Source organism: Physcomitrium patens, chromosome 1 (genome assembly GCF_059467195.1).
Source record: "Physcomitrium patens ecotype Gransden chromosome 1, ASM5946719v1, whole genome shotgun sequence".
NCBI classification, from domain to species: Eukaryota; Viridiplantae; Streptophyta; class Bryopsida; order Funariales; family Funariaceae; genus Physcomitrium; species Physcomitrium patens.
In genome coordinates this window covers 18,586,213-18,655,313 of record NC_143410.1, presented here as the reverse complement: position 1 = coordinate 18,655,313, position 69,101 = coordinate 18,586,213, and the positions used below count along the sequence as shown (strand labels likewise).

At 34.9% G+C, this 69,101-nt stretch overlaps 7 protein-coding genes, 2 long non-coding RNA genes and 2 pseudogenes across 27 annotated transcripts; 7 read left to right on the top strand and 4 right to left on the bottom strand.

The window, feature by feature from the left end:
• Positions 1-18,829: 18,829 nt before the first annotated feature.
• On the top strand, positions 18,830-23,788 carry LOC149989919 (putative ATP-dependent helicase At3g02060, chloroplastic pseudogene; annotated as a pseudogene). 5 transcript variants are annotated; one of them, XR_016504341.1, is made up of 3 exons: positions 18,830-19,265; positions 20,177-20,347; positions 20,467-23,788. The product of XR_016504341.1 is annotated as a putative ATP-dependent helicase At3g02060, chloroplastic pseudogene, transcript variant X1 (transcript). The 5 variants fall into 5 exon arrangements; XR_016504346.1 differs by having other exon boundaries at positions 18,854-19,265; positions 20,256-20,328; XR_016504345.1 differs by having other exon boundaries at positions 18,854-19,265; positions 20,256-20,347.
• Positions 23,789-25,518: 1,730 nt separating this feature from the next.
• LOC149989918 (cell number regulator 6-like) lies at positions 25,519-28,298 on the top strand. Its single transcript, XM_090252288.1, has 4 exons — positions 25,519-25,938; positions 26,915-27,029; positions 27,282-27,547; positions 27,752-28,298. The coding sequence occupies exons 1-4, from the start codon at positions 25,828-25,830 to the stop codon at positions 27,953-27,955; spliced, it is 696 nt and encodes a 231-aa protein (XP_090108414.1). The 5' UTR covers positions 25,519-25,827; the 3' UTR covers positions 27,956-28,298.
• A 434-nt stretch (positions 28,299-28,732) lies between these two features.
• LOC149989917 (small ribosomal subunit protein eS25-like) lies at positions 28,733-29,868 on the bottom strand. Its single transcript, XM_090252296.1, has 4 exons — positions 29,739-29,868; positions 29,560-29,634; positions 29,267-29,401; positions 28,733-28,966 (listed from the first exon to the last, which is right to left on the bottom strand). The coding sequence occupies exons 1-4, from the start codon at positions 29,739-29,741 to the stop codon at positions 28,853-28,855; spliced, it is 327 nt and encodes a 108-aa protein (XP_090108422.1). The 5' UTR covers positions 29,742-29,868; the 3' UTR covers positions 28,733-28,852.
• Positions 29,869-30,513: 645 nt separating this feature from the next.
• On the top strand, positions 30,514-31,634 carry LOC149989916 (small ribosomal subunit protein eS25-like). Its single transcript, XM_090252293.1, has 4 exons — positions 30,514-30,617; positions 30,722-30,796; positions 30,955-31,089; positions 31,390-31,634. The coding sequence occupies exons 1-4, from the start codon at positions 30,615-30,617 to the stop codon at positions 31,501-31,503; spliced, it is 327 nt and encodes a 108-aa protein (XP_090108419.1). The 5' UTR covers positions 30,514-30,614; the 3' UTR covers positions 31,504-31,634.
• Positions 31,635-32,830: 1,196 nt separating this feature from the next.
• LOC149989915 (protein CANDIDATE G PROTEIN-COUPLED RECEPTOR 7 pseudogene) lies at positions 32,831-36,289 on the bottom strand (annotated as a pseudogene). Of its 3 annotated transcripts, none has more exons than XR_016504362.1 (2): positions 35,965-36,098; positions 32,831-34,464 (listed from the first exon to the last, which is right to left on the bottom strand). The product of XR_016504362.1 is annotated as a protein CANDIDATE G PROTEIN-COUPLED RECEPTOR 7 pseudogene, transcript variant X2 (transcript). The 3 variants fall into 3 exon arrangements; XR_016504363.1 differs by lacking the exon at positions 32,831-34,464 and adding an exon at positions 35,227-35,625 and having other exon boundaries at positions 35,965-36,289; XR_016504360.1 differs by lacking the exon at positions 35,965-36,098 and having other exon boundaries at positions 32,831-34,744.
• Positions 36,290-38,209: 1,920 nt separating this feature from the next.
• Positions 38,210-40,212, top strand: LOC112281054 (uncharacterized). The gene is made up of 4 exons (XM_024517252.3): positions 38,210-38,786; positions 39,174-39,227; positions 39,370-39,429; positions 39,858-40,212. The coding sequence occupies exons 1-4, from the start codon at positions 38,490-38,492 to the stop codon at positions 40,041-40,043; spliced, it is 597 nt and encodes a 198-aa protein (XP_024373020.1). The 5' UTR covers positions 38,210-38,489; the 3' UTR covers positions 40,044-40,212.
• Positions 40,213-44,752: 4,540 nt separating this feature from the next.
• Positions 44,753-48,297, top strand: LOC112279311 (uncharacterized). Of its 2 annotated transcripts, none has more exons than XR_016504340.1 (5): positions 44,753-45,052; positions 45,770-45,902; positions 46,487-46,609; positions 47,248-47,335; positions 47,520-48,297. It is a non-coding gene; the product is annotated as an uncharacterized LOC112279311 (long non-coding RNA). The 2 variants fall into 2 exon arrangements; XR_002968991.3 differs by lacking the exon at positions 44,753-45,052 and adding an exon at positions 45,059-45,339.
• Positions 48,298-49,237: 940 nt separating this feature from the next.
• On the bottom strand, positions 49,238-50,415 carry LOC149989914 (uncharacterized). Of its 2 annotated transcripts, XR_016504336.1 has the most exons (3): positions 50,309-50,415; positions 49,837-49,904; positions 49,238-49,497 (listed from the first exon to the last, which is right to left on the bottom strand). It is a non-coding gene; the product is annotated as an uncharacterized LOC149989914 (long non-coding RNA). The 2 variants fall into 2 exon arrangements; XR_016504335.1 differs by lacking the exon at positions 50,309-50,415 and having other exon boundaries at positions 49,837-49,924.
• LOC112288287 (uncharacterized) lies at positions 49,678-53,782 on the top strand. The gene is made up of 5 exons (XM_024532720.3): positions 49,678-51,154; positions 51,664-51,964; positions 52,106-52,233; positions 52,355-52,559; positions 53,033-53,782. The coding sequence occupies exons 1-5, from the start codon at positions 50,888-50,890 to the stop codon at positions 53,317-53,319; spliced, it is 1,188 nt and encodes a 395-aa protein (XP_024388488.2). The 5' UTR covers positions 49,678-50,887; the 3' UTR covers positions 53,320-53,782.
• Positions 53,783-56,144: 2,362 nt separating this feature from the next.
• On the top strand, positions 56,145-62,845 carry LOC112287413 (carbon catabolite repressor protein 4 homolog 5). 9 transcript variants are annotated; one of them, XM_090252240.1, is made up of 18 exons: positions 56,195-56,329; positions 56,700-56,774; positions 57,032-57,278; positions 57,528-57,631; positions 57,882-58,048; positions 58,364-58,429; positions 58,614-58,666; positions 59,032-59,113; positions 59,296-59,369; positions 59,881-59,968; positions 60,179-60,271; positions 60,624-60,656; positions 60,939-61,045; positions 61,215-61,421; positions 61,582-61,705; positions 61,870-61,955; positions 62,078-62,162; positions 62,594-62,845. In XM_090252240.1, exons 3-18 carry the CDS (start codon positions 57,193-57,195, stop codon positions 62,714-62,716), a joined length of 1,578 nt encoding a protein of 525 aa, XP_090108366.1. In that variant the 5' UTR covers positions 56,195-56,329; positions 56,700-56,774; positions 57,032-57,192; the 3' UTR covers positions 62,717-62,845. The 9 variants fall into 9 exon arrangements, 5 of the variants coding, with proteins under 5 accessions (XP_024386152.1, XP_024386129.1, XP_024386144.1 ...); XR_002971266.3 differs by lacking the exon at positions 56,700-56,774 and having other exon boundaries at positions 56,145-56,329; positions 61,600-61,705; positions 61,847-61,955; XR_002971264.3 differs by lacking the exon at positions 56,700-56,774 and having other exon boundaries at positions 56,145-56,329; positions 61,847-61,955.
• An 849-nt stretch (positions 62,846-63,694) lies between these two features.
• LOC112287446 (uncharacterized) lies at positions 63,695-65,077 on the bottom strand. The gene is made up of 2 exons (XM_024530430.3): positions 64,478-65,077; positions 63,695-64,358 (listed from the first exon to the last, which is right to left on the bottom strand). Exons 1-2 carry the CDS (start codon positions 64,697-64,699, stop codon positions 64,104-64,106), a joined length of 477 nt encoding a protein of 158 aa, XP_024386198.1. The 5' UTR covers positions 64,700-65,077; the 3' UTR covers positions 63,695-64,103.
• Between the last annotated feature and the right edge of the window lie 4,024 nt (positions 65,078-69,101).

The window sequence follows — 69,101 nt, the reverse complement described above, 5'->3', positions numbered from 1 at the left end:
TCTACTTCAAAATCTTCATTATTGTCCACTTCTATAGGAGGATGTGGGACATGTCTTCTTCTTGATATGTTCATAATCTTATATGATTTAAAAAGAGATATGTGGAAGATATGATGGATCTTTATTGATTTTGGTAGATGTAATCAATAAGCAATTGGATTGATTTGTCTACAAATAAAAAAAGGTCCAAGCCTACAATAGTTCAACTTATCACAAGAACGAGTAGTCTTGATATTATGATGAAGTAACCATATCTTATCACCTACATTGAACTGTGATTATTTCTTTTAATAGACATCTATATTAATATTTTGTTATTCTTGATCTTTCTTTAATTTTACCTTTATTGTTGTATGTAGCTTAAACAAAGATTTTGCTAAATCTTTTGCTCTAGGATTATTAAATTTTAAAAAGTTAAAAGTATCAAGTCATGGATAGTAACCATAATTAGCAAAGAAAGGTATTTATTGCATAGAAGAGTGCATCATATTATTATAAGCAAATTCTACTAATAGTAAGAAGGTTCTTTAATCATCTTATTGATAATTGATGGTACACCTTAAGTATTGCTCCAAAACTTAGTTTACTTACTTTGTTTGTCTATCAGTTTGAAGATAAAAGATCAAAGATAGATTTATGTCTATCTTTGAAATCTTAAAAAATATTTTCTAAAATCTTAATACAAATTGAGTCTTTCTATCTGATATAATAACCTTAAGCAATCAATGATATCAATAAATATTGTCAAGAAAAAGCTTTGCTATATCTTCACTTGTAATAAAGTTTGTATAAAGTACAAAATATGCCAATTTTTATAAAAAAAATCTATTATTACAAATATAGAATCATATAAATATGAAACTGAAAGATCTATGATAAAATCCTTAAAAATAGAAGACCATGGTTATTCAAGAATAAGTAATGGCTAAAGAAGCCTATAAGGTTGATAACAGTGAGTTTTTTTACCTTAAGCAAATATCATATGATTGAACAAAATCTTTGACTGCCTTTCTCATTTATGGCCACCAAAAATCTCTACATATTAGCTCTAAAGTCTTGTTGTATCCAAAATATACAACTGCTTGAAAATTGTGGCATGCTTGTAGAATACATAAAATTGCTTTTGTTTTTGAAACATATATGCATCTTTTAAAATAATATAGGTTGTTTATTAATTTGTATTTAAAAGCATCATGAGACTTAGAAGAAAGATTCTTTATATCATAAATAAAAAGATTAAAAGACATATTTGATTGAATTTATTTGACAAAGGTTGAATCAATAACTAATATTGATTTCATTATTCAAAGATGAAAATACTCTGGCTTTAAGAGAATCATTCTTTTTTGAACAAAGAATGCATCTCATTTTTTTGGTACAAGATAAGAATGTCTAAAAAGAGCATCTGACAACCCGTGTTATTTTTTAGGTCAATATATAATCTTGAAATCAAATCTTAATAACAACATGCTCCAATGGACTTAGCAACAATTCCAAATACATGTTGATATGAAATATTTGAGATTCTTATGATTTATATATATGATGACTCAAATAAAAGTGCTTTTTAAATAATGATGTCATTTTTGAAAAGAATCCATTATTGTAAGAAGATCTTTGTCATGGATTTCATAGTTAATCTTGGCTGCTGAAAATTTCTTGGAATGAAAAGCTATTAGATGAAGTTTATCATTTGTTCCTATTTGTTATAATTCGGCACCCAAAGCAAAGTCTGATGCATGTGTTTTCACAAAAAATATCTTAAAGAGGTCAATATGATATAAGTTTGGTGTAAAAACGAAGGTTGTCTTTAAAACTTCACATGTTGCTTCCGTTTCTTGATTCTACTAAAATTTATCTTTACAAGTCAAATGTGTAAGTAAAGTTGTAACTTGATAAAAGTCTTTGATGAAGTTCTGATAGTACTTGGTAAATTCTAAAAAATATTAGACATCTTATATCATTTTTAGAATCTTTCAATTTATAATAGATTGAGCTTTCTTAGGATCTATCATAAGTCCATGGTTTGAAATGATGTAACCTAAGAAGTCAATTTGAGTAGTATGGAATATACACTTGAGTAGTATAGAATATATACTTGAGTATTATGAAATATACATCTTAACATAGAATCCCATATAATTTAATTTTTTTAAGACACGACTAACATGAAATTCATGTTCTTTTATGTTCTTAAAATAGATTAAGATGTCATCTAAATAATAAATAATAAAATTATCCAAAAGCTCTCAAAAAATATCATTCACAAGATGTTGAAAAGCTGCCAGTACATTTATAAGTCCAAAAGGCATGACATTATATTCAAAATATCCATACCTAATTTAAAATATAGTCTTCTATTCATCTCTTTCTTTGATGTCTATCAAATTATATGTTCTTCATAGATCTATTTTTGTATAGATCTTAGCTTGATTCAACTAATTAAGAAGTCCAAATATTAAAAGTAGTAGATACTTATTTTTGATAGTGATCTTGTTGAGTCCTTGATAATCAATACACATCTGCAATGATCTATTTTTTTTCTTCACAAATAAAATTGAATCTCCTAGTAGAGATTTGGAATGACATATAGATTTTTTTGCTAGATTCTCTTCAATAAACTCCTTGAGTTCAACCAACTTATTTTTTGATAAATTATAGATTGATCAAAATAGCATTTATGCTCTTTTTTAAAGGTCAATTGAGCAATTATAAGAATGATGTTCTAAAAGAGTGTCTGCATTTTTTTTTAAATACATCTTAAAATTCTTAATATTAGCTTAGAATGCTACTTAAAGTCTTTGGACCATTAGAAATGAGTGTGGCATAAATGACACAAGGTGATCCTTCTTTTGTAGTAGGTAAGAAAGCTCTTACACCTACAAACATAGATTTAATTGTAATAAACTTGTAATTTTTTACTTGATCAACTACATTCTTAATTATACTTTTAGAAAAGTCAATAGTACCAAAAATCCAATCTATTTGAAGGTTGTATTTTTTTAACCACAATAAGCTTAAAATGATTAGATTAGAGATAGATCTAATCATATTAAATATGACAAAGCTATCATGACCATTGATTATTACTTCTATAGGAAGGATTATATGAATAACAGCTCCAAAAGATAATAGATGACTATTTATGACTTCTACATGAATAAATTTAGTTTTCTTTATTAAATATTTGTTAAGTCTTTTAGTAAATTCTTTATCAAAGAAACTCTCTGAGGCTCTTGAATCTAGCAAGGTAGAGGCTTTATAATATTTAGATCCTAAAATAATATTTAATATAAAACAAAGAGAGGGTTCTAAAGAGAGAATAGGACCTTTATTAGGTATTGTAGAAGGTTCTAGCCATACAGTTCTTAATGTAGTTAGAGAATCTCATTTTCGATATATTGGCTTCTTTGACATTTACACTCATTATTTTATAATTACATCACTTCTTTGGATAATGTTGAATCATGTGTTTATATTCTCTACAATATAAGCACAATCCTTCCTAATGGTGACAAGTCTTTTCTTGCTCAGTAAGAAGTTTGAAATGTACTATATAAATTTGCATATTCTCTCTTCTTAAATATATATATTGAAGAGGCATTGGTGTTGCCATTGAATTATAATAACCTTGAAGCTTTCTTGTCCGACTTTCAAATCAAAATTCAAAAAATTGATTATCACACTTTACAATAAATTCAATCACTTGTCTCAATATTTGAGGATCAAGTAAGTTGAATATCAATTTCTTTACTTCATATTGTAATCCATAGAAGAATTGGCTATTAAGTGCAGCATCATTCTACTTAATATTAGTTATAAGTTGTCAAAATTGTGAAGCATATAATATTATGAACTGATTGCTTTATCACAAAATATAGATCTTGTTGGTTGTAACATGAATTGTATCATATTTTCCATACATAGATCAAAATTCTATCAAAAAATCCTCTAAATTATCTAATATTGAATCTCATAGTTCAAGAAAAGATAAAAATCATAATAATATTAAATCTAAAAGAAGTGTATCAATGAATCTAACTTTTGATCCTAGAGTTGGATAGCTTTGGAGTTGAAGTTCAATCAAAAATTTTATTTAATTGATAAATCCTCAAAACTTCAATCTTGTGCCATCAAACTTCTTATGCAAGGTAATTCTTAGTTCTCTAATATTGTAAGGATGTTTTGCTATAACAGAAGGAACATGATTTGGTATAGATGTTGAAATAGATCCAATCATATTTATATCTTCACTTCTTGTTATTCTTATTACTATTTGTGGTAGTAAATTGAGTTGATGCATTGTAAGCATTAACTCCCTCAATTGCTCTTATATTTGTGTCATTGCACTCTTCATTTCAACAAGCTTTGCTATGATAATACTTTAAAAAATATATATCTAATTTTGCTCAAATCTTATAGAAGAGAAGACTGGACATCAAAGAAGATATTAAGAATAATATTAGTTTAAAAAAAGATAATCTATAACTTCTAATACGCTTATGTCTTATTAAGAAAAAGAAATAATCTACTCTTAATCAAAAAAAGATAAGACTTTGATATTGTAAGTGTATACTTGTCAATTTGTCAAGGACAAGAATTTGATGAAAGTAAATAAATAAGTATAATAAAATAAAAATAAAGAAGGTTGTATAGTAAAAAGAAACTAGAATGGCTATTACTAAAAGACAAAAAAACTAGAGACTCTTGAATCTAGACTAGAAGCAAGAAAGGACATAATAAAAGTGATGAAGGCTTCACTCTTGCTTCTACATATACTATCTACCTAGGATCTATGTGGTATATATCTATAGATTGGAGATTTCATAAGTTTGAATTTCTTATAGAATTTCTTTGAGTAAAACCTATTGAAAAGTCATCAATAATAAAACCCTTATTTTTGGAGCAAGGACTTTTGTGAAGATGATAAGAAAGAAATGTCATTTTTTATTTATGGAGCTTCAATTCATGAAGAAGTAAGCTTATTAGTAGCTATCTTAGAGTAGTATAAGAAGTTTGAAGATGTCTTTAAAAAGAAGAATGTTAATATATTATAAGAAAATTGATTGTATGATTATACCATTGATCTTCAACAATAGATTCAACTACCATTTGGCCCAATCTACAATCAATCACAAAACAATCTTTTAGCATTGAAGGATTACATCAACAAAAATCTTTCAAAAAACTTTATTTAGTATTTCAAATTTCTAGTAAATACATCAATATTTTTTGTAAACAAAAAATGTAGATGTTTACAAATGTATATTAATTATCATAGACTCAAAAAATTAATGATGAAGAATTATTATCCATTACTATTGATATTAGGACTTTTGAAGCAACTTGATGAAGTCAAGATCTATATCAAAATAGATCTTTATAAAGCATATAATTTAGTATAGATTAAAAAAAGAGATAAATAAAGATAACATTTTGAACAAAGTATGGAGATTTTAAATATAACGTCATGTCTTTTAGATTGATAAATACTCCAACTATATTCCAGCATATGATGAATGATATTTTTCAAGAATTTTTAGACAAGTTTGTTGTTTGCTATCTTGATGATATTTTAATCTACTCTAAGTTTCATAAAAAATATAAAGAATATGTAAGATTAATCTTGCAAAAGTTATGAGATACAAGATTATATGCCAAATTGAAAAAATATATATTCCATTAGCCAAAAAAGATTTTTTTGGATATATTATATCCATTGAAGGCCAATTGATGGACTTGAAGAAAGTTCAAGCTGAAACAGAGTGAACAACTTCAAAGACCATACAAGATGTATAATATTTTTTTGAATTTGTTAATTTCTATTAGATATTTATCAAGAATTACTTCCAAGTTGCTACTCTTTTCACTTAGCTGACATCCAAAGACAAATTAAAATAGAGATCTCAAGTACAAAGAGCTTTTCAAAATTTAAAAGCAGTTTTTATTACACCTCCAATTTTAATATATCCAAATTTTATGAAGGCCTTTTATTTGAAGATTGATGCTTCCAAATTTACATTTAAAGATGTATTATTACATATGAGAAAGGATAGAAAGCTCTACCTACTTGTGTTTTATTCGAAAACAATTTCAACTAAGAAGATCAATTATAAAATTCAGAATAAAGAATTTCTTGTAATTTTAGAGTCTTTTTAAGAATGGCATTATTTATTAAAAGATGCTACATATTTTATGATTGTATATATAAGTTATAAAAACTTGGAATATTTTAAGTCAGCTCAAATCTAAATTGCTGCCAAGCTTGTTGAAATATGTCAATATCTTGTTTTAATTTTGTAATTATATATTGACCAAAAAGTGGTAAAAACTATCAAATACTTTATCAAAGAGATTATATCTTGCTCCAAAGGCCAAAGAAGTACCATTTGATGAGCAATGTATCACTTTTTTGAAGCCAAAATAATTTTATTTTATGCTATATCTATAGTTCTTCTTTTAATATTCACCTTGACTAATATTCATTTTTTGTATTCAACTTTGCCTTCTATCCAAAAATTGATGATCAATTCAATAGCTTATCAATTGGAACTACCCACATCCATGAAGATACATTTAATCTTTTATATTTTTTTCTTAGATGCTTATTAAAAATCAACTATTTCATAAAGAATACAACCATCACTACCTTGCATTAAAATAGATAATCATATGAAATATGATGTGAAAAATAATCCTTGATTCTTGTCAAAGAAGAGACAAATTGGAGTATTTTATTCATTGGTCCATCTATGATATCAATAAGCATATATAGGAACTAACAAAAAATCTAATTAATATTGCACAAAAGATATAAGAGTTTCATCAATACTATCTTAAAAAATCTAAATCTCTTTTAAAAATGACTTCTCTACAAAGCTAGTACTAGAATGTTACATATAACAAAAAAAAATGGATATTACTTAGAGCAATTTTAGAATTTAGTATATCGAATTTATTATGTAATAGATTGAATTAAAAAGTGTCTAGAGAGTCTTTGAATCACAAATCTACAAATAGAACCAGAGTTGGAGCTTTTCATATCACTGCTATCAAACCAACTATTTCAATTTTTGCAACCTTTACAAGATCTTTAAAATGAAGTTGGATCTTTTTGAAGAAAAAAATATCTATACTATAGTCAACTCAAATAAGAAAACTTTGAAGATGATGCTCAAGCTTTGGTCATTTAATTGCAAATATAAAATCATTACTCTTTGTGATACTTGAAATTAGAAAGAAAGGTGATATTATTAACATCTAATAAAAAGATTCTTGAAATATTTTTAGAATATTATATTAAGTTTTAGAATATTTTAAAAGATTTTCAAAATATTTTAATAGATGATTCTAAAAAAAAATTTAAAAAATTCTAAGAGGTTCTTAAAATATTTTAACAAATTTTAGAATGTTTTGAAAAAATTAACAAAGTTATTTGAGAAGCTTCTTAGGATTGCTTCATCTTTAAGCAATATGAAAATTTCTCAAGAAGCTTCTTAATACCTAATATATATTGAAATTGAGGTTAAGAAGATCTTTAATCTCAACAACACATCTTTTGAAGCTTTAGCTCACTTCTCTTGCAATTGATCTTATATTCAATTAGTTTAATCAAGTTCTTATTAGTTTTTTTAATTAAAACTCTTCTATTCAATTTCTTATTTGATATTTTTATATAATATATGATATTTTATATAATACACATGATACAAATGATTTGGCTACCTCCATTACATTGGACTACAATATCTTTTATATATACAAGGAATCACAAAACTACCACAATTTCTACCTACAAAATATACATGCAAAAATTGCCTCATCATAAGACAATATTAACGCAACTTTTCAAAAACATCAAAAAATAGAATACATGAGATATTCAAACTAATTCAATCTCATTTAGTTGATCTAATGAAATGTTCATCTATGAATAGCTTTAAGTATTATGCAACCTGTATAAATGACTACTCTAAAAGAATTGGTTATATTTAAAGAAATACAGGAAGAAGACCTTATAAAAAATTTAAAAATTTTAATCTCAAGTAGAGAATAAAATTAAAAAACATATTGATTGCCTTAAAATAAATTAAGATAGATAGTATTTCTTCATTTCATATATTAATTATCTACTTAATTACAAGATATATTGACAACTCACAATAGCTTGTACTTATTAGTTAAATAAAGTTAGTAAGAAAAAAATGCACAATAATTAAAAGAATTCAATCTATGACATCTATGAACAAATGTCTTAGATTTCTTTGGAATAACTTAGATAATATTGCTAATTATCTTGTCAACATTAGCTCCACAAGAACAAACAAAAAAACAAAGAACCACTTCAAAGCAAAGGTACTTGAATATAAAACCATTAGTAGAACATCTTTGTATATTTGGATTTCTAATCTATTTATACATACCAAAAGAAGCATGTATCAAACTAAAAAGTAAAACTACCTACTATTACTTTTAAAGCTATAATAATAAATATAAAGCTTAATATATATTCAATCCAATTATTAATAAAGTCTATATTAGCTGCAATATTACTTTTAAAAAATTACAAATTGGATTTGAACCAATTCAAGCACATATTGCTACCTTCAAAAAAACAAAAATATTCTTCACAATACACTTGTTGAAAGGCAAAATATAATTATTAACATCAACACTACTACTATAATAAGACTCACTTGCATGATGAATATAATATGTAGAATTTTCAATCAATATTAGTAGACTCATTTCACCTATATCAAGTACAAAGAATAATAATATTTTATACAAGCAGTCTTGTATCTTTATTGAACAAGAAAAAACACCTACTTGTATAAGATAACCTAATACAAGATATTGTGGCAGTTTCATGGTCAATACAAAATATGCTATCAAACCACAATCATGTCCAAAAGCTATCCAATATTTGGAAAAGATCATTACTCTTTGTTAAGATATATAATCTATTTGTAAAAATAAAACTTGATCACTTATTCATCTATTTGTATAGTTTTGTATTCTATAAAGTTGCTTAAAAATGCACTTAATACCTAGCTATAGAAGATAAAGTAGAATTTTCTATAAGAAAGTCCTAAAAAATGTAATAGAATCCTAAATAAATTCTAATTTAATCTTAAAAATGCTAATCAATCTTAAATAAAATTCAAAATAAAATTTTAAAAATTACAAATTAACTTCAAAGAAATATATAAAATAAAACAATTCAAAAAAATATTAAAGAAAACTTACAGAAATATTAAAATAAAAATCTATATATCCTAGTTAAATTTTAATATAATCTTAAATAAATATTAATCAAATATTTATCAAATCTTAATCAAATTTTGATGAAATTCTAAATAAATTCTAATCAAATTCTAATCAAATCCTAAATCAAATCTAATCAAATCCTAAATAAATCCTAATAAAATATTAAATAAATTTTAACCAAATTATATTTAAATCTTAATAAAATCCTAATAAAATCTTAAATCAATCTTAGCCAAATATTTATATAATATTAAATCAATTTTAACCAAATTCTAAATAAATCCTAAATAAATCCAAATAAATTTAAATAAATTCTAATCAAATTTTTATAGTTGTTTTAAAATCTCAATAAATACTTATCAAATAAGAGATTTCAATTCAAATTTCATCCACATTTCAAATCAAAAGCAATTAACAAATATTTGATTTTTTAAAAAAATCAAATTTACTAATTTAAAAAAAAACTCCTAAACTTCTTGGATATTAGTCGTCTTCTTTGTCTAATCTACATGTTGATCTTTTAGCAGTTATTTCTCCATGCTTAACCATTTAGTTACTTCAAAAATTGATTGATGTATAGATATCTAAATTTGAATTGTTCTCACCAATTTTCATTTCAATAAAATTGGCAGATTTTTCAAGATCATAAACATCTTCACTCATCCTAAATTTAAAAATTTAAGTTCTTAATCCAATAAAATTCTAATATCCTTTCATTTAATTATTTTATTGATATTAAAAATGTAAATATATCAAAAACAAGCACAATAAAAAATTCACAAAATTTCACCAATAATTGTGTTACAAAATTTATAAAATACTCAAAATTGTAAATCTCTTTTTTTTTCTTCAAAATCCAAAATTACTTCTAACAAAGCAAAGCATATTCAAACTTATATTTCATTATCAAAGTCAGCCTCTACACTATCATTTTTATGAATGTTGACAATATCATAATTATTGATGATGGATTGGACAATCTCACAACATTCAAGCATAATATGATAAACACCTTTCAAGTAATTAATCTTAGAAATGCTCAAATTTATTTTGTAGTTGAACTCTAATTTGAAAAATCAGGAATCTACTTCCATCAAAGGTGGTATATAGACTAATTGTTAAAAAAACTCAATCTTACCTATTACAAACATTTGAAGTTTATTATAAATTTAAAAACAAAGCTTCAAAAAAATGGAAAGAATTTTCCTTGCTGTATTGTAACACAACTAATAGGTGAAAGAGTGAATAAAATATTATATTATAAAAGATATTATTTCAAAATATTCTAGAAAATTATCTTAGAAATATAAAAAATAGTCAAAAGGTAGTAAAATTAAAAGTACAAATGCTATCTATTTTTGCAAAGTAGACTAATACTTATTTTGTAAGGCCATAAATAAGACAAAATAAGGTAGATTAGGAAAATAAAGAATATAAATATATATATAAAAAAAAATTAAGAAATTATTTTAGAAAATATTACCTCAAAAAACAAGTATTGATACCCAAAAAATACTAGTTGCCAATCAAGGTCAAATCAAAACTTGAGGCACAAAACCACAGATCTATAGCAATTTTGGGATTTTTTTTAAAATCAAAGAATAATTTTTCAAAGGAAACTTTATAGGATTTTTTTAAAAATCAAAGAATAATGTTTCAAAGGAAACTTTATAGGATTTTTTTAAAAATCAAAGAATAATATTTCAAAGGAAACTTTATAGGATTTTTTTAAAGATTAGTTTTAGAAAATTTATATTTGCAATTATTTTTTAAGAATCTTACAAAGTCGAGGTTATTTTTGGTGAATTTGTTTTTGTAAAATAAAAAAAGAATTCAAATTTGAAAGCATTTTGTGAGTTTGGTAGTAGATCTACAAGTGAAAATTTGTAGGTTTGTGATTATAGTTATTTTTATTGTGTGCTATAAATTTGAATGTAAACAAAAAATTAGATTAAAGGTTATTAAAGTTAAAGTTGGCTAAATTCTTAAAAATAGGATTTTAAGAATTAGTAAGGATTTCTAAGATCTTTTACAATTTATTAGTTGAATGAAATAAAATTAGTATATGTAGGTAGTAAACTTGATTTCCAACATATATATGAATTTTAAAAGATAATTAAATATAGAACTAAGAAATTTTAGCTTGGAGAGATCAATATCAAGTTTAGAAAAGGATGCCAACCAACATTCAAGTAGATTTTAAGATATACTATCTATTTGATAAGTTTTATCTTTTTAAAAATATTAATACTTATTGATAGCTTAATTATAAAGAAGTATATAAAATTTGAGTTGAAATCAATTATTTGATTGTTAATAATGGAGATTTAAATCTGTGTAAGATTTATTAAGAATTTATTTAAGATTTAGGATTAGTTTATAATTTCGGATTTTGATTAGGATTTGATTAAAAATATCTAGAATTTAATTAGGATTTATCTAAGATTTTATTAAAATTTGTCTAAGATTTGTCTAAGATTTGACTAGGATTTAAATACAATTTGCTTAAGATTCAATAAGAATTTTTCTAAGGTTTTTGTAGGCTTGTTTAAGATTTGATAAGGATTTTTCTAGAATTTGATTAAAATTTGTCTCACATTTTATTAGGATTAAATTAGGATTTATTTAAGTTTTTTATTTCTTTTATAATTTATTTAAAAATTTAATTGAACTTAATCAATATTTGATTATATTTTTTAAGGTTTAATTTAAATTTATATATGATTTTATTAGAGTTTTTAGAACTTATTGTTGCAATTTTTTTTTACCTTTTTCAATCAAGTGCTTGATGCATTTTCAAATGAAATTTTACATAATATAACACTATAGATTCCATACTAAATCAAAGCTTAGTATGAGGCTTTTTATATACAACCATCAACTGATGGAACATATAGTATGCAATTGGATGTATCTTAAGATTCATACATAATTTGCAATTGATGCACAAGATACCTTCAAAGAAAATTTTCAGATTTTTAAAAAAATTGGCATCTTTTATCTTGCCAAGAATCTAAGAAGATTGCCTTTATAAATGCAATCTAGGCAAGAAATGTTGATTTCCAAAAATCCAAATTTATAATACTTTATAAACTTAGTTCTTTTCTTGTAATAAGATCAAGAAAATTGCAATGAATAATTGCTTTGTCATCAAAAAAAGTTGAGTATTGTATATTCTTAGAAGCTGAATGAAACATAACATATTATTGAAGGCTATTGAAAGTACTACAAGTAAGTTAAATCCACTCTATTGTTGTATAATAATATGAGCAGCATCAAGCTCATAAAGAATTAAGTTATGCACCAAAGCATTAAGTACATTGAATTAGACCATCACTACATATAAGAAAAACATGAGAATTTAAAAATTAAAGTTAGATATATCCTATCTTAAGAATAAAAAGCCAATATTTTTATAAAACCTTTGGAATCATTAATCTTTATTTAAAACAAGAAAGTAGCTAGACTCAAGAAAATATCAATTGAAACACAAAATCTTAAAAGATTGAACTTTTTCAATTTATAAGCATAATATTAACTACAAAAACATTAGAGTGCTAGCAAAATTATAAATTTATGAAATTATTTCCATTAGTTTTAGAACTAAATTTTTTATATGACATTCTTCAAAATTCTTTTACTTGAGTTTAACACTCTTGTTAGAAAGTATAAACATCCACTTGATATCATCTATGTACTGCATAAAAATTTTGGCATTATTGACAAACAACTTAGTAGAAGAGATAAAACTTTAAGAAGCTCTCTTACAAAACCATTGTCCTTTTTGCTCTTGACTACTCTCCAGAACATGCATTAAGTCGTCTTTAAATTCCAACATGAAACAATATTGATGCCAACTATGATAATAAGATTCACAATGACTTGTGAAATAACTTGCAAGAAATAAGCAATGTTGCTACACAACTAGAAAAAAAGAAACTAAAATTATACATTAAATATAGAGATTACAACTAATACTTTAGTTTTTATAGTTATATATAAATTAGATTAAATTAATACTTATTAGTATCATATTCTTTGCTGTCAATTTGAAAATATTAATTACTATTGATGCTATATTAAATTAAGATATGTTGCAAATTCCAAGCATATATTAAAGAGAGGGTGTTAGTATTATCAACTTGTGCTAGTAAAATTTCTCTCATATAATGTTATTTTCACCTATTTTTATATCATTTAACATTCATTAGTATTAGGTGAATAGTATTAACTCATTCATTCAAAGTAGTTATAGATTGAATTTATTATTTATATATATTTAAACTTTCTTTGCTAATAAAACTTCCTTAATTTGGATTAACTCTACATAAATTTAACAACAAGCTATTCTTAAAAGAAAAAAACAATCATCTAAGTGGGACAACTAATGAGGAATTGGTTGTCCATCATCTTTGTCCATCGCCTTTGATTGCGCCTCCAAGTTCGACTACTTTGGTTTTATTACCCTTAACTAGATATATTTTGTAAAAAGAATCATATAGCCTTCTTTGACTTACTTTAACTAACGAGTAAAAATCTAAGATAAGTCTATTACTTGAATTGGTATGGTTTCTTAATCAAATTATTTAAATCAAAATTAAGTGAATAAATTATGTGTTAATCAATTAGAATATCATAATTGGTGGCATTAGTTTTAACACATTTTAGAAATAAGTGTGAATAAAGAGGTCCATATCCAATGAAAAAAATCAATTAAAATAGTTACTTTATATTATTGATTGCTTCTTTTGTGCTTCCTATTAAAGTGACATCAGTGAAAAGGTAAAGCCTCAAATATATATTATTATGACCTTATTTTTAAGCAAACTACTTATTAATTATAATTAATTGAGCATGATATCTATCATAATTTATAAAAATCTAGCACTATTGATAATGCCACTAGTATAGCTAAAAATAAGCATATTATTGTCATTAATCAATTACATAGCTTGTAGGCATAAGTTTCAATGCTCTCCAACAAGTCTAGCTGTATTGTTTGAAAAATATAGTACTCTTATAGTCGATTGCATTTCAAATGAAGGATTTATGTTTCTTTTTTTTCAGAGCACTTTCATTAAATATATTTATGGTTTCAATTACAAGCTTTTCTTGAAATTTAATCAATTCCTTTTTTTATTGAAGGCTTTGTAATTGCTTGAGCCACCTCTAAAGATGGCATAGGCACCTTGCCTTCCAATATCTTATTATCTATCTAAAAATTCCTTGCTAATTTAAACTTTTAAGCCAATAAATCAACACTAAAAAAAAATATGCATATTTAATATTTAATAAGCCAAAGAATATGTTGAGTCATTAACATTAATTTTTCTATCTTTATTATTCATGTATAAGATTTTTCTTAACTTTTTTTATTTATATTTTTATAAAATAAAATTATTTGAAATTAAAATTATTTTTATATAATTATTTTTATAATACAAAAGTATTTTTTTAATTATCTTAAAGACATAAATAATTATATATATATATATATATATATATATATAAGTTATAAATATAAATAGATATATATATATATATATAAATATATAAATAAATATTTATTTATTTATTATTAAAACTTTAATAAATTAATATCATATAAGTTTAAATCTTTTTAAAAATACTAAAATTTATTTTTTAATAAAATATACTATTTAAATTCATAAAATTTAAATCCACTTAACCAAAAAAATCTTAATCTTTGAATTTTTTATAAATCTTTGTTGTTAATATATTAAAACTTAACTACATTTGTTACAAATAGACATAAGTTTTTTTTGTAATATTTTAAAATATTTTAAAATCTTTAAAAAAATTAGAATATTTCTTATGAATCTTTTTAAAAAAACTTCAAGTATTTGAAAAATAATTTATAATATTTTATCATAATCTAGAAATTTATAGGAATCTTTTTTAATCTTTTAAAAACTTCCATATTTTTCCATTATAACTAAAGTTTGTTTTCAGTAATATAAAATTTTATATATAAGACTTCTTGATGCCTTTAGAATAATTTATAGGTTTTAGAACCTTTTCAATAAAAAAATTTAAACCTAGTTGCCATCATGTGAATATTGAAATAAGACAATTAATACCACAATCTTACAGATACAAATTTTAGAGCAATTCAAATGTTGTCTTCTTTCTGGGTCTTGTATTTGGTTTTATTTCTAATTTAGTATCATGTATCTTTGCATTTATTTCTAATTTAGTATCAGGTATATTTTAGTTCCTTACCATTGTGTCTTTGATAAATCAAATAAGTTTTATCATTAAAAATTTATCATTTGCTACATAATATTTTTTTACAAGTTTAAAAGGATTTTTAAACATATCTTTAAAAGATATTTCTATAAGGTATTTAGGATAATCATATTATATTAGTTAATGAAGTAGACCTCAGGTGTTGCTTTAAATATTTATTGTGGCATTTTAGTGTTTTTCACAAATAAATTACAAGCAGCATATGAATCTGAAAAAATTAAATAAAATTATTTTTTTCCACAAATTAACAAATCATGATGCCCATGTTATTTGCCAATGTTTCAAAGTCATATTGTAGTTTTGATAAGACTATCATTCTATCATATCAAATGCAATAGAATTCTATAAAAGTAAATTAATATGACAAAAAAAAATTTACTAAATATTTTAAAGGCAAAAAATTCTTATTTTTATGTTAAGGAAAAAAAATCATATTATGGATAAAAATTTAGTAACACAAAGAGAAAAACAATGTTAGACCATAATTTGATAGTAATAATAAAATTTATATTACATAGAAATAAAATAAAATAAAAATAAAATAAAGATCTCGTTTTATTTTTGAATATATAATTTTATATTACGCATAATATTGAGACTTCATTAAAATTTTAAGAATCAATGAACTATTGAAAAGAAGACATGCATATATAGGAAAATGTTAAATCAACCCCACCAATTGTTAATTCAACCCACCCATCGTAACCAATACTATATCCCATATTCTCCATCCATCATTCCCAGCCTCTGTCTTCCATCTCAACGCCTTGTATTTTGTTCCAACTTCTTCATCTAAACAGCCAAAGAGGGCTATCAAAAATTGCAATATACTCAGAGCTACAAAAATAATTAACGTCTCCTAAGAAGCTTTTGTGCAGATATTCCTTCAAATTGAGGATAATCCTCCCACACTCACAACACAAGGATAATTCTCTTGTTCTTATTCCCAACACATAGCAGAGCTCTTATGTGCCACCTCTTTGAATCAATTAAAGAACCTCAGGATTGTAGATGCACATGTATTCAAATACAAGAACCCCAAAAAATCTCATCAAATTTCAAAGGGAGAAAATACATAATGAATGGTTTGGTTACAGGAACTTTATCCACATAATTATTATCATTTGAAAACCACATCTTTCATCTATGCAAGATCGAATTCTTGAATGATGAGTTGTTTATAGTTGTATCATTGGGCCAATGATTTTTGCAGTATCTTATATGAAGTCATATCTATAATATTTGATAAGTATTAACAACCACAAAGTTGAGAAATTTATATGAAATGCACAGTTTGTTGTGCAAGTTGTGAGTGTAAAAACATTATCCTCAGTTTGAAGGAATATGTGCATGAAGGGGCTAGGGGTCCAAGGAATGCTCAAATCCTCTACAAAACCACTCAAAAGACGTTAATTATTTTTGTAATTCTATGAGTATATTGCAGTTTCCTACAACCCCCATCTGTTGTTTGGAGGAGTCCAAATAAGGGACAGGGGCAGGAAATAGGCACGAAGGACAAGGCGATTGAAACATGAAGCAAAGGGTACAATGCTAATTATGATGGATAGATTGAATTAATGGCTAGTTGGATCAATTTAATATTATATATATATATATATATATTTTTTCTAAATTATTATTGTATTCAATTAAAATTTAAAAAATACAAGCTAAAAATAATTATTAATTACTAATTTTATATTGTAGGATGAATTTTTATAAAATATAGGCAACTACCAACTAATTGCTTAATGCAAATAGAAATTGGAAACGAAAATACATTGTTTGGCTTAGTGCTAATAAGTAAATACATAAAAAAATCTATATCAACATGTTTTAGATTGTGTAACTTTTAATATGATTTTTTTTGTAATGCAAAAGTATCTTGTTTTCAAATTTTTCATTTGAAATATTCACAAATGTAAGATTATTAAAAATAATTAATCTTATACATATAGAAATTATAAATATAATTAAATTTTTAATTATTTATAATTTTTGGTGACAAATATTATAACTTTTCCTCTAAAAAAATGTTATATCAATTTAACTAATTTGGCTATAAGATTGTTGTTGTTGTACCATATTTATAACAATGCAAGTATGCTTTGCTTACAATATCATGTTTGAGTTTGTTTCATTGCTCACAACACTATTCACTAGATAATTTATGTTCATGGATATATATATATATATATATATATATACACACACACAGACACACACAAAGAGAGAAAGAGAGGAATGTTGAATAGATCTGTGCTATTTGTAAATAGATCCACCTTTGATATAGAATATGATAATGAATGTGGTTGGTTTTTATCAGTTGGAGATCCGATAGTGGAATAATAAATCTAGAGGTCATTTTTATTTTTCATACTAGGTGGATCAACTTAGTAAAAACTTAGGTTTATTTAACATTTCTTGACATACACACACACTTATATATATATATATATATATATACTTAAATAAATAAATGACCCAACATTTAGATGCCAACTTATTCATACAAGACAATCTTGGTGACTTATAGAAAAGTTTTATCTTGACCTTAATCAACACATGATGAAAAAGGGGCAGATTTATTAGCAAATTATCCATAGTTTTGGGTTTTTTTAAACCATTCTTGGTTAATTTTTTGGATGTTCCACAAAGTTGGAATAGAAACACAGTATGAAAATTAACAGTAGTGCATTCTTATTTTGTGCCCATCGAATTTGAAACCATCATTAATTGCAGGATATTCAAATATTACAAATCCAGTGAACAATTTTTACATTTAGTTTTTGTATTAATGAGAACATACAACATTGCAACTCTAGTAGCAGAATGGCAGAGTAGAGTAAGATAGATGCAAGCTCTCTTGTGCATCTTCACAGCTTGACAATCAAATGTAAACTCTAATAATTTTTAACACACCAAGAACGCAAATTTGGATTCTGCAGGATGAGGAAGTGGGAAGAAAGCACCTTCAAGGAAATGAAGGCCCTTGGATCAGTAAGCATATCCAAACCCTATATCGGAGGCGATCGGAGCTCGAGGATTCATGCTACCGTGACGTGCGTGTGGGTCCAATTCTTGGTGTGTTAAAAATTATTAGAGTTTATTCAGTGACCAGCAACAAAATGCGAAGCGGGATGCGTAGATCTGTGGGCCTATGCCCAGCTCCTGGTGTAGGGGCATCTCAGGTTTTAGATTCACCAGAAAAGCCCCGAAAAGGTGAAGATTTGTGGGGCTGATAAAGGTCCACAATTCAAGGTCGAGGACCCAAAAAGCAAAACCAAATAAACCTGCGGAGATACTTTCCTAATAGAAGGTGGCTAATGCAGCCCCGTCTCGGTGAAGATACGAGAAACCATGGAGAGGAAAAGAAGTGGGCAGTGAGTGGATAAGGAAACCAAGCAACCCAAAAAAACACACCCCCTTGCATACTCACTCTCTCGCCAAGCTTAGTGTGTGTCTTTATCGCTCTCGTTTTTCGTTACCTGCTGCCTACTTTTTGTAAATGTTGCGTGTCAGGGGCGATTTGGGAGGTTTCGCAGTATTTCGCGAGGAATTTGTTAGGAGAAGAGTGGGTTCGTTTCCGGAGTGAAGAGTATGGGAAGGAAGCGACGGGTGGGGGAGGCGACGCGAGTCGAGGTGTGTGTTAGCTGATGGATTACGTTGCAAACACCGTCGTCTCAAGCCTTTGTGGCTGGACTTGATGAGAAGATATGGGAGAAGTAAGTTCCTGACTGAGATTCGTTGTATTTGGAGGTCTTGCGTTGTGCATTTGCATTTGAGAATGACATGACAGTGTGTCTGGGTTGGGCAACTAGACCTGAATTCGAGTGAGTCGTAGCAGGAGTAAGTGGCGGTCGAGTGCGGTTCTTTTTTTTGTTATTCTTGCGGATTGGTTTCGTCAATTCTTCTCTGAGCGATTTTGGGTTAGTATGGCTGGTGAGTGAAGAGCTTTGTCAGAGCAATGTCCTTATCTAGGCGCTTTTATAGTACTCGCTGAACATTGCCAATTGGGTATTCAATGTAGCAACTACGTTGAGTAGTTTCCTTGTTTCCGTTGACAACTGAGTTATCCACAGGATGGTCGATCGTAAGAATTGGGTGTGTAGGATTCTTTCCAGTAGTAATTCAAGTTTTTCAGACCTAATTCTTATCCAATATTCTATAACATATTCCATGGATTACAGTCCCGAGCCAAAGCTTTATATCGATCTTCTCTGCCTCGCACTGCTTCTGCTGTGCTAGGGAATGCCTTGAATATATATATATATATATATATATATATATATATACATTTATTTAGTAAGAAGAAAAAGAAGAAGAAAAACAAAAATGTATATATTTTTCTTCCTCTTCTTATTATCCTAATTTGAATGCGGAATTCTCCACGAAGAGTAAAAGTAGATGACTGTCTCAAAGCCTCAACCAGTTTAATATCAGAGCGTATTGTGTTTCGGGACCATAAGCTTCTTTATTTATCATCCTTTTAGCGGAAGTGATGCGTTGTTTCAGACTTTTCGACTCCGTCATGAAGAGACCTTCGTGGTTCAGTAGATTCTTAATTTTTCTTATGCGCCGGTGGTTTGACCCCATCAAGCTCCCCTGACTTGTCGCTGTGCAATTTTGGAGCCAGACATCTCTGTATATGAATGGATAAGAACTCCTCAAGCCGTCTTGTGACGTTTTGGAGCTACACCTTTGTGCACTCGCAGGGGACGTTTAGTGCACTTGGAGCCCCCGAATTGTGATCACGACCATGCTGCAAGCGATTGCTTAGAGTCATGCGTACATACAAAACTCTCATGTAGTCACTCTTTCTTCGTTTCGTCTGTGACATTTCTGTTCTTTGTTATGTAATTACTTTCAAATACTTCGAACCGCACGTCAGTTCCAATTGTAAATTGCTATGCACGGATCTTGCAGACTTGTTGGGGGTGGCAAGGGCAGCATTTTAGATCATTGACCTTGGCCTTGGCCTTGGTCTCTGATTGAAGGAGGAACATGGAACTCTGGAGTAAGTCGTTGTTTGCAGGCCGAACGTCTTCAGCGAGTCCTTCATTTCCGTTCAATAAATCTAGTGTTTCTGCCAAAAATGCTTCAGGTCAAGAGCTACTGAAATCTGAAACATATCTCCAAGTCCAACCTAGAGGCGCTAGAAGGAAAGCCTTATCTATGGAACAAAAGAAGTTGTTAGGCTTCCAGCTTACCTCGTCAGTTGTGAGCAAGTTGCCAGATATAAAAACTGTAGTGTATATTGGATTAAGCGCAAGAGGATCAAGTTTACACTTTTGTAGTGCAAGGAAAACTTCAAGGTTCTTATCGTCCTGGCACCGCTTTGAATTAGAATCAAGTAGAAGAATTTTAAATGGGTCTCACAATGTTCGAAACCTATGGTCTTCAATCTCCGCATCGAGGCTACCTCCGGGTGTAAGGTCAGGGAGGGGAACTGAAACCCTGGAAGAATCTTCCAACACAGCTGATGGCTTTGTATCGTCTGATTCCGAAGAGTCTCGTGCTGAATCACCCTCTTTACCTGAAACTCTAAGATCCTTGCAACAAGCGTCTGCAGTCCCGCGACGGAAGGTAAAGTCTGCAATGAAAACTTCTACTACCTCGAAATCAAGTGTCAAGGAGCCTCTCCAAGAGCCTGAGGAATCGCCATTTGCAGCAGGGTCTGGCAACTCTCAAATCAAGTCCAAGCTCCTTGATGAACTCCATCATCAACTAGAGAATGAGAGTGTAAGAAGTGGAGGAAATGCATCAGATAAACCTCTAGATGGTGTTGCGGCGAAGAAGATGAAGGAGCGTTTACAGGAACAAAGGCGGCATGGCATGCAAGCTATTTCCAATATGATGAAGCAACGAGGGCAAGGTGTTGCAGTGGATGGTGAAGCATTCTCTTATGCAGTCGACCCTGATACGTTGAGCCCTGGGGAGTATGTTGTGCACAAGCGAGTTGGAGTGGGGTGTTTCATTGGCATCAAATACGAGGTGCCTGCAGGGAAAACGAAGCCTGCAAAGTATATTTACTTGAAATATGCTGATGGTGTCGCAAAGCTGCGTGCCAAACAAGCCAGCAGACTTCTGTACAGATATTTTTCCCCGGGAGATGTTGGTCGCGCACCAGTCTTAAGCAAGCTGAATGACCCAGGAAATTGGGAGAAGAGAGTAAGTAAGGGCAAGCTAGCAATTCAGAAGCTCGTAGTCAATATGATGGAGCTCTATATCCATCGTTTGAAGCAGACTAGACCTGTTTACCCTAAAAATTCAAAATTGATGGATTCTTTTGCAGCCAAGTTTCCATACAAGGAAACATCCGACCAGGTGCAGGCAATTGCAGACGTGGAGAGGGACATGACAGAGAGAGAAACCCCCATGGACCGTCTCATTTGTGGTGACGTGGGTTTTGGTAAGACGGAAGTTGCCCTTCGTGCATTATTCTTAGCTGCTTCTGCAGGTAGGCAAGCAATGCTCCTTGCTCCGACCACTGTTCTGGCTAAGCAACACTATGATGTCATTCGCCAACGGTTCGCTGGGTACGACATGAAAGTGGCTCTTCTCAGTCGTTTTCAGAAGGATGGGGAGAAGAAAGAAGTTATAGCTGGTATTTCTGATGGGAGCCTTAGCATCGTTGTTGGCACGCATTCGCTTCTTGGCAACCAAGTACGGTACCACAACCTTGGGCTTCTGGTAGTTGACGAGGAACAGAGATTTGGTGTCAGACAGAAAGAAAGAATCACGTCCATGAAGACTTCAGTTGACGTTCTGACGTTGTCTGCTACTCCAATCCCTCGTACGTTGTATCTGGCTCTTAGTGGCTTTCGAGATGCAAGTCTGATAACCACTCCACCAGCGGAGCGGCGACCAATCACCACTCATCTGATGGAGTTTAATCCCGAGGCAGTGAAGAAGGCCATTGATTTCGAGCTTAAACGTGGTGGTCAAGTGTTCTATGTCGTACCGCGAGTGAAGGGGATGGAAGAAAGCAAGGCTATTCTAGAATCTTACTTCCCAGACGTTGGAATTGGAGTTGCACACGGCCAGCAAAGTGCAACTGTCTTGGAGGAGTCCATGGAGCAATTTAGTGAAGGAACCTATCTCATTCTCCTCTGTACTAGCATTGTGGAGAGTGGGCTAGACATACGTCGAGTGAACACTATAATTATCGAAGATGTTCAGCTATTTGGACTGGCACAGCTCTATCAGCTGCGAGGAAGAGTTGGGAGATCCGACAGGGAAGCCCACGCTTACATGTTCCACCCCTCCAAAGAAAATCTTTCAGACGATGCATTGGAGCGATTGGTTGCCCTGGAAGATTGTTGTGGTTTAGGCCAAGGTTTCCAGCTTGCAGAGCGTGACATGGCCATCCGCGGCATTGGCAGTGTCTTCGGAGAGAAACAGAGTGGGGACGTTGCCAAAATTGGTGTGGATCTATACTTGGAAATGCTATTTGAAGGGCTTTCGAATGTTGATCTTCAAAAGCTCCCAGAGGTCACCTTCGAGGAGGTCCAGCTGGATTTAGCAGTAAGCACACACATTCCCGGAGACTACGTGACAAGCGCTGCATTGCGCGACAAAGTTCTGCGGGATGCCGAGAAAGCAGCTAACAACGGCATGAATGCATTAATGCAATTCACAAATCGTCTTCGGAATGAGTATGGACCGGAGCCTCCCACAGTGGAGATGTTGCTCAAAACCTTGTATGTGAAAAGGCTAGCAGCAGATCTTGGAATCCACCGTATTCGCACTCGTGGCAAGACGGTAGTAATGGATACGAAAATGGAACCTGAGGCCTATGAAATGTTAAGTAGTGCCATAACTACCGCTTCTGTGCAGGATTCTCTTACATATGAAAGTGGTAGAATTGAGATGAAGGGCCTCATTGGGTTGCCGGTAGAACGTCAACTGGAGCGGGTGTTTGTTTGTTTAGCAGAGATGCGCAACGGCCTCCCGTCTTTCGTGAAGTACATGTGATCGAAGTTGACGAACCAAATGTACATTATGATGTTGCAGCTGCACTCTTAGGTCGTTCAAGGCAATTGACATTCTTCAATAGTCGTCATCTGATTCTTTCCCTGACTGGATGCCTTGGGCTCCAGCAGTTTGCCTGGTCACTGGCGTCGAAGCTGCGTCGCCCATTGTTACCTCTAAACCTCATTTAATACATTAATATGAGAACTGGGTGCGAAGAGACTGCTAGTTCTCCAGATCTCTGGCGTATTCTCTAACCCATCTTTTCTCCTCACTGGTTACTACTGTTGGTATTTTCGACTTGTGTCACGACACGCGCTTGCAGGATTGCCCAGTGCTGTATGGAACCAGAGCAGGAAGCTGCGAATGTCGTTCTTGTTCAATCCAGCAGGACTGCACGAGGCCGAAATCAGTGCTACCGAAACTTCTTTTTTGGTGATGCTAGCGCGTGGGTTTATCCTTGCAATCGCGCAGACTCTGGCTGATTACTTCGTATTTGACAGAGTGTTTACTGTGCATCAATAATTATTCTTGGGGGTATTTTTTCTGCGAGCTTCCATATACCCAGCTGGGTGGTGGAGAATCATGTTTGCGCAAATTCCTTCCGAGTTTAGACCTATCCACGTTGGGGGTAACATTACATAGCTCCAGAGGCTAGAAATTCGCATCATACATGTGAGCATTGTCACTTAGACGCTGCAGCATGCCTCAAACAGGGTCGTCGATGACATCAACAATCAAACTTTTCAGCGCTCACAGCCTGTGCTTGTGTTGCTAATATCTCGAATTATGAAAATTGAGTCTGTGAGTCAACAGTTGAAATTGCCCGGGACCAAAGGATTTTAACACACGTACTTTCAACAGCACCTTGGTTGTTCACAAGTCCATACCAGGACGTTCCAATACGTGCATGGGCACCAGAACGTGTTGTGTAGAGGCATCACTGTTGGACTATTAAAACAAGACTGTCAGAAGGATAATTTTTGAACCTACATGTGGAAAATTACTAAAGTGAGATTGTGTCCAGCTGCAATGAATGAGCATTTATCAAGGTATAGTAATGTCGGTCGTTTAGACAGCATTTGAGCTTGTAGTTTAATTCGCTACATCTCAATTACTGTGTAGATCATCGAGTCTACATAATTATTGAGTTTGAATATGCTGTATTACAGTGCAAATGTAGCAAGATAAAACCAATAAATGAAAAATGCCTCAGTAAGCTAATTTTTTAATACTCAAACAAGGTAAATGCTGTATTCGGATCCCTGTGGTGGGTCATACTAATTCCGGTTCATAAAAAGCCATGGTCTTCATCATTTATTTGCAGTAAATAAAATGCTATTAACAATATGTTACTGCACATTCACAGAAGTTTCAACATCGAAATATTATGAAATTCTACTGCCAGTGCAACACATATAATTAGAAAATAGCATTTTAGACTTTGATTAGACCACGGCTTCAGAATACTAGGTGTACATCCATACTCTTTAAATAAAGTTTCCAAACATTATTACAGAAAAACTGGATCTCATACAAACCTTGTAATTGGGTATTTTAGGATTTGCCAAATGATGAACCTATACTGTTTTCTAAAAACCTTAAAGACTTATTGGACCTTCATATTACACGAAAACTTAAACTCCAGAATTTCCACCTCGAACCTTGAAGACAACCCAAACTTCTTTACATCGACAGGAAATATGGATAATTCCTTCATTAGTTTCTAATTGAAATAATTATGAAATAAAATAGCCCATGTTATTTTGAAGCATGGAGATCTGCCATACCAAACTACCACACAGACCTAATCTTCAAATACTCTTCCCGAAATCAATGAATCTTCAACCTGCAGAGCAAGAACTTTGTCACAATCAGTGAAACAAGTTCATTCAAGCATCAGTCAGTGCATTACCAACGCGCACTAGCAAAGAAATACAAATGAAAGATGATATATATGAATCAATGGAGAAGGTTCCACATTGCATTACTCAATAGTTATTTCTGAACCTCCAGGACAAAATGACTGGAAAAGTGCCATAGTTCCGAAATGGTGGGACCGTGAGGAAGCACTTCAAGTTAGGGATCGGTGTTTGGTGAACACCGAGTGCCTTCCCGAAAGCTTCGTGTTCGTCGTGCTCGATCTCGCAGCTCTTGTTGGTGCTCTTCGTGCCAACAATGTGTATTGGTCGCGTAATCAAACCGGAAGCCACTCAATGTTGCTGATTTCAGCTGAATCTCGGCGACTTTAGTGTCATCTTAAGGTAAGGCGCGGGTGATTAGCAGTTGGGAGTGTTAAAGAGACGATCCAGCATGTCGGAGGAGTCCTCTGCTTCGCGGTATGTGAAACTAGACAAAGCGCATGAGCAGCCTGTAGAGGAGATCAAACCTGGAGAACTTAACCAGCCGGTTTATGTACCTCAGGTGGGTTTGGTAGATTATTAATCGAAGAGGATTCGGTTCTCGGGTCCTAGCTTGTGCTATGTGTTCGAATTGTGGCGTTTTTGTTTTTGTTTTTGTTTTTTTTGTTTTTTTTCCTCTCTAGCATCGCGGTTAGTTTGTGTGTAGGTGGTCATTTCGCATTGAGTTTTGGCAGTTTTTGTGCTTGGAATCGTTAGGCTGCTTTTGGATGTTGTTCTGAGGATAAGTATTCATTACTTGAAGTGTGAGGAGTTTTGGCAGACATGCTCTCTAGGGTGTTTATTTACGCATGCCTTACATGAGTTTTTTTTGATTCCGAGCTTTGCAAATGTTCTTGGTTTCTTGTCCCATTTCACGTTCTAAGTTTGCTCTTACTGCATACGATTTTGGAGAATAATTCAGCGGAATGTGTTAGTAGTTTAAAAAGTTGACGTGCTTCAGTCTCAGAATTAATGCACATCTGACTTAATGCTGCGCATTTCAATGCAATTTAGTGTGATTCAATCCAATGTGGCTAGTATTATGCGCATAAATCTGTGTGGAAGTAGGTTTCTATATATCGTAAGAAAACACCGCATGTCTTTAGCTCCTCGTTCATTTTTGATTGGGGAAGTCAAATTACTTTGTTGTGACAGATCCTGATGCGTTGGTAATAGACTCTAGATCTTATTACTTTTGCACCTTGATAAGGTGTTCTTTGTGACGCGCAGTATTTGGTTGCAATGGGGTTTGTCTCCGTAGGTCAGAACTGTGTAATACTTTTGAATATCAAGAAGGCATGCAGTAGCCTAGTTATCCATATGAGAGTACAGCTTTTATCTACATATTTTTTGAAACGGAGGATATTTTTCAGAATTCAACATCCAATCACTTGCATGATTTTTGGACTGGTTGGAATATAATATGAATTTCCGCCCTTATTTGTGCTCAACATTCCTGCCAAAAGTTGTGTTAATTTACGTTCTGGATGACTGAGCAGTTGGTGGTGCATCGATGCAATGAGTGTGGCCAGCCACTTCCAGAGACTTATGAACCACCAAGCAATGAGCCCTGGACAACAGGAATTTTTGGGTGTGGAGATGACATCGATTCTTGTATGAAATCCTTTGTCACTCTGTTCAAGGACTTTGATTCATGGTTTAAATGGCTTAAGGTTTTCAATTGTACATTGTTGTTAATTTTTTTTTGATGCTGCTCATGACCTTAACACGTATCAAGAATCCGGCACTGAAAGAATACGCACAGTGGCTTCCCATTTCTGCTTCATGTTTCTCTCGATTTCGGTAGTTTATGACCTGTTAACAATATTACTATCAGAACCAAGAGTGAAAGTGAATTATGTGCAGGCAAGACTGGACTCTTCTGTCCGTGTGTCTTATTCGGACGGAACGTGGAGAACCTGAAGGAGGAAATTCCTTGGACCACTCCCTGTGTATGTCATGCCATATTTGTAGAGGGAGGTATTGCTCTCGGAGCTACCACAGTTGCACTTCATGGAATAGATCCCCAGACTGCCTTTCTCGTAGCAGAAGGCTTGTTCTTTGCGTGGTGGATGTGTGGCATATACGCAGGCTTATTTCGGCAAGAGTTACAAAGGAAATACCACCTCCAGGTCAAGTATTTTCATACACCCTTGTTTTTAGTTGTGTGTAAATCGATTGTTCATGATGAATTCATGACACGTATTTTTCCATCCTATTGCTTTGGGAGATGGTAGTACATGCACAATTTCCAGGTAGTATATCCCGTTGACAAACATCTTAGAATGACATTATCACGGCTAGTGGCTGATTTGTATTATGTGCCATTGCTACAGAACTCTCCATGCGAACCGTGTACCGTCCATTGCTGTTTGCACTGGTGTGCACTATGTCAGGAGCATCGCGAGATGCAGGGACGTCTATCGGACAACGTGGTGATGCCCATGACTGTAATTAATCCTCCGCCTCAGCAACAGATGAATTCTGAAGAATCCGCAACAGCCAGCGACTCGAAGCCTGCCCAGATACAGGCTTCATAACGACCTATATTCTCTCGATGAAGAAATGAAGCAATTATTTTCTGACCTGTTAGCAGTCTTAGCAGAGATCTAAATTTTGTGTTACGAAATACATGTTACAAAGTTGCTGGCAACGTCTAAATATTCATCTCAGCACTTTGTTATGATGAAATGAAATATTTAGTATGCCGACAAGCGAACATTTCTACTCAATTGAAAGAAGAAACTTCCATAAAAAGGTATTAGAGAAAAGTGTTCACCCCTGACATTTCTCAGAGACGATGGGCATCGACGTTATATCGAAATTAACCAATGTAATGTCGAACTAAAAATCTGAGTATAATAAATCCTACATTTAGAAGGCCGCTGAAAAGATTCATGGGAATTGAACTAAATAATTTCAGTACAACTCACTTTATGGACCATACGCATAGATCACATATGTTTGTCATTACGGTTGTATCTTTCCAGTAAGTAAACAATCAACAGGCACTAAACTCAAAAAACAATCTAAGAAAAACTCCAAGAAAACAGGTCTTCCCGATAGTCTCATGCGTGCAACACGTCACCGAATAAAATCAAGTAGAGTCCTGACCTTCAACAACTATTTCACTTAAGCAAAAGACCAAAATACTTTTCATTCAGGACCACCCTAAGTACAAATTCTAATAAAGCACGATACGTTTCAACAATGCAACACATGGGCACAACCAAACAGACTCTCGCAAAAAATAACAAAACAGATAATCTCGGAAATACAACCACAACTGCATCTGAATTACAATCCACAAGCCAGAATGGAAGAAAAGCAGAGCCAAATTAAGAAATGTACAAAACAAATGAACTTTGCATACAAACGCGTGAAGCTTAGATTAACCATTATCAAAACAATCTACTCGACCTAAAAGATCTCAGAACCTATGTGTTGGTAGCCCTAGTGTAAATCTGCTGGTTCGCGTGTGCGGCCACCAGTCTAATAGTCCCCTTCGCCATCAACTCCTTGATTGCCTTCCTCGCCAACGACCCTGTGATCTGCACACCCATGCCCACCAATCAGCACACCACTTGCCACGCCCCTGCCTCAACACACGCCACCTCCTCCCACTCCCACCCTCATCGCACCCACCACACTGCCACGCTCCCCTCACCCTCATCCACCTCCATCACAACCCTAATTCTCCACCCCCACCCCACACCTCCACCCAATCCTTGCGCATCCCAAACCCACTTCCTGTTCCCTTCCACCCTCGCATTCCGCTCACAACCCTTCTCCTACGATCCTACACCCGTCATCATTCCCTGTTCCGCGCTAATTCCCAACACGCCACTTACCCGCAGACGGTCCGACAGCACGGACGGAGTCACCAACTTGAACTTCGGAACCTCCGACAGCAGCTTGTCGTATGTGCCCTGGTCGAATAACACCATGTTGTTCACCTTCTCCTTCTGCTTCCCCTTGCTCCACTTCTGCAAACCAAAACAATCAAATAAATAACTAAATAACTAAATAACACCCCAACAACTTCAGCAAATCATTCCCGCACCCCCCGAGCAACCACTCCCCCGAGCGCCACTCCAGCTCTGTGCCCTAAGATCCTCATACAACAACCAACGCAATGCCGCACCTTCTTCTTCTGCTTGCCACCGCCGCCGCTCTTGGCGGGCTTGGCTGCAGCCGGCGCCTCCTTCTTCTTGGGAGCCTGCTCACGCGAAATCAAGGCCACCAGTGAGTCAGAGCAATCCAAGAGAACCAACGAGCGAGGCAGAAAGCACGCACCGACATCGACAGCGAAGAGGAACTTACCATGGCGCACAAAGAAAGAAGGAAGGAGGGAAGGAAGGGGGGGATCCTGGGGCAGCAGCAGCAACAACAGCAACGAGGGAGAGCGATCGGGATGACGCTCTCACTCAGAAAACAGTGCAATTTACGCTGCAAAGCCCTAATCAAACCCCCTCCCTCCCTGTACTCTCCGATAAATGTTCCAGGGCATCATCGGACCAACGAAGCCTCCGAACGAACCAACGAATTGACGAACGAATATCGCATTTGTCGTTCGTTGGTTTGTTCGTTTGTTCGTTCGTTCAGCCCGTGGATTCACTAAATTATTGTATTTAATGGTGTACAAATCTTTCGACGAAGACTCCCAAATACGAGAAAGCTACACACCCAGATTTAGTGAATCCACACACCCAGAAAACAATTATTCGTAAAATATAATTTGCCCGAGGTTGACTTATGCTTAAATAAGACACATCTAGGAATAACGAAAAAACTTAACTAATTACATATTTATTCTAAACAAGATCTAGAATTGACACAAATTCAGTTGGACACAAGTTGCTGCAACTTCTTCGGTGAACTCAGATTTTTTATGTCCAACAACTCATAGTCAAGATCGTATTTGAAATGTATCGAGAGTTTTCAATCCTACTGAACCAATTCTTGGGCTATACTTGACGATTGCTAGCACGGAGCATCGCGGACGAGACTAATTCTGTCCTTCAATTCCTCCATCATCAACTCAGGGAGGGAGGGGGTTTGATTAGGGCTTTGCAGCGTAAATTGCACTGTTTTCTGAGTGAGAGCGTCATCCCGATCGCTCTCCCTCGTTGCTGTTGTTGCTGCTGCTGCCCCAGGATCCCCCCCTTCCTTCCCTCCTTCCTTCTTTCTTTGTGCGCCATGGTAAGTTCCTCTTCGCTGTCGATGTCGGTGCGTGCTTTCTGCCTCGCTCGTTGGTTCTCTTGGATTGCTCTGACTCACTGGTGGCCTTGATTTCGCGTGAGCAGGCTCCCAAGAAGAAGGAGGCGCCGGCTGCAGCCAAGCCCGCCAAGAGCGGCGGCGGTGGCAAGCAGAAGAAGAAGGTGCGGCATTGCGTTGGTTGTTGTATGAGGATCTTAGGGCACAGAGCTGGAGTGGCGCTCGGGGGAGTGGTTGCTCGGGGGGTGCGGGAATGATTTGCTGAAGTTGTTGGGGTGTTATTTAGTTATTTAGTTATTTATTTGATTGTTTTGGTTTGCAGAAGTGGAGCAAGGGGAAGCAGAAGGAGAAGGTGAACAACATGGTGTTATTCGACCAGGGCACATACGACAAGCTGCTGTCGGAGGTTCCGAAGTTCAAGTTGGTGACTCCGTCCGTGCTGTCGGACCGTCTGCGGGTAAGTGGCGTGTTGGGAATTAGCGCGGAACAGGGAATGATGACGGGTGTAGGATCGTAGGAGAAGGGTTGTGAGCGGAATGCGAGGGTGGAAGGGAACAGGAAGTGGGTTTGGGATGCGCAAGGATTGGGTGGAGGTGTGGGGTGGGGGTGGAGAATTAGGGTTGTGATGGAGGTGGATGAGGGTGAGGGGAGCGTGGCAGTGTGGTGGGTGCGATGAGGGTGGGAGTGGGAGGAGGTGGCGTGTGTTGAGGCAGGGGCGTGGCAAGTGGTGTGCTGATTGGTGGGCATGGGTGTGCAGATCACAGGGTCGTTGGCGAGGAAGGCAATCAAGGAGTTGATGGCGAAGGGGACTATTAGACTGGTGGCCGCACACGCGAACCAGCAGATTTACACTAGGGCTACCAACACATAGGTCTGAGATATCGTATGACATTTGATTTAGTGGAATTTACCTACTCCTGAACACTTAAGCGGATTCTGCCATCTTGACAATTGTCTCTTGTCCTTGTTGTACATGAAGAATTTATTACCTTGTTAGCTGCCCATCGCCTGCTGTTGTGAATGAAGCGGTTGCAGATTCAAGTATGCGGTGTATGTGGAATTGGATCAGTATGTGAGTTGATTGGAGGAACTTGTCATCTGGATTTGTGCATAGGCTTTTTCGAATTGTAGTTGACCTTTCTTTCTTCTTTATTGTTGTATGGTTGTTGTCGTGCCGTTACTTTCACATTTTTTGTTCGCCGCTTTCGTTAGTTTTTATGCGGTAGTTTTGTTACGAATGAGTGAAATCTTTATCGTTACTTTTTCTGCCGTCAAATTATTTTTTCGTGTGATATCGGACCACGGTGTTATCCGTTGATGATCGTGGTCACGTGTTAAATAAAAAAATTCGAAAGTACTGGTTAGAAACCTCAAGTAGTCATGCAGCACCACTTGCTTGAAATAGATATCAGCATGTCGTACACCGTGGCGACTTATGATTTTACAAACGTCGCTTGGTACTCGATAAGTTAGAGATTGCACATGTTCCTAGCCTGTGACAATAGTTCTTGGGAATGGATTGTCGTAATTGGTTCGAACGAAGCTTTGAATTGGAGTTTGAGAGATTTAGTTGAGGTTTGTTTGAACTCTACCGACGGTTGTTTGAGGATACACCTGTCATCTTCGTCGACGTCTTCGTGAGCCGAGCATCTGTTCGAAGTTGTATTGCTGTGTACAATCGAACAGCGGTGGTTATAGATTAGATGCTACGAATGCATTGAAGCTAACAACTAGTCTTCTTGTGGTCCAGGATTGTACCTTGCCTGCTTCGGTGTGCTTGCGAACGAACAACTGTGGTCTCAATACATTTATATTTGGATGTGATTTTGGTATGTTGTGCAAGTCTTCTCTTCCACCCTCCTTTGGCTGCGAGTCGGAGGTTAGCAGTATCCCGTGAATGATTTCGGAACTGTAAAACAGGAGTGGCTGAAAATTCTGGAAGGTTAGCAGGGTTATGACTATGTTTGACTATCGTTGGATTAAAATATTTGGACCGTGAGTTCTGTCTACACTGTATGATTCCGTAATTTAGAACTTTGCTTCTGTTTGTCACAGTATAATCGGACAGGTTTGGTATACTTCGTAGCAGTTTTTTAGAGTGAGGACATGCATTTTGAATGTTCAGCTCGATCATGGAGTTGTTGATACACGTTAAGATGTCAGAAATGGACTTGACTGAGGACACGTAATGAAAAAGAGTCGTTTTCAGTATGATCTAACGACTCATCAATTAACGAACTGTCGAGAATTATACCGTACTGCTCATGTTTCACAGCTTTAATGTGGTACCCTTTTCCAGTGATGCACTCTCACAGTTTCCAAAGGGTAAAATATTGTACTATCCGCAATGGGGACTAATGTGGGAATTGCACAAAATTGCAATACTAACTTGACGATTGAAGTCAGCAACTATCGGCCATGTAGAGTACCGTGAGTATTGAACCACTTTACTTCTGAACAGGACGCCTGATTTTCTGATTTGGAGATGTCTCAGTCAATACCAACCAATGTGATGGGACCCGCATGAATCTTCTCCCCCTCCGCCGGCTGTGTTTTCTAGTAGCTTTTGTCACGAAAGCGAGCTTCACCAGTGTTGATTGTGATCAAACATGTTTTCGTACGAACAATCTCAGTATGCTAACTTTGTCTAGGAAACTGATCACTTTTCCAGCTCTGTGCGATTACTACAAATGAGACTCATCATCCTTTAAAGTCTCAAGTGCCACTGTCTCATTTTCGTCGTCATCGAGCACGAAGTAAGAATTTTTCACAACTGGCCTGAAATTGTAACCGGTGTAAGCATAGAAAGCAAGACTAGCAATCTCCTCAGCGAGTTGGCTGGTCCACCGATACTGATAAACCATGACGTAAGACAGTGTGAAAACTACCACACGTGTGAAGTAAATGTAAACTACGACTGCAGTGTAGAATTGTCGGAAAAGAGTGAGCTTCTCTAGATTTCTGGCAGCCTTACCATCAGCACGAGAAGCCTCTCTAAAATGATTTACAGACCATGCAATGGGGAATAAGACTGCACAGCAACAGATAATATCCAATAAGATAAAAACTTGCTTCCAGGTGAAGAAATCCTTGATTGATGGTCCAGCTTCGTCATAAACAACGTAAGCCGTATTTGCAAACACCTGGAGAGGAATGACCATCATGAGAACCTTCTTCTCTTTGTCCTGGAGCAAGGGCTTCACATAAGACCATCCAGTTCCAATGAGGACGATGACACTAAACAGTAGCAAGCCCCGGAGTAAATTGAAGATATAGAAGGCAACATTCCATCCATGAGGGGTTCCAGTCTTCTTCACGAACAGTTTGTCTTCTGCTTCACACATCAAATTTGAAGCCTTCAATACGACCAAGAGACTCATCAAGAAGTGGATGAAATGCACTGATTGTCTTTGGCTCCAGCATATGTAGACCCAAATTCCCAGGAGAGAAACATTACACAAGAAGAACATGAAATACATCAGCGGAAGCACAGTTTGGCCGATCGGCAAAAAATCCTTGAGGCCATCCTCCACATTGTACATTGAGGTCCTCACATCCATCGAGATTTCCGACCCCACACAATTAATAAAGAAGAAGCTGTATTCACTGTTGCTCAGAATTTTATGCGTCATGTTGAATTGGTCGATGTCAGCCAACGTGAACAATGTGTGAGTCTGATCGCTATCCAGAATGCAGTACATCCCTCGTGCCTTCAAACTCTCAAACATAGGTACAATATCTTCCAGGGTAGATAGAACAAATCCCATCCGCTTTCTGTCAGCGCTCGCATCCTTAACTTGCACATTCGACACTTCGACAGCAATCTCACCTCCTACAGAAAACCCGAAAGTTTGAAACGGTACAACCGAGCGCGAGTCATCTTCAATCATCACGTGCTTGATCTCTGCAAGCGCTGCAGGGAACAATATGACCGCCAGCAGTACTACAAGAGCTTGCAGCGAGCCGCTCAAGATTGCCATGGTTCTAATCTCGATGCTCCTCTACAGAAAAGCACCAGCCTGGGAACCTTACCCCCAACCTTCAATCCTCAGATGCGATGACCCTAACTCACACTTACTCCCCCCCTAAACATCCCCTTCTCCAATGCCACCAATTACTTCACCCCAAAGACGATCATTCCCTCACTCCGTTAACCTCCTCACCAAATTCCGACATTCAAAGCTTCGAAAGCCGCAATACCACGAAGCCAGCGGGTCACAGAATGCAGGGAGAATTCAAGGATGCAGGCTTTTCGGCAAGAAAACTCTGATTAAAAAAGAAGTCCTGTGCAGAATGTGCTTGTAGGCGCGCATAGGAAGTCGGTCGCCCAGCAATGCCAGACGAAGGCCTCAGAAAACAATCAATGCTGAATTGAAATGGCAAACTAGCTATAGTTTGTCGTCTCCGCACGGCTTTTACTGTGTCACGACCACCATATTCTTGCCTTCTTTCAATTGACGGTCATTACAATAACAATAACAAAATCCCTCACCAGCAATGCTTTTCCTCAATAGTGGGTTTCGAACTTTCTGAGGTAAATCTTCTGCCGCGTTTAAGGGATGATATTGTGGGCCTTGAATATTAGCAAATTACATGTGCGCAACTCTGGTTTCTTATTATGACAGTTCCAATTATTTCCACAAACTTAACGGTTAGCAGGCTGTAAAATAGTCGGCATTCTAATGGTGCTCCACCTCCTGGGTCCTAAGCTGAGAACACCAAAAGTTTCAATAAATTAAGAACTAATACTAAACCTGATGGGGTCGAGTATTCAATACGCGACACCTCATTGCTACTCGCTCAAGACGGCGAAATCGCTTGGGCATCATGATCGTTCGATCATCGCAAGTTTCAAAAAGAAATGAATTGTCATGAAAACCTAGTTCGAAATCTTCTTTTCCCTAAGCAAAGGTCACGTGATCAAAGCAAAGCATACGTGACTAAAGTAGCTTTGAAGCCCGCTGAGTAACAAGCTAAGTGATTCCCGGGAATCCTGCACAGTCAAGCAGGACCAGTGTGGGTCACAGTTGGAGCGTTTGAATAATTGTTTGTTCAAACTCTTTCAAATGAGGAGGAACTCATCGTTGTTTGCAAATCGAATAATTCTCTCTCTCTCTCTCTCTCTCTCTCTCTCTCTCGCTCGCTCGCTCGCTCTCTCTCACACACACACACAAACACACACATCGCTTCTAGTGAATCAGAGACAACGACGGACAACAGTGCAGTATCTGAGGAAGAACAATGAGGTCGATTCTTAAAAGCAAACTCTACGATTACACACACACGACATGAGAAGATCAACCTGGAAACGTCCAAGGAATGCTTCTCTCACCTGTTTGTAACTGAAATCCGAGCAGCAAGGATTTTGCTATCAGCACTGAGTCCGACTTTGTAACGTGTACGTTCGATCGCTCGCTCGCTGCTGATCCGTCATACACAGCTTACGCAATGCACACAAAGCTCATGTGCTCCATGGATTTGAGAGGGTAAAGTGGGAGGAGCGAGGTGAGACCCAGTGCAGCTTCCATGGCCCAAACAAATGCGGTGCTCGGATTCCATACTCTTCCACCATCGCCACCATATCTCTGCAATTCTTACACATAACGGGTCAGAAAACACAGGCTGATAAAAAGATGAAGCATGTTTTTGAGGTAGACCTACCAAAGATTCAAAAAGACAATACTGATGATGCTACATAAATTTTTTTAAAAAATAAAATAAAATAAAATAAAACTTATCTTTTCCTCTTCTGATTTACTGGGAAATATTATGTATAAAACCACTTAAGATGCTTCTTAATTTCAACCAATTAGAAATTTTTAAATTTGTAACTTTTCCTCTTCTCCTCTAAATGTAAAAGACCTTTTTAAGGAATTCAATTGTTAAAATTCTTGTAAAAGTTTCTCACAATTTGTGTGAGTTTTTTAATACAACCAATAGAACTCAATCTATATTTTGTAGGTTAGTTTGTGAGCCAGAATCTATTTGGGGTTTTTGAAATAAAAAATCATGCTCTTCAAACACATGTCTGTTACAATGATTTAAAATTCTTTGTGTAGAATGTTCTTATAAATAATGAGAACAATCAGACTCAACATTTATAATTTAAAGTATTGAATTAGCAGTATTGTTTTGCTGCAATGAACTTTTTAATTTGATTGTATTCAAATTAAAAAGCATTGGAGAATTGTGTGCATGAATAAAAATTAAATGCTATCTCCAATAATTTTAAATTTTAAAACTTAATAAATAATTACTATTGCATCAATGAAAATAATACTAAGAAAGCAAAAAGACCCTAAAATGATGTCTTTGACTTCTAACACCTTGGTGTAGATAGTCATGAACATTCCTAGTTGGTATTTAAAGATGCATATTATTTTCGAAATTACTATTTATACAATAAATGATTCTTATTTAATATAAAAAAATTTCCTCACTAATCATATACTGTAGTTTTACAAAATAATATATTAGATTCGATTTATAAAACAAACATACCACTAAAATTGACGAGGAACTAATAATATTCTCTTGTAACCTTTTAAAACTAAAAATAACTTTTAAACAAAGATGAAAAAATAAGCAAAAAAATAAAATAAAAATATTTTTTTTTGAAAATCTTTACAAAACCGTTTTTAATATGTACTACCCTAATAGTTTCTTCACAAATCTTACTTTTATTTTCATATTTTGTAATTTTGAAATACAAATCTTACTTTCATGTCATGTTGGTCTTGTTGTTCTAGGTTTTTTTGACTTAGAGTTTCTATTTATATATATATTTATTTATATTTTAACTATTGATGTTTGATGTGGTTATTTTGTTTCAAACCAATTAAATAAGTAAATAAAATTATAAATATATAAATTATTTCTTTGCAAAATATTTAATAATTATTTTAATTTTTGTGACTATTCATAGAAATTGGATGTTTTATATTTTTCTTATTTATTTTAACTATCTTTATGCTTCGAAATTTATCAAATTATGTATTTTAAGTATAAGATTTATCTCCTTCCATTTGTTTATAGTAAAACACCAAATTTACTATAAAAAATCAAAATTTGTATACAAAAAAATTTCAACGTCTTGACATTTAATTGAAAAAATTGAGATTTTTGAACATCTCTCTTCTATACTTCCAATCTTAGAAATAAATTTCATCCATTTTCTACACTAAATAATTTTCTTTTCAGGCACCACACACTGAATTGATTATAAACATTAACATCGGAGTAATGCAAGAAAAAATATTTTTTAATATATAAATTATTAGAATCAAAAAAAAAATGTTGGAAATAACAGAATGTTCATGTTTTGCAGTTTACTTATTTTATCATTGTTGTCCCTTTTCAAATGCATTAAATCTGGAGTTCGGATCAGCCTAGGTATGTGGATACATGAAGATAGACGAACGAAGTTTCCAAACGAATGAACGAGGATCCCAAATTAACGAACGAAGATTCAAAATGAACGAACGAGAGAAGTCCGTCGTCGTTGTCGTCGGGGTTTCCCTTATCCAAGCAAGGGTGTGTGTGTGCGCCGCGGGTATGGCCTCCTCCTCGTCCTCCTGTTGCAGCGGGGCTCTCTCTCTCGTAGTAGTAGTAGTAGCCCACTCTTCGCTTGGATCCCCCCTTTCTCGTTTCGTATTCTTCACCTCTTCTTCTCCACTTCTCGTCTGTGCTGTATTGCGAGAAGTTTGCAGTTATTTTTTCGCGAACTTGCTGCTATTTCCTTTTTCGTGTTGTTTTAGAGGTGGGGACTAAAAGAGGAGTGTGAATTTCGAGTTAGTTGTAGAGTTCTGTGAGGATCCGGGAGCAATTTGTAGCAGCGGATTTAGAAATTTGTTAGAAATGGCAGCAGCTGCATGCCAGATGATGTCCTTGAAAGTGGCGCAAAGCCCCAGGGTTGCTCTAGACAACCAGGCCATGCGAGGTTGCAAGGCCGCTTTGAGTTCTGCTTCCTTGGGATGTAGTCGTGGAGTTGTTTACACCTTGGGCGCGAGGTTGCGCGCGGTTGGAGGTGATAGCTGGGGATACAAGAGCAGCTGCTGCCGGAAATTCGTCGTCAGTGCAGCTGTTGCGGAGCCTGCTTCTGCGATCCAGGCTGAGTCTGGTGCTCCAGCAGAGGGCTTGTCCATGCACTTTAAGGTAGTTCATCCTTGCAGGTTTGCTTTTGTGAGGTTTTTGTCACAATGATTTGTATATGATGATCTTTTCTGCATTCACCGAGAAAAACTTATACCTCTAGCCACTGTCGCGAGATGTTCTCGTGTAGTCCTCAATCTATATCTTCTGTGCAGTGTCTCCGACAGATGCGCAATTGTATAGTAAGACATGCCGTTTTTATTGATCATTTTCATGCGATCAATGATGAATCTTTCCATAGCTTCTTTACGTGATAGTTTTGGCATCTAGATTTTATTTTATTTGTTCTGAAATGTGACACCCTAGCTACTCCATTTGAGTACTTGTTTCATGTCAGAATTACTATGAGATTCTGTAGGTTATAATGTCGCATTTCTTTTTGTGTTCCAGGCAGAGGGATCCATGAACGAGAACTCAATCTCGAAAGTCACCAAGGCACTTGAGGTAATGACGCGTTTCGTTTTCGACTGTAGTTATATTGGTGAAGAACACGGTATAGATTTTTTTTTATGTGAAAGACTTTGGTGCAATCTCAACGTAGACTTACGAGGCTGATTCACTGACTGAATTTTTTTTTTTACGGTAGGGAATCGAGGGTGTGAGCCAAATCAAGGTTTACGTTGAGGAAGGCGCTGCCACCGTTGAGGTAATGCGGGCTTCACAGGATTAATTGGATCCTGGTTTATTAGCTAAATTGCCGTTGCGACAGTTTGTGTTAAAACGTTGTAAAGTTTTCTGTGCTGTGTTCTACAATTTGTAGCAGTCCCCGGATCATGTTCCATTGTTCAAGTTAACAGATCAATCTGGACAATCATACATCTGTCTGAGTGTGACACGTCACAATCCTGTCGACTTGTTGCGAGTTCTAATTTTTGCTAGGGTTTTGAAGCATAACTGCTGATGAAAAAAAACGTGCGATGTAAACACTCAAATTCTTCTTTCACCGAATATTTTGGATTGTTCTACTGTAGTTCCAATCTGAGTTACTGACAAACTACAATGAACAGAGGAGTTGGTACCAATTTTAGTCAGTGGCAATATGGAACGCTAACCGCAAATTGGATGTTGTTGCAGTTGGTCAAACAGACCGACATTCAAGCAACGGGTGTCGCTTCAAGTTTGGTAGAAACCATTGTGCAGGCAGGATTCAAGATTCAAGCGCTAAGCTTAGGCTTTGATGACGATGGCGGTGATGATGACGAATTCATCGATTACGACCCATCTTCCTTCAGTGAAGAGGAAGAAGCCACTGCTGAGTAGATGATTTGATTAGTCCAACTTATTTCTGTTTTTCCAGTTGCCTGGTCTCTGGGTCTTTCTTGTGGGGATCAAATATTCTACCTCCGACTTAGGAAAAATGTAAATGTGCTATTTTCGAGTTGTGCACAAGTTCGGGAAGAAAGCATTTTATCTTCATGTTATGGTTGAATTCTGAGTTTCAAACCACACGGTGTTTTCAGCTTAACAGTTAGATTAATACGATTCCATGATTTACTGAACAGTGCACCTCTTAGTCTATTCTGATAAAGCATCCTGGAACACACAATAAAGTTATTTTAAGTGTCCATGGAGCATCGTCTGCGCAGGTTGCACGATGATCCAATGGTTCCCAGTGAATCAACCAGCAATATGAAGTGTCTCGGCATAAAATTTTCTGCCTCGTCGAGACAACGCGTTGCCTGTGTTTGTTTTGAGGTATGAAAGACCGCATTTACAGACCTTTACGAAATGTGCGAAAGATTGTCGTTGCATGATTCATCCATGTTTATGGTGGTGAATCGGAATCTTGTGCTGACTTCAGTGGAAGTGTCTTAACAGCTGTTCACAATTGCGGCAAAGGTGATAACATCACCCATTCATGTAAAATCACACACAAAAATCACCAACGATCGAATATGTAGTGGGGAGTCTTGGTACTAAACACAACTTCGAGTCTTTTTTGGATTTGGCAGTTAAAGTTGTCAGAGCCACATAATCCCTGATCAGGGTTTTCATACTTTTAAATTCTTCAAATTTGGAACTTTATTCAATACAATGGAATTTTAAGTACATTTGAGGGACATTGAATGATATTAAATTATTCAATACAATGAAATTTTAAGTACATTTGAATTTGAAGGACGTTGAATAATATTAAATTTTTCAAATTAGATACATTTGAAGATTATTGAATGATATTAAAAAAAAAAAAAAATTGATACTTTGTTGTCTAGTATCACCTTTAATGGATTGGTTTCTACAACAATATCTTTAAATGCAAGGAATTGACAGTTGATCACATCTATTAGTATTGAACAACTTTTTGAGTAAATTGTGTCATTTTGTAATTTTTTTTTTTTTTTTATTAAACATACTAAATCTAAAAGATCTAATGCCTAAAAGAATTTTGACTAAAAATTCATACTATAATATTTTAATACAAATAAAAAACCTAAAACAAGATACATGATCTAATGGTATAATAAGAATTGTATTTGATGGTTGAAATATAGAGTTGTGTTATTACAAGGTTTCTACAAGTAAATGTCTTTGTTTTTTAACTTCTACATCATTTGAGTTTGTACTTCAAATCCTAAATCTATTCAATTTCACTCCACAATCTTTTACCTTATATTATGCTTTTCTACAATAAAAGCATAGACTTTCATATATATATATATATATATATATATATATTCCTTCTTCTTCTTCTTCTTCTTCTTATACAGTTCCTTACTTAGAATGAGTAGTACCAATTTGCATAGGTTTAGATCTTGAAAAATATTTTTTTATATTTTTAAAAATAGATGCAATAGTTTGATTTGCTCCTCTTTAATCAAGTCTTTGTTCTTGACTTCTTTCAAATAATCGCTTGTTATATGCAATTGCTCAATTAATAAATTATTCTAAAGATTTAGCTTTTGGCATTATCAATAATAACTCCTTCATGTTATCCTTCAATCCATGTCAAAATTAATTAATAAGCGTTTTGTTATTCTAATCCACATCACATATAAGTTTTTGAAATTGAGTATTATATATGGCAACAAAACATGATCCTTGCTGCAAAGATTGAAGCTTGATTTTTGCTACCTTTTCACAATCAATATGTCCAAATCTTGATCTTATATCATTAAATTTCTCTACCATGTTGATCTTTGATTTTTTCAAACTTGTTGTAGAAGCAATTCTAAAATCCAATTGTCATGCTTGTCCACTTATATTTGCTTCTTGCAATTGCAAAACTTCTTGGCATTAAGTTTAAACTTCATTGTTATCTTCTTCTATAAATGTTGAAATAAGGTTCCACTTATTGGAATTACTAATATGTGGAATCTCAGCTTAAAAAGTATTAAAAAGATTTTGAAGATCTGCAATTGAGACAAATCTATTATTACTTTGTTCATGTGTATCTTGTTTTTTTTCTTTTTGTAACAATATTTTTAACCAAAATATTCTAAAGAAGTGGAATAATTCACTAACTTCTTAATAAAAAACAACATATAAGAAGTGGGATAGTCCTCTTACTTTTCAATTCAAAATAATACTTAAGAAGTGGAGTAGTTCATTCACTTCTTGATACAAAACAACACCTAAGAAGCAAGGTCATTCATTCACTTTCTAACACAGAAGAACATTCAAGAAGTGGAGGAGTCCACTTACTTCTTAACACAAAATAACTTTGTAAATAAAATAAAAATAAAAATAGCCTTGTCAAATTATTAAAGACACAATTAAAACTTCAATTAAAAAGAAATAATTTCAATCAATGAAGTCTATGTTGTATATATAAAGATGGAATAATTAAGAAGATAATAACCAATGAATAATATTAAAAATGAGTAGGCCTAAAAGTTTAAAAAAGAACAAATCCAAGAGCTGAGTTCACAAGATTAAAGAAGTTCTTAGTCATGTTTCTATTTATACTACTTACAAGACATAAAACATGGAGTCTAAGTATTAAATACAAAAACTTAAAGAATATAAATAAACAAGTGAGATGTATCTTATAAAAAAATAATATAGAAAATTTAAAAAATTATATAATCAAGAAGAAATTGGAATAGTTGTTATCAAAGGCAAAAAAGCTACAAATACTTGAAACTAAACTAGAAATAAGAAAGTAGTTGATAAGAGTTAAGAAGGTCTTATTCATGCTTCTATATATACTATCTAACTAGGAGCTATGTAACAATGTTCTATAGGACCTCCAACACATATCTAACTTGTAAAATAAGTTTCTTATATATATGCCACATGACCAACTTGTACCATAAGTAGCAAATATGTGTGACATGTGGAAAACTTGTTGACCAAGTTTTTAAACTATTAATCATCTATTGACACATATAAAGTGAAATCCATAAAAAAAAACTTCTAAGATATTATATAATTTATGTACTTTTAATTATTTCTAACCAACTATTTTTATCTAAGTAATTACTAATTTTAATTATATTTGTAATATCAAGCTTTTCATATCTTGCCACACAAGTTAATAGAAGATTTATTTGTCAAATCTCAAGAAGCTCCTTAAGAAGCTTCCTAAAAAGACTTTTGATCCAAGTTCAACTACATGGCTTGTTTCTTAAGTTGTTCTAAAAGTTTCTTAGAGTGCCACTTAACATAGTTTAGTTTCTAAGCTATCTATCACATACTTCTACTAAGTTTTTAGAATATTTTAGAAATATATATTATAATATAAAATATTCTTTGAAAGTTCTAAAAACTTTTATATATATATATATATATATATACATATGTAACACAAATATATTATATAAAGTACTTTTAAGTCTGAGAATAATAAATAATTTAAATACATTAATTATATATATCAATATAAAAAATGATATAATTTAATTTTTATAAATATTATATTATTTCTATTAATAGATTTATTAATTGATTTTTATTATTAATTACACAATGCATAAATGTACATATAAAACTTGTATATAATTTATTACTTTATATACATTAATTCAATAAAAAATAATAAAAAATATATTTTAGTTGGATGAATTGGATGGATGTCTAATCAAGGTTGCTTCTTTTATCCACCTGGAGGTATTAAAAAACTCTACCTTAAAACTAATTATTTCAAGACAAAGTTGTGTATCAATCTTTGCTTGCTTTAGTAGTACATCTGTTTTAGCTTTTGAGATTTGCAAAGCTTAGAATAAGGTGATGATAAGCAAAGAGCAACAAGAAGGCTTGTTGTTGAGTTTTGGATATTACAACATCTTTTTGCCTCTATTTCTTTCTAGGTAGTTTTACCATATAGTAGAATATAATCAATCTATAGAGTAGTTTTTCATAATACAATTATTTCACATTTTTTAGTTGTTTTTGCTAATTCCTAACTGTTTCATGTTTTTGTAGATTATCAAAGACAAGAAGACTAAAAATTCTTGAAACAAGACTAAGAACTAAAAAGGCATTGATAAGAGTGAAGAAGGTTTCACTCTTGCCTCCATATATACTATCTAACTAAGAGATATGTGGCAATATTCTATATGACCTCCAAAATGTAGTGACTTTGCAAAACATGTATCTTAACTTGCAAGGCAAGTTTTTTATATGTGCGCCACGTAATTAGCTTGTTTTGCAAGCTACTAACATGTGTGGCATATGCTTAACTTATTGACCAAGTTTTGAAACCTACCAATCAATTACAAATACATATAAAATCAAAGCAATATCTATAAAACTTCTAAGAAGCTTCTTTAGAAGATATTACAAAATAAATCTATTTTTACTACTTCTATTTAATCATATAAATAAATATTAGAATAAATATGAATGTCCATCACCAAAAGCTCCCTGAGTTGATTATGAGAAGAGTGAAATCATAGCAATGGAAGTAAGTCTAATTTAGAGCTTGATGGTTTGTGTTGTGAGTTTCAGTTACAAAGATGTATTGTGAATGCAATTTGTGGTACAATTCTACATTTGTCAAGAATCTGCATTACTTTGCATTACTTCCCCAGTTCATCAAGTTCAAACTTTACAGGCTCATTTTTTAAAAGGCTTGAGTGTTTGACAATGAGGCATCTTTGGTTCGCTCAATTTCATCAATCTGCCACAAAGTATTGAAAGGAGTGTTTGACAATGCGGCATCTTTGGTTCGCTCAATTTCATCAATCTGTCACAAAGTATTGAAAGGAGTGTTTGACAATGCGGCATCTTTGGTTCGCTCAATTTCATCAATCTGCCACAATGTATTGAAAGGAGTGTTTGACAATGAGGCATCTTTGGTTCGCTCAATTTCATCAATCTGCCACAAAGTATGCTTATTTCATCAATTCATCTTTTCACCATGTTCGTGTTCTGTGTTATTTCTTGTAAAGGTCCTCAAGGCTATTCGGAGCATAGTATGTTCAATTCATTCGTCCTCACTTACATCTCTTGTAGTTGACTTGAAAAGCTTTCACGTCATCACTTTGCTACTCTTTTGGGCAATTTTCTCTCCAATTCTGGATTTCATCGGTCCTTCAATCGCTCTCTAGTTAACTTCCCTAGCAATTAGCTCCGAGATTTTTTGTCTCTCCGTGTGCTGCTCCTGAGCTGAATGGTACGTTCCATTTTGGGCTGTTGGAGTGGTTTTTCCTTCTGAGCTTGTGCTTTGCTGACTATGTATGTATAATGTCGTTCCTTTGAGAGAGGACTGCAAGTAGAGCTGCGGTTGGTTTGAAAATTAGGCTCATTGTGCAGTCCTGATCTAGGTCGGTGACTAAGTTTATTAGGGATTCCGTGACAATGGCAAACACGCTAAATTTTGTATTTCTGTTGTGTCTCTCGCAAGATCTTTGCCATACGGTGGCATTAATCCTCTCTCTAAACCCTTATTGTATCTTTTCTGATTGGAAGGCAGAGTTATCTCTTCCTTCTTTTCAATTGGTTCAATTCTACTTAACCCCTAAATTTTGTCATGTTTTGCCTATGATTCTTGTCGTTAGAATGCATGTGTTAATTTGAGGTCTTTGTTGTGCTTGTTTTTTCAGTGCATATGTCTGATTAATGTGCCTTACCTGAAGTCTCTTTTCAGCGCTGAGCAGTTAATGCATTTTCAGTCTTCACCACTGCTACTTTACCCGACTCGACTACATTGATGCCTTCCATGTGTACTTCTATTCGGTACTGTACTTCTCTCCCCTTGTGTCACTACTGAGTGCGCTGAATTTTGATCATCCTCATGCTTTCTGCAAGATTCCCAATGGAATCAAGATTTCCTCATCTGTGGGTTACGTCATATCAGCCGAAATGACATAGCTACAACTGAAGATAGATTGTATGTAGGTGATTTTCTTGGCTGAAACGTCCACTTGCACTAAACCTCAGTGTGAACTCACCTAACTTATTACGCATTTGATGCGTCTTTGACCTCACGCTTTAAGATGTGATGCACAGTGAAAAGAGATTGTATCTAGTCTTCGAGTACCTAGACCTTGACTTAAAGAAATATATGGACACATGTCTCGATCTTGCTAAGGATCCACGCTTGATTAAAGTAGGGTGAGATTTTTGTTAATTTACTTAGCTTTGTATTTTCATTCTCTTGCTAAGATGATTCGGTAGAAACAGTAGGAGTCGAACCATTTCGGAGGGATTGGCATGCAAGAATTCTACTTTGAGAGCATCACATGACAAATTTTTCTTTATTTGTTGCAAACCTTCCTATACCAAATCCTGAGGGGAATTGTTTACTGTCATTCCCATAGGTACTTCATTGTGGCTTGAAGCCACAGAATCTCTTGATCGACCTACGGACTAATGCCTTGAAGCTTGCTGATTTTGGCCTTGCAAGAGCATTTGGCATACTTGTGAGGACTTTCACTCACGAGGTATGATGTCCATTTCCATCTACTCAAAAGTAATCATGTTTCTATCTTGTTAGGTTTTGAGCGATTGTTCTTGTATTCTTCATTCACAGCTGTTATTTGATAAACTCAAGTGAATCTGATCATTGTAACTCTCATCCGAAGTTGAAGTGGTAACATTATGGTACCAAGCACCAAAGATTCTCTTAGGCTCTTGGCACTACTCCACACCAGTAGATGTGTGGTCTGTCGGATGCATATTTGCCGAAATGATAACTCAGAGACCTATTTTTCCTGGTGAATAAGAGATCAACGAGATGTTCAAGATATTTAGATACATTCTTTAGTGCTGGAAACTGGTTAACCTATACAAAATGATGAAGTGTGTGCTAGTATTTGTGTTAAAACCATACAACTCCTGGTTAGATCTATTTGTAATTTGGGAACAGCTTAATAGGAAACTTTTTACTGTCTTTCACTCCTGTTTACTGCCGTCATATTCCTCTCCCAAGTACTATCTTCGTGACTCCTCATTTAACTACTTTCGTCTGTGCAACTGTTACAGCTGTCTCATGGTGAATACTTGTGAAAGACACTCTCAGTAAAATGATCTATCCAGATAATTTACTCTTAAGCTTTTCTCTTGATGATTTAATATGCAGATTGCTAGATACTCCAATATAGGAAATGTAGCTAGGGGTAACTTCTCTTCCAGATTACAAATCAGCTTTTCCAACGTAGGCTTCCAAGGTGTAAAGTCATTCCACACTTCTATTACATTGCTTTCCAAACTAGTTTTCTGTCACATTCCTTGTGTTAGTGAAGACATAGATCATGCAAACAATGTATTGCGTTTGAGGGTTGTTTGGATATCTTTTGTAAGGTCCCTAAGGCACCTGGGCCGCAAGTCTAACAAGTCATGTGTGTTTTGTAGAACATGGCATCAATTGTTCCTAGTTAGGAGCCGTTAGGCATTGACTTACTATCGATAAGTTTCTTTACGCGAGGCTTAACTTTTTTTTGAATATTTGCATTTGTTATTCAAGTTCAGTGAAAGTTTTGCTCTTATGGTAGTTGTTGGTTTTGGTGATCTGGTGCATAGGCTTGATTTGTTGGTATATTTGTCCGATGTATTTCACTAGAACGGATGCCTTTTAGATTCCTACGTTATATTACTCTCCTCTGCCTAGCTTATAAATGTTCTGAACTATTGATAATAATATTTGATAACGCAAGCAGATGCCAACAAGTACTTGTGCCGTTGCAATCAGTGTGCTTATAACAACACATTCAAAATTGATATAGTTGATCTTTGGTTCTATTTTGATGTACAGAAAATGCTGATAATGGAGTTAAGTCGACAATATCCGCTTACATTGCACTGGAGCACGAGTGTTTCAAGGATGTCAGTTTGGTGCCGTGATATCTTCATGCAATTCTGTGCGACACAGCCTCAACGTTGATGTAGATAACCAGACATTTTTCCACTTGAAAGGCAGAAAAAATATCTTTGCATAATAGTGTGAATGACAGCAATGCTTTGTGAAGCTAGTGCACGAATTATTTGGAGCATTCATGAATTGTGTCAAGCTAGGAGAGATATTGTCAGACCATATTTTTCTTTAGTAATTTTTATTTCTTTCCGCGACTTCTGGATGAAATCCAAAAGTAGACATGTTTTTGAAATTTGTAACTCCGCTTTCATCTGTCCAGCTCAAGTTTCCAAACGGAAGGACCATGTGCATGCGCAAATTATTTCCTCAGGTGTTGCAGATTTTATCGACATTGTAACGTATATCATCAGTGTTGATGATTCAAAACACCCCAGCAGTGCTTGTCGAATTTTGTTAGTAGGCAAGCTGATTAGGCCTCGTCACACGCTCAATGAATAAATGTTGATAGGCTTACAAATAATAATGTCAGTTTTAAGAAAGATTATTTACTCAAATGTTTACTAAGTGAACAGGATTAGTCTTAAAATTCAAATGCATAATCTGACTGGTCATTTATAAATTGCACATGTATCGACTGAAATGAATGTTACTGAAAGTGGTGTAAAGGAAAAAATCAAGAGCGTATCTGGCTCCTGACTGGTACATCACACCACAAGGTCAGTCAAACTTGGTAACCCCACACCATCCAAGGATCCAACATGTTGTGAACAAATAATTCAAACAGCTCAAGCAATCAACCATTGCAACGCATTGTGCCACATCAGTTTGAGGCCCAAGCCTCCAGTGATTGTCAAGACTAGGACAATGCAGATAAAAAAAAGGTTTGGATTGCTGAACTTAACAACCTTCTTTTGCATTTCAACAAAGGTCTGTTGGTCCCTATCTATAAGTCATTGTCTACTGGTCCTTGTCAAACAACTTTGTCGAAATATTCTGCATTAATATTTCCTGAAAAATCATACAAAGTAACCCAAGTATTTATAGTCCAATTCTTATTCTTATTTGTCTTTTACTTCTGTCATCATTAATCTAAAAAGAACAGTTACAACACTAAGAACATCAAGCACAATTGGGAACATGTCAGTTTCATGAACCAGCTCAAAGTAAACAAGCAAGCAACTTTGTCACAATATAAATTACCAAGCTACAATATCTGAATGTCAAGGGAACACAAAACAGTTGTCAGTCGTTTCAAGAGTATGCTGAGCTTGGACCAAGCCTTCTTTACTGAATGTCTTTCAATGGCTCCAATGAACATATCTAAGAATCACATCAACATTTAAGTGGAAGGTATGGAAAGCCATGTCATCACACACATGTAAGCTTAAGAAAAATACCTTCTCATACCCAACTAAGATACTTTGAGGAACACCAAGACAGGTTTATGACTAAAAGTTTCGAGTTTAATAGCCATAAGAAACTTCATAGCTTGTATTCTCTTTGACAAGCCCGTTTCATCTGTTCGGACAACAACAAGAAGATGAAACATAAGATAAAACGAGAGGAGCTTTAAAATCAGCACCATATGGCAAAAGCGTTAAAAAAGGGGGAAAACTACTAAACCAGGTTTAAGATGATGAAACCATACTAGTCAATATGTCATTTTGCTGATACTTGCTACTCAGCCATATAAATCATCGGAGCTGGATGTGGCACAAAACTCTTTCTAAAAGCATATTATGATTAATCTATTAGTATGAGAGCTACAACTCGGTCTGGACGACGTCGAAAAACCTATTGTGTCTACAAGCTTTTGCCTCTCATTGTTAGGAACAAAAGCTCTAGAAACTCACTGACCTGTTAGTCGCTGGTTATCGTGAAAAATCGGCCAAAGCAACTGCAGAACGGAAGACTTCTTTGCAATTCTGATTGAATCAGCTACCATTAGTAAGATGAGAGGCTAATCATACAGTGCAATCAAAGGTAACAGTATTTCTAACGACTTGCCATTCTGTCAACTACAAATAGGGCCTCTGCGTGAGAACTACAATGCCACACAATCCAACACTATTGATCGTGGAAAGGAAAATGTTGTCGTGCATTTACATTTTGCCCATGCTAAATTTATGCAACCGCACAAGATATTAATGTGCACGATGGCATCGTAAGCAGATTGCTTGCAACCCTCACATTGGACCGATAATCTAAGACCCCTAATGCCTCAAAGAAAATAACGCAAGAATAACGCATGAGATTGTAAAGCCCAGAATATAAAATCTGAAAATTTCTCCTCAATTTCTTTCACAGCCAAATAGCTTTGAACTGTTACCGTAACATTTGCGGGATGTGAGAACTCTCTACAGTTCCACGATGGTGTGTTCAAGAGGGGGGCTTGAGGGTAAAGCTGTCCACCCACTTCGGGGAGAGAGGAAGAACTTTCCAATTGGCAAGAGACCCTTTCCCAGAACAGCCTTTGATCGTGACTCGTGTTCCACAATATCCTCCACTTTCGGCTGAAAATGGTCCCTTCTTCTGAGCCAAGGGATTTGGCCGCCTCTTTGCATTTTTTCCTTCTTTGAGTGCTTAATTGTGGAAAACCCTCCGAGCTCGCGTTAAACTAGGTTGCATTGGATTTGTATTGGTTGGTCTGCTCTAGGTTGCTGGCTGGTCAAGGTTGCCACTGATTTGATCAAGAAGCAGATTTAAGTATGCTATGAGGGTAAAATCAGCAGCAACAGAAAGCATCCGCAGGTTTCGTACAATTTGTGTTGCAGCCACCACGATCCACTACCCCTCTGCCTTTTCCCTCTCCTGGTTTTCTCACACCATGAAGGCGTGTGAGAGATTTTGAAGAACACGGTAGTGTGGTTGCAAGGTCGGCCAGCCTTTCGTGTCTTGTTGAAGCAAAATGGTACCCATCTCAGGTCCCTCCTGCAGAACAGGGCTTCCGCTGATTTTCATGTTATGTACCTTTACTCTTGTTGTGTTGGGGGAGGTGGTTACTGGAGAGCTGATTTTTCTCGAAAGGATTCGCGGTAGCCCAAAATTACTAGGTGTTTCTGGTGGAGCCCAAGATGAGCCTCTCAAAGTTATAGATCAGCAAGTTGTTCAGAGTCGGGGAACTTCTGGAGGAGCAATTGTTCAGAGGCTTGAGGAATTTTTCGACCATGACGAGGTACATTTGACTGCTATTTTGATATTTTTTTTTATTTCTCTTTCTTTCACTTCGTCTAAATCTCTCCGCCGCCTCATTTTGCTCTTTCTTTTCAGTTTGTATTAGGTTTACCCAAGTTTGTTTCTCGTTCAATTCCGTGTGCAAACTCAGAGTTGTTGTTAATTCCTCACTTTCTGTGTCTATAATCTTCTTACGAAGTGAAATAGAAGTTTGCATGTCTAAGCTCTAATTTTGAACTTGTGAGTAGAGTACAACGTTTCGTCAAACTCGTGTCCTGTAGTTCCTTTTTACTGCTGATCAAAGCCAATCTAAAACTAAGCACTGATAGAATTAGGTATTGAATTCTGCTGCATTGGTAACAAAACTTATACTGGTTTTAGTTAGTGGTGCGATTGCAATCTTCACTGTTACTCTCTCTTTAATGCCTAAAATTGGCCTAAAAGTGGTGTAGGTCTGAAGCATAACTACTAGCATACATGTGGATTGACCCTTCTTCTTGCATTTTGCAGGCCAAACTAATGACGGAGAATGTCAGGAATCGCGAGCTGAAGGCAGTGCCGACCCCAACGGTTTCAAACAACACCAACACTAATAGTACAAGTGCTACCGTTGCTCCAGTTAGTCCGCCACCCATTCAATCAAAAAGAAATACTTCTCAACCCGCCTTTCCAGTAAATGGTACGGTTACACCCACGCTACCCACTCAGAATTCAAGCACGGGTGGTGAGAATCAGTCACTGCATGGCGGAATTTGCGATCATGGGCATGTAATAGGCAAATTGATGGCTGCTGACAGGGATGATGAAGATGGTGAGAATAAAACCTGCCGTTGGACTCAGATGTTTCAGTTACAATTTTTTTTTTTTTTTTTTTTTTTTTTTTTTTTTTTTTTTCTGTTTTTTTTTTAGGTGTAGTGATCTCATCAAATTTTTCGGTTTTGTTCCTTTGTAGGTATCTATAACTACACCCTAACTATTTCAAATTCTGAAAACTCGAAATTAAATGTAACCATCAAGACTCCAGATGGCTGGGAAGCAAAGCCAAAAGAGTTGGTGCTAGAGAAAGAGAAGGCTATGCTTGTAAGTAAGTCAGATGAACCATATGAAGTTTACATCAGGTTTATATTAAATGTCAAGAGCAGTGAAGTTCCTTTTATTGGTTGAAGAAAGAATGAAATTAAATCCCATTTGGTGTTTGCAGGTCACCATCTCAATGACTGATAACGAAATTATAGGACGTGGAGCACAGATCAACATAAGCTGGGGTAAAGGAGATTGTTACGTCGTTGTTCCCTCTCAGAAGATTGTGGATAATGTGGATCATTCCTCATACATGGATTACGTGACTGCTTCGGAGGTTTTTCCTTTGGTTCTCGGAGGCAGCGTGGGGTTCATTCTGCTACTATGTATGGTTATTTTGGTTTTGACCTCCTATCTCGGCTCTTAGGAAACCATCAATGTGCATTCGAATATTGTGTTAGTCTTTGTGTAAGTTTGTCTCTCTATAATAGAGGCCATGGGATCTTCACGTTGGTCAATTGAAAATCTCTCGAGATTCTAAGTTAAAGCAGAGCGCCTTAAGGAGTTCCTGCATTTACTTGGTTGTTGTAACCGAGGTCGGATTAACAGTATTGTAAATGAATATTAACTTTGGGTTTCAGGACATTTAGCCATGTTTCAAAAATCTGTTTGTTAGAATACAAATAGCCTCTATGATGCCAAGATTTTCTTATCTTTGTTGTCATAGACGAGTGAGCTCTTTGTTGTATTTGTTCAAATTCACGTGGCTCTTTTGTGAGACAACAAAAACATCTTCAATTTTGTTGCCGCCCCTGGTGTGCTATCTGTTACCAAGTTCTCACCTTTGTATTCACTGCAGGCATAGCGGGCGTTTGGGGCTGTGTTTCATGGCGAGCCCGTTCTCGGCGTCACGGTGATGCAAACACCAAATACCAAGAACTAGAAATAGCATTACCAAAATCAGTGGCCAAGGGCGATGTTGAGGCGCCTCTTTCAACTAATGGGTGGGATGAAGTATGGGAAGACGATGATTGGCAGGACACAGAAGCTGTCCGGGCTTCTTCTACATCTCTCACTGTATCTGCAGCTGGACTTAACTCACGACGAGAAAATAAGGATGGGTGGAATAGCACCTGGGATGACTAAGTAATGGTTCATCCAGTGTATTGTTGACAAAGTATTGGGTTCCACATACAAAGTCAGGCAGGCAGGCAGACAGACAGACAAACAGAGACAGATGGACTAACAAAGAACAAGGACAATCCTAATTCGATTGTTCTAGTAACACTGAGCTATTAGTAATGCTTTCGTGTTTTTGCTCTTCTTGTCTGTCGATATGTGGCTATCAATAGGATTTCTTATTGCAAATCTGGCATCCTGCGATTGTGTTGTATTATTTACTACATTGTAGGAAATGCATTGCAAAGGATGAGGTTGCAGTTAGACGGTGTCCTTCAACTAGGCAGCAGATAGGAAAGTGGCGTGGAGCCATTTGTCGAAAGAGATGTTACAGTGTGCTTGTGCTTATGATGTTTTTCATTTTGGAGTAAGAGATGTCTTACTATTATTGATATTTTTTACATGTAAGTACCATTACTTTGTGCTCCAATTCTTGCTATTTCCCTTCTATCTTTCCGTAATTGGATTATTTTAATAGTTTTTGGATCAAGAGAATTAAAGTTAGTTTGAGTCTACTTGTGAGCAATATCCACTCAATGTATTGTAGATGTAAATAAATAAGAAGTAGATTCGGTGCTAATGTTTTTGTGCTGGGAATTTTTGTTTATCTCTAAAAAATTTATTTGAATGTGTAGTTTGCAAATTGTAATGGTAAGAATAATATCAAACTTTTACAGTTAGCAAAATATATTGCAATCTTTTTGAGTTAATGTTAAACTTTTTGAGGTCTTGAAAACCATTCAACTTGTTTTGAGAACTCTTTTCTAGTTTATTTTAATAGTAAAGGAATAATTTATATAAACTACACCTACAAAAAAATATGTAATTTACAAATGCCAATAAATTCTTTTTTTGTTCTGTTTCAATTAGATAAAAAGAAGTCATGGAATTTCTTAAGACCTTAAAGTCTATAGTTATCATCTATTTTAGTGATTTAAGAATTTTTACTTAATCTTTTCATTGAGACATTCTTTAAAATTCTGTAGATAAAAATAATAGTACATATGTTTTATTTTTTATATTTTATTACTAAGATTCTATAAATTTTGGATATCATTCAAATATCTATTTTATTCTTTTGGAATATATTGTTTTTTAAGAAGTACATAGTGTTCATTTCTACAAAAAAAATATTAATATTTTTATTAAATTTTGTTAATATAAAAAAATTTATTTAAATTTTACTAAATTTCAAGTAATACTACATTTTATTAATTTCACATGTATAAATCTAAAAAAAATTGTACAATTAAATAGACTATTTGCAATCATATTAGAAGAAATTAGAAGTATAAGCCTTTTTTAAAATATATTTTTAAAAACTATTATATAAATAATTATCTTAACAAAAACATTTATTTTATTAATATGAAAAATATGGTTTATTTTAATACCAAATATTATTAGTAGATTTTTTAAAAAACTACTAAATATTGTTTAAAAACCATTCTCATGGAAAGTTTTTTTTATCTTTATTTTATTTTTTAAAATTTTTAATCTAATTTTTGGACACATTTATTTATAATTGACAATATATATATAATAAAAAGATGTTAGGTTTAAAAATCATGTTCTTGTTTGCAACAATTTCTTTTTAATATATTACATAAATAAACTATTCTTAATAGTTTATAGGATTGTTAATGCTACATCTCCAATTGATATTGCCACACCCCACATGACCTCAACATGACTTGTATTGACTAAAAAATGCACTTCTATGCTTAGGGCACATGTAGCAACCCAATATTTAATCATTATATAGACCAAAAAATAAAATAAATTAAAAAATTAGTTTTTCTCTGTTTTTGGTAGGTAATTAAAATTAAAAGACATAATTTTGAATTCAACAATTATTGGGGAAAATGTTTTTTTTTAAAAAAACACAGCTTGCAACCTATTTTTCATAAAATATTCTTTGTCTCCCTCTCAAGCATCACTCTTTTTTATAGCAAGGAAAGAAAAAAATGTGCAAAAAAAAAAAGAGGCATATTATTAGTTAGTCATCTAAGAAATATTTTTGTAGATAAGAATTTAAAGTATTTATTCAATAGTATTGAAAGACTAAAGTGATTCATAATCCATATCAACTTTCATCCTATCTACTTGCTTGAAATTTTTATTCACATCTTTTATTATTGGAATCAAAATGTTAAAACAAAAATTAAAATTCTCTGCTTTGTCTAAAATTTCTACTAATAAAGAACTAAAATAAATAATAAATTATGTAAATACATAATATCAATTTTTCAAAGTTTAAAATATTTTTGTTGATTTTTTTTTTCGAGCAAAATCATCAAAATAGTTAAGTGTAGCCAAAGTTGCATTTTTATATTATTCCAAACAAACCAAATAATCTATTTCATGCAATTTTACAATACTATATAAGAAAACATTTATATTTACAATATGTTAAAATTGTATACTCCTAAAATTAAAGATTCATAATAATCATTTCATTTATCAGCTGCATAAGTTGAAATCAAAATTGCATGGATAAAATTATTTGATGTATTCTTCAAAATTATAATTAAAAAATTAAAAATTAAAATTAAAATTAAATTACACATTACAAATCTCAAAAAATCACAACTAAATTTATGAGCAAACCTTTAGTTTATCAAGTTCAAAACCAACATAAGAAAGTGGGAATTCCACCCTCTTGCCAAGTGTGGCGAACAATTAGGGATTTGGAGGCGAAAAGTAAAAGCCATAAAAAGTAAACAAGCATTACTTTAAAGGAAGCGAGAGACCAACAGCCATGTCAACAGATGGCCGCGACTCATCTGCACGCGTCTGCCTAATTCCCTTTCTTCTTCATTCGTCTTCTTCATTGCGCTGCCTCCATCGAACCTCCAAATTTACCACGCTATGCATTCATGCATCGCTGCATTTGACGATGCGACGATGCTCTCTGGAGGCAATTGTTAGTGAAAGGATCCATCCGCTTTTTTGTTCACAGAGGCAGCTGGTTTCGGTGAGTGTTCATATTTGCTCACTTTTCCTGTTCACTTCAGGATTTGACAAGGAATTGCCCGATTGAATTCCATGATATGGGCTCGAATTTGGCCTTAGGTGACGCGTGAACAATGTTGTGTTTATGTTTGAGTTGTTAGGACTTGAATTTCGCGGTGATGGTTTGATTCTCCGAGGTGGGTTTGCGAATTGGAGCTAGGATCGGTGAAGTCTTTGAGTTTTAGTGAAGGTTTCGGAATAAGGGGAGTCTGTGATTTTAGGGTTTACAGGATTGTATGCAGAGCGAGTGTGGGAGATGATGTATTGGAGTCCTTTCGAGGGTTGGATTTGGTCATTACGTTGGGTGACGTGGATACGCTTGCAATGTGGAGGTCGTGTTGCTTTGAGATGGATATTCGGTGTTGGAGAGAGGGCGGTTGGGAGAGGGAGGAAATTGCATTCATATTGTAAGTGTGCGACTGTTGGCGGTGACATGTAGAGTTTATGCGAAGTGATTGATTTTTTTTCTTCCTTGCTTTATTACGTGAGTGGTAATTGCACTACTTTTTAAGAGTAGGGGAGGGATCAGCTACTAGTAATTTACGATGCAAAATATATAAAATCACTACTTTTGAGTTGTATACAGTGGAAATCAAATTGTGATACTGATAGTAATCGGAATCTGATCGAAATGTCGATTGTTCGTTTGAATTGTTTCTTGCAGTGTGGTGCTGCATCAACATCCCTTTCGCCTGGAGGTACTCAAAGCATACATCTACAATTCGCCTTGCGCTGAATTGTGGCGCGATTGCAAGAAAGGTTGCGACGACGCAGGATCACGAGGCCGTGAGGGGTCTTCTTGCGAGGTTGTCCACGCAGCGGACAATGGCTGCGAGGGATAACGATGGCTCTTCCAAGTCCTGTTTTGCAGGCTCTTCAAGTGGAAGTTCAAACAGATTCCGGGGAAGAGGGTCAGTATTTCTTGTTGACTTAGGGCATATTCGCTGTTACTCTTCCGATGCTTCTCCATGTAAAGCTGTAATTTGTGTTATCAACTTTCATGTCATGTGCAAAGGTTTTTTTTTGATACTTTGAGTATATTGCTTCTTACATTTAAGGTTATGAAGATTTTGAGTGTTTTGAATCTTGCGAGTAACGTCAAAGAAATTGTTAGTTCTCATGATGATGTATAGCTGAGAGGCACTTTCGAAATACTGCAGAAGATCTGAATCATATGATGAGGAGAGGTCAGTAAAGCCTCGATCGAGCCGCGATGACTACCGATATTGGCTTAATGCTCGTAGTAATCCACCTAAAGACCACGGTGCGTTCTATTTATAATTTATTTTATAAATCTAGTGGTGTCTGCTTTCTTCACAATCCAACATTGGTTCATACAAAGCTACCTTTTACTTTATTTTTGTTATGGAGTAGGTGTAGTTTTTTTGGGTAGAAATTCCTGGATAGGATCCCTTGTACTCTCTGGTGAAGGTTTGCACATGGAAGCACATCCTGCTAGCTTGATTCGTTAAATTTACGTGAAAATAATTGTGCCATTCTACTTGTTTCCCCAGAGAGATTCATTATCGTGTCCTACAATATATTGGCTGATGTGAATGCACGGGCACATTGGGACGAATTATACTGGCATATACCACCTTTCATTATGGACTGGGATGCACGCAAGAAGAAGCTTCTGCGGGAGCTTGCACTTTGGTCTCCAGATATCATGTGCTTACAAGTAAGCGCTTATTTGACTTTATACATAGGCGCAACTGCATGTGGAGAAGATTCTTTTTGAAGAAAGTGTTTGTAAAGTGATTTCAACAGGAAAGCTGAAGTATATCTGAAGTATGATACTGCGATTAGAATGTGGTTTAGCGGAGTTGATTATTGTTGAGCAGCTAAATTTTTAAAGAGACACATCGGATTTTTATGGAGGTATAAACTGTTGCAGATCGTGTCCAGTTGTGGAATTACATGTATAACTTAGATGTCTCATCCAGCCTACTAAAGGTCGTCTGTGAGGTTGTGATTTGTATTGGCGTGTCAACAGGAAGTGGACCATTACGAAGACCTCAATGAAGAACTTGAGAGCAAGGGTTATGTCGGGGTCTATACAGTACGTGGTTTCCGATTAGATTCTTTCGGTATATTGAACTTCGTCCCTGTTTGTTTTGAACTGAGGAACTAGTACATGAATATTATTATCTAATGGAGCTTAAAAGTCCGTTCTTTCTATTGTAGTCTTAGGATTTGGCCAAGCCTATGTAGTTTGCTGGAACATTTACAATGTCTTGCTGCAGAGTCGAACTGGAGCATCAACTGATGGTTGTGCCATGTTCTGGAGGAAAAATAGGTAACTTCTAAAGCTCTGAAACTTGCGTTTATTTTGGTCAATTCCACGCATACATATGTGTATGTGACCCTTTCTTGAGATGGATGCTGGTTCATCTCTGTTCACTTTAGGGTCACTTGTACTTTTCAGAAAAGGAAACTCGATTGCCTTATTCATACAAATAGACTGCTAATGAGATGAGTGTAAGCATGTTCTGTGCCGAAGCTAACCGCTCTTGTTACTTATCTTCTGACTGGATGTCTTGTCGTGGGAGCATGTTCTCTTGTTTTTTTTATTCGTTGTCAGTTTAATTATTTCGTGTTAGGGTCATGTCCTCGCTCGCAATGCCATGATAGCTTACGGGTTCAGCTGTTTTATGGACTCAGGTTCGAGCTACTGGAGGAAGAGTGTATTAAGTTCAATGAATTCAATCTCCGAGACAATGTCGCCCAGCTTTGTGTTCTATGGGTACTCCTCATTCTAGATTATGAATAACATTTGAGTGCGTGCGTTTTTCCTCTTTCTGATAATGTTTTCTCTGTCCTCCTCATCTGGTTCTCAAATTGCTGCATTTCTTATTTTGGCGATTCTTGTTTAATAGCATCTCAGAATAAGTATACCTGATTTTATAATTATGATGCTGTTGAAAGACCAAAAGCAAGACTTCCGAGTGGCGTGACACGGATGGCTCAGAAGGCTTAGACGATGCAAAACCAACTATTGGGTATAATAAACTTAGATTCTTTAGAGGTCATTTTTTTGTTACGGATTGCTCATCGAAATCTGTATCCACAACACAGTGTCCGTAATTGTGAGTATTTTGATGGGTCCTCAAATTTTCGTTTCTCTCTCAAGTCTGCAATTTATAGATTCACTTGTGCGTGTTAATTTTTGTGAAGAAGTATGTAGCTTAGATTTCAACAATCGATTAGTAGACAGCATTAAGCTGTTTCCAGTTAGCTAAAAAATATATTTATATGTGTTGCATGTTACTACTTTTTAGTTTTAGATGAATACTTGTTTGATTTACCTCCGCTAGTCAAGTCCTAGCTTGCATGTAGTCCGGATAGGTAAATGTTGAAAACCAATTATGCATAGAAGTAAGCTGGGTGTTGACCGTCTGCATAGTTTTGCTATGAAAGGCATCATTCACGTCCAGGGTACAATTGGGAAGCATACTCTTGTACTTGCCCCGGATGCTTCTAAGTCTGACGGATCTTTGGTTGATTGGCCAGCTCACGTGATCCTAAGAACAACTGCGTAGTTGTGGGAAATACTCACCTGTTGTTTAATCCCAAGCGCGGTGATGTCAAGCTAGGTCAGGTAGATGCTTAAAATCTCTTAAGACTATTAACATGAAATTGGATAATGTCCATTTCTATTCGTTGCAGTACAACTCAGATGGCTTTCAAATAGAATACAGTAGTAATGTTGTATACTTGAGGAAACTGTAAATGGAGCGATGTTGATGGTCTCACCTGCTTGTATGTACTTTTTTCACGGCATTTGCTAATATAGACTTGTGTTTACCAGGCTCGAGTGCTTTTAGAAAAAGCTCACGCTATCTCTGAAAAGTGGGGAAATGCGCCTGTGGCTATAGCTGGTGATTTCAACAGTACACCATGGGTATGTATCCTGTCTACATCTGTATGAATTTCAGATGATGGCTTTGGAAGCTTAATTTTGGTATTCTACCATTTTGTCAAGTTCAACAAGATGATTCTTGTCAAGTTGCAGTCTTTGGTAGTAAGGGATGTTCACTCTAAATAACAGATGAAGGCAGTAGAAGGCTCTTGCAAATTACTATGTGGGGACCAAATGCAGTTTTGAAGAAAATTTTGCTGGTGTCCATAAGCCTTGCTAGAATTGGAACATTCTACGCTTTGTTATCATGCGGGATTTTACGAGGTTAAATTTGTTTTCCTATAGTAGCTATACAAGCTTGACAAAGATGGTTTTGTGCTGTGACGGTGGACAGAGCGCTCTGTATCGATTCATGTCATGTTCACAGGTGTGAACATAACATTTTTTGTTCTTTTCACTCGTACACTCTCAAACAAAGGGAAGTTCATGCTGCAAATTTCATTATAAAGCTTGTGAAGTAAACCCCAGGGTTGTGTTGATGTGATCCCGTTAAAGTAAATTGCCATTTACTTCACTTGGATTTTTGCATTATATCCCCAGGATCTGTTGACGGTTTTCGTCATAGAGTCCTGTTTGAATAGTGTTATCAATGAATAAAGCCGTTTTGGTTACATTACAGAAACCTATCCTGACAGTAGTCCTTGTGTAGCTCGACCTGGCTGGTCATGATCGGCGTAATATTTCAGGACAAGAGGAGGGAGCTAAGGAGCGTTTTAAGACCAATGCGTACTCTCGTGAAGTGTCCAAATATGAGAGGTGGGTTCGAATAGATTTTCATTGTTGTGGAATCAAACATGAGTTGCTCTGTTGGTTGCTGCTGCGCACACTGTGGCTACGGTAGCTTTATGGAATTAGTGTTGTATAACTATCTAGTTATGCATTCGGATCAAGATGGCTGATGGATGAGAATGATGCGTCATGTCAGGTTCGGCTCGGCTTGTGAGTCATCACAAGGTGTCGAGATATCGGGTGAAGAAGATTTAGTTTTGGGTACTGAGAGCAGCATAGTGTCCATAAAGACAAATGACTCCAAGGAATCCACAATCATCACACGAGAAACAAATTTAACCACTGAAATTACCGGCCAAAAGTTCAGTAAAGTAACTTCGACGCGAGTTTCTATAGCAAAAAGGTGTGTGGTATACCGTACTCCTGACGTTGCTTTGAGGATTTTACCGGTTGTGTGGCTTTTCTCTGCTCAAGGTCCCCACTTTGTTCTAAGTTGATACCATTTGATGTGTTTTCCATGCTGAAAACATCAAGTAACAAGTTAAAGTGGTGAATACTTACAGTTTACCTCATGCCAAAAGGGTGCGAGGCTGGGATCAATCTGAGTTGATGGCAGCTACTGGCGCAAGCGACCTTTCTGTAGTTCAGCACAAATTGGACTTACGAAGTGCATACTCAGAGATAGAGGTATACTTTCAATTTCTTTGTCTCTGACAGTGATGTCCTCAACAGCGATGACCTTCTAAGGCGAGCTCTTCATTTGAAATAGGAGTGCTATTATCTTGCTGCTGTCAGGGACAGAGAAATTTTGGCTTCACTGCGTTTTAGTGGTTAATCTGTCTTCCACACAGGGAAAGCCTGGCAGCAGGGATGAAAGAGGGGAGCCGTTTGTTACAACTTTTCACAAGAAATTTAGGGGCACTGTTGATTACATTTGGTAATCAATATCGTCCTTTTATGTGGTATTTTTTGGCTTCGTGCTGTTTTTGAGTACCTGTACAGGTGTAGCACCATAATACGCCCAGTCACATTTTTAAGTGTAGCTGGTGAATGATGCAGGCATACGGATGATCTAGTGACAGTGAGAGTCCTGGATACTCTTCCCACTTCTGTACTACAACATTGTAAAGGACTTCCTTCCAAGGTTTCATTCTCTGGCTTCAGCTATTCCTCACTTAGACTGAATTTGATTGTTTTTGCTTATATGTAGATGTTATGGGACAAAATGTAGATTGTTGAGGCTTGTTATTTGCAGAAGCATTTTTTTTGTTTAATACAAAAACATGTACAGAATGTGCAACCAGTGAGTACACAAATAATTCGTCTCCGATCCAATTTTTGCTGTATTTAAGCCAGATTTGAAAATTAAAAAAATTGTGTAGGTAGATTTGTGCTGTGGTTCAATTTGTACAAGTCCCTCATAATGGCAATATTGTATTGACAGCGTGTGGAGTATGTAAGCTAGGATAGCCTCTACCAAAATTTGCATTGTTGCATGCATTTGTCTTTTAGAATGTCACTGTTTTAAGAAGTAGACATAATATCTTACAGTTTTGTGGGTTATATCGTCGACAGAAATGGGGAAGCGATCACTTGGCTTTGGCTTGCGAGTTCTGCTTTGCCCCAAACAGGAACAACTGCAGCATCCAGAAGACCAAACGAGAGTCTGGACAGAATTCTCTTTTTCGAAACTTTTGAATTTGGATGTCCAGAAGTGAGATTTAGTCAGCAGAACTGCAAAATTGTAGATAGTTCTATCAAAATATTTATGATATCAATGCGTAAACTTCGTCATTTTGTAATGATATTTGAAGTTAAGGTCACAAACTCTGCTGTATTACATGTTGCCTTCTTCCCATATGAGTTTTATTCAAGATTTTTGTTGCTCCAAGGTTTTACTCAAGTTCAAGTTACTTAAAAGATGTTCTTTTGCTAATACGGACTTATCAAATGTCTGCTAGAGATTTCGAATGTTGTCGTCAAGTGCATTGAATTGAACGAATTGGCAAATCGTCTTGTCTCTAGGTCATAGGCTTTTGTACTTCATTGTATTCCAAAAGAACACTTTGGTATGTCACGTAAACTCTTTTAGTTTTTTTTTGAGTATTTGATAATGGCCACTTCATGATTTGCAATCCGGGGTCTCCGGTCCCATCAGCATAGTACTGCCACTTCTAATGTTTACTCTCAGCTCACCGGGACAATCTGCGTGCTCCTGGAGTGAGGAGTGAGCGATCCGTCTAAGCTACAGAAACTTTTCTGCACCTTATTATTTCGTCCACTGGTTCATCGATTTTTATGGGAGTCATACTTGTTGGGAGGCCATCACCTCAGTGGCACAAGTACAAAGTTAACCTGCAATGTAGAAGCAACTTGAACCCACACACACATTGTATGCTCCAGCTTCGACGTATCTTAAAGGTTGGGAATCCAATAAACAACTCTTTTCGTCTGTTCTTCCAAAACGAGTGTACAAGTCCATTTTAACATTTAGGATTTGGTAATTGACGGGAAATTTTTGGGGTATTGACCTATCAATTATTTGGTTTTTTTTCAAAACCCAATTCATGAGAGCTTTTCATTTCGGCTCTGTTGTAAGTGGTGAGGTGGATGTGATTTCCTCCATTTGCAATTTCATTTGAAGAAATTTTCTAAGATCGAAGTCCCGGATTTGTCTCTTCTCAGTCATAACCCCACTGGCTTGTGATGTATTCATGCAAATTAAGGTTGTAGAGTCGAGGGCCTGAGTACATATAGCGGTTCTAACCGCTGTTCTGTAAAGTTGGGAACACCCCTCACTACTGTACAAATTTTAGTATCAAGGGAACACCTTTTTACGCCCTAACACGCAGGGTGTGGAAATCTCGCTAATCTTTGTTTTTTGCTTTGTCGACCCATATTAAAATTTACAATGAACAAGCTAAACATCCAATACTGGAATGTAGAAATATAAAATGGTACGTAGAAATTTAACCTTCGACGGACTGCAAAGCCAGTTCAACAGGGACATGTTGCAGGAGATTTGTTGCAGCATGAAGAATCCTGTCTACACTGGTTTTGGCGTAAGGATCAGTTGACTGTGCCTCTAGATTTGGAGGAAAAGGAGGAGTTCCTTAGGGGTAGGGCGGGTGATGTCGAAGGCAGGGACACTCGAGACTAAAAAGGGATTGCCCCGGAGGTAGAAAGTACGCCCTACGTGAGCTTCGTGTCTAGCTTTGCATTCCATCTCGCAGCTAGGAATCGTTTGTGTGCTTATTTGCAGCTTTGGTCGAGAGTGGTGCTTGCGCACAACTCTAGGGTGAGTGTCCGTAACTTCGTGCGGCAAGAAAGGCCTCCACCGCTGCCAATAGATTTCGACATAATACTGAATTAAAGTCACCTCCCACGTTTAAGACCGCAACGAATCGACAGTATAATTACACAAAAATTGACCCAAAGTAATCTTCAATTATGGGTTACCTCTCGATCTCCGAAGTATGTTCTGATGAGGCGGCTCATGAGCAAGCTGACTGGTTCCTCTTCGGTTTTTGTAGATGTTGCCGTAACGGTGAAGTGCTGCTGGGAGTGGTCGAGTGGTACCGACAGTGACAAATCTGAAGATGCCGCAGTAATCGGCAGAAATAGGCTTAGGCACAGGACAGGCAGCAGTAAAGAACCGCTCCTCACAAATGATGTCGCCATTGCGTAGTTTTCGAACAAGAACCGCGTCGCTTGAGTGCAGCAAGATTTCTATCTTTCTAAATCCATCTTGCTATCTTTCAAATTCAACTCATACAGAACCCCATCTCTGTAGATTAAGAAAGGTAGAGTAGAATGACAGGTACCGTCCTAACAATCCTGAGAGCGTGCTCTGTTTTCAATCGCTCTTGCTGTAGCAAACAATGCACTGCACGGAATCGAGACACTCTATTGATTGACTTCTATTCAGCAATCAGCGTGCAAGCATATTTTGATGAGTACAACTGATGAAGCGGAGGAGCTATATGCTTCATGCTCTGAAGTGTGCTCAGCGTGTTGAATAAGTGGAGTGCTCAATACCGATTGACGAGGTAGGGAAAAGCATTCCAGAAATCTTGTAGACTAATGGCAGTCAACTGTTATTATTTGCGGAATTCTCTCTTTCCTGGGGAATCCGAGGAAGGAATCTTTAGAATTGATTGAGCCTTTGGAACAATTCTGCGCAATCCGGATTGCGCAAGTGGAATCTCAGCGGTGTTGTGCGGCTACAGGTACAGAACTTGCCACTAGGGACAGAAATCACAATGCACATAATACAAATTTTCGTTGCAAGTAGAGCATGCGCTTTTTGCACTGTTATCATATGTATCAACAGGTGCGCGGCGTGTCAGAAGAGGACTTCGCAGAACCAATCACCTAGGGTAGTCAAAAGCATGATGATCATCGACTTTGAGACCCCTTCGCAATCAGAAAAGAGTGAGAGTGGATCTGAAGACTCTAATCATCCGCCTTGACCTGGCTGTCGGGTTGATGGCTGACTTCCTCTTCTACTAACAATGAATTTCATTTCGATGATACTGTGATGGTTTTTTGGGCAGCTCTGGTTCAGCTTACGAAGGAGGGTGCATCCGTACTAGTTGTGCTGTAGGGTTCTTCCATTGGCGAAGCTCGGCAAAAGGAATGAGCTCTAGATTGTGCAAAACACTCAGATTCCGCGTGATAGATCTAGATTATAATCTCCCGTTGCGGCGATTCTAAACAGTTTTATAACCCTAAAAAATTGCTTACAATTATGATGGTGTGCTAAATGTTGGACTATGACAAACTCAATGTCAACACGAGGGCATTGCATGTTGCTGAAAAGGTCACCTTCACAACTACTTGCCGTATGGAGTGAACTAGCAAGTGCTGTCACTAGTTGAAGAAAGTTGGGAGTGAAGACCACTGTTTGAATATCCATCTTCTTGGAGGTCTCGATGTACAGGCACATTTCCTGATTGTTGACTCTTGCACGGTTATATACAAATGTGTGTATCTATATATATATATATATATATATTAGATGAACCCATGTTGTTGTCACAAAAAGTGTGATTCAAATGAACCTATTTTTGAAAGATACGTTTGTGAGCCAAAGAATCTTTTTCAAATACAAATATAATACAAATAGAAAGAAATAAAATACACAGTGTAGCTTTCAGCTACAAAGTAGGATTGGTAAATCTGTGCCATTGTCATGGATAATATGCAAAAAAAGTAATTAATTTTGTTAAATCTATGCTGTTGGCAATATTTTTATGCTAGTTTTAATACAATAGGCTAGTTTTTCCATGTGTTTTGCACTTTTTGGTATTTACATGATAAAACAATTGTACTTATTTGAGAAAAATTCCAACTCATCTATCATACTCAATCAATAATTGCATAATAAATTTAAAATAAAATTACCATACCAATACAGTTGGTGAATGGAATTGGGATTTTGTATCCAAGAAGAATGCACTGAGCATAACTATGATAGGAACTTAATTGTGGATTACAAACTACAAACACGTAATTTTGTATTAAACATGAATTACAAAAATCATATGCAGAATAAGTAGGTATTTTCTAAAATCATTTTGTTACAAATACTTTTCTTTGATCCTACTCAAATGCACATATCCAATAAATTTTAGCCTCTATGATTCTTTGTTCTCAATATGATCAAAATTTGACAAGTGATCATGTAACCAATGAGAATGGTTTCTAGTCCTTTATTGTTGTTGATTCAGGCTTAGTTCTTATCAAGTTGTGTAAGACTAATTAGGTAATATTAGCAAGTAATTGATCTTTGAATTCAATTGTTAGAGATGCAACCTGCTTAGATCTCTTTCTCTCTCTCTCTCTCCCTTAGAAAGAAAACAAAAATAAAACAATTACCTTCAACATATAATCTACACCAAAGTTGTCTATCTATCTAGGAATAGATTCTTCTAGTATTAGCAGTAACATCACAAACTGATTACTCACAATTTCATGGTCTCTTCATCAATCTTTGAGGTCTTCTATTGTCATTATGATTGATGAATTCACATGCAAGATACTTTGATTTTTGAGTGCACACTTTCATTCTCCACTTCCAATTTCCAACAACATGTCTTCTTTTTAGACATTATTTTATTCTACCAACATCACCTCTCTAATTTTCCTCATACTCTTCACAAATAGACTTACAAAGTTCCTTACATTTAAATTGCTATTAAATGGAATTAAGGCACTATTTGCCTACACAAATGATTTAGGATTCATGATGGCAAAAATACTATACTACAAATCATCTCATTTAAAGTTGTGGTGCACTCCACCACATATATGTATACTTCAAAATGTGTACTTTCAAAATGCAATAACATTGGAGGCTTCTCATTTTCAAAATGTTTGGTGACATTGGCATTTAAGAGATGACCAAAGTACAAAATCCGTGTTTAAGTGTAAGAGTGAATTATGGCAATATGCTATTAAGTCAGTAATATCTTTTTAGGTAGGTGTGCATCATGAGCTCGAGGATCACAATATTTTGCTTATAATCCACTCCAAAGCCTCTCCAACTCTGATTGACCTATTGAATTTTTATCAAATTAATGGCTAAATATCTACAATATGTTGAGTTCACTTCACATGTAAAAGTTTCATAAATATGTAATTAAAACATGGTTTTTATTCCAAACTTAAATAAAATTTTAGATGAATGGCAACAAATTTGAACAAATAGTCCCAATGTTAAGCTGTGAGTGAAAAATTTCAGTAAAAACCATGCCATATCCTTTAGCTTTGTCAAAACTATTGTCCATCCATGAGTTAGAAAAAGATGCCAAAACTCAACTTTGAAGTTTTTTTTTCATCATTCTCTAATGCATTTGTCAATAATGACAAAAAAAACAATGTTTCATATACAATGTGTGGCAATGCTTTCATTCCTTTAGCAAAAGATATGTTTTGATTCCTAGGCAAATCCAATTCTCTTCAACAATTCATCTCTCTACACATTACAGCCCATAGCTATGCTTAAGTCCCTGCAATCATCCAACTACAAAGATATTGGATACAAAGTGAGAATTAAAACAAATATGAATCCATTTTTCAAGACCACCAACTTGTGCATTGGACCATGCTTCCCAATTAGAGATTTGGATTAGAAATACATCTTGTAAAATCCAATGCTCATTGTCCCTCTTCCCCTGCACCTCCTTCATAACTTGCACCTTCAACCTAAGAAGGAGGTTGTGATTTTGCCTTCCTCTTCATTAGGGATTGAATTTTATTCTCTATAGGTAAGTTTTCTTTTGACCAAAAAAGAAATAAATGTTGCATGTGGCAGTAAGTAGATTCCTACTTGTAATACATTATTAATCAAGAACCATAGTTTTGTTAAGGGCCTATAAATTCCAAACAACATTAAGTTTTTTGATGAAAACTAAAACAAGTACATGCACAAAATGAGAACCACCACTTGTTTCTTTGAACAATTTTAATATGTAGATATAATTCTTGTAACTTTGATGACTAGAAGAAAAGAATCATCAACAAGTCTTTGTTTTTGTGGAACTTAGAATAAGTATCAAAAGTTGTTACAAGAATTAGAATTTATTATTTTTTGTTTGTCACTCTTGTTTCTAGGCAGAGCCTTAGCTATACTACAAATCCTAAATCTACATTGTTTATTTTATTTAGGATATGAAGGATACAAAAATAATATCTATTGTAGAATAAAAGATAGATATATAAAAATAAAAATAAAAAATTATTTTCAAGATTGAAAATCTTTTAGTTTTTAGAATTTTGAATATATAAGACCTTCTTAGACTGTAACTTTCTCAAATTATTTGTAGCAATATTTGCCTTCTTGGCTTGTAGTAATATATTGGAAAAATTTCCAATTATACTTTTCAACTTTGGCAAATGTTTGTGCCAATGTGACCTTGCAATCTTGATTGCGTTTGAATTAGAATGTAGCCAAATTTAGAAATCACTTATCAATGTCAAATAAGAAAGTTCTAAATAATTGGCTTTTAGTAAACACATCTTTTAATTCCATTGCAAATCTTATCAATCGTATACACACTATATAAAGAATGTCTTCATT

Bases quoted from the DNA above. Each gene is read 5' to 3' on its own strand.
- LOC149989918 (XM_090252288.1), top strand. From the start codon at position 25,828: ATGTCGGAGGAGTCCTCTGCTTCGCGGTATGTGAAACTAGACAAAGCG. The intron at 25,939-26,914 runs GTGGGTTTGGTA...ATGACTGAGCAG, and splicing joins AGCCGGTTTATGTACCTCAG to TTGGTGGTGCATCGATGCAA. The intron at 27,030-27,281 runs GTATGAAATCCT...AATTATGTGCAG, and splicing joins TGGAGATGACATCGATTCTT to GCAAGACTGGACTCTTCTGT.
- LOC149989917 (XM_090252296.1), bottom strand. The intron at 29,402-29,559 runs GTGCGGCATTGC...TTTGGTTTGCAG, and splicing joins GTGGCAAGCAGAAGAAGAAG to AAGTGGAGCAAGGGGAAGCA. The intron at 28,967-29,266 runs GTAAGTGGCGTG...ATGGGTGTGCAG, and splicing joins TGCTGTCGGACCGTCTGCGG to ATCACAGGGTCGTTGGCGAG.
- LOC149989916 (XM_090252293.1), top strand. The intron at 30,797-30,954 runs GTGCGGCATTGC...TTTGGTTTGCAG, and splicing joins GTGGCAAGCAGAAGAAGAAG to AAGTGGAGCAAGGGGAAGCA. The intron at 31,090-31,389 runs GTAAGTGGCGTG...ATGGGTGTGCAG, and splicing joins TGCTGTCGGACCGTCTGCGG to ATCACAGGGTCGTTGGCGAG.
- LOC112281054 (XM_024517252.3), top strand. From the start codon at position 38,490: ATGGCAGCAGCTGCATGCCAGATGATGTCCTTGAAAGTGGCGCAAAGC. The intron at 38,787-39,173 runs GTAGTTCATCCT...TTTGTGTTCCAG, and splicing joins GCTTGTCCATGCACTTTAAG to GCAGAGGGATCCATGAACGA. The intron at 39,430-39,857 runs GTAATGCGGGCT...ATGTTGTTGCAG, and splicing joins AAGGCGCTGCCACCGTTGAG to TTGGTCAAACAGACCGACAT.
- LOC112288287 (XM_024532720.3), top strand. From the start codon at position 50,888: ATGGTACCCATCTCAGGTCCCTCCTGCAGAACAGGGCTTCCGCTGATT. The intron at 51,965-52,105 runs GTGAGAATAAAA...GTTCCTTTGTAG, and splicing joins TGACAGGGATGATGAAGATG to GTATCTATAACTACACCCTA. The intron at 52,560-53,032 runs GTATGGTTATTT...TATTCACTGCAG, and splicing joins GGGGTTCATTCTGCTACTAT to GCATAGCGGGCGTTTGGGGC.
- LOC112287413 (XM_024530361.3), top strand. From the start codon at position 57,193: ATGGCTGCGAGGGATAACGATGGCTCTTCCAAGTCCTGTTTTGCAGGC. The intron at 61,706-61,869 runs GTATACTTTCAA...TCTTCCACACAG, and splicing joins GTGCATACTCAGAGATAGAG to GGAAAGCCTGGCAGCAGGGA. The intron at 62,163-62,593 runs GTTTCATTCTCT...TATCGTCGACAG, and splicing joins GTAAAGGACTTCCTTCCAAG to AAATGGGGAAGCGATCACTT.
- LOC112287446 (XM_024530430.3), bottom strand. From the start codon at position 64,699: ATGGCGACATCATTTGTGAGGAGCGGTTCTTTACTGCTGCCTGTCCTG. The intron at 64,359-64,477 runs GTAACCCATAAT...ATCTATTGGCAG, and splicing joins CATACTTCGGAGATCGAGAG to CGGTGGAGGCCTTTCTTGCC.